Source organism: Microcebus murinus, chromosome 4, assembly GCF_040939455.1.
Source record: "Microcebus murinus isolate Inina chromosome 4, M.murinus_Inina_mat1.0, whole genome shotgun sequence".
NCBI classification, from domain to species: domain Eukaryota; kingdom Metazoa; phylum Chordata; class Mammalia; order Primates; family Cheirogaleidae; genus Microcebus; species Microcebus murinus.
In genome coordinates, this window is record NC_134107.1 from 104,568,981 (window position 1) to 104,641,069 (window position 72,089).

The following is a 72,089-nucleotide window of genomic DNA, read 5'->3' on the forward strand; positions in this document are numbered from 1 at the left end:
ACACATGGTATACATCATGTATATTTTCATTACCATGTAAAAGAAATCTTTGCCTATGGAGGCTTAAAGAAATGAGGTTTCATTTTCCTCAGCAGCTGCTGGTGTTGGTTCAAATGTTGGGGCTAGTGGCTCTGGGATTTGGTTGGCCTCTTCCCCATCCCTGTGGCCTCATGTTTGTAAGATGGTGGCTGGAGCTCCAGACATCATATCTACCTTCATGGAATAAATAACAAGGAATAGTGGCATCTGTTTCAACTTTTTCTTTTATTAGGAAGAAAACACCACAATCTGTACTTTTATTTCACTGGCTAGAACTGTAAAAAAAAAAGAACTTTGAGTTTTTATTCTCCATAGCAAATGGCAAGGGATGAAATGCACATGGGTGAGGCAATGGTAGTGTTTCCCAGAGTGGCAGGAGAGGGAAATCAGGTCCTAGGATTTCACACACTGTGCTTTCTTTCCTCACAAAATCTCCTACTGTGAGACTACTGGCTTGTCCTCTGTAGTGGTATCTGCTGTTAATACTTCATAAACATTTTATTCCACTGAAGAAGGCTGTGTCCTTCATATCAGTTGATACAACTTTAGGTCTAATTATGTTATTAAGAGACAGCATGGTCCACTAGAAACCAACTGTGGAGGGAATCATGAGACTTCATTTGAAGTCAGATTTGGATGCATATTTCCAATTGTTTTCTTCTATACTTTAGCTTTTTCTGTAAACTCGGAACAATTATACCTACTCCTTTTACCACACAAAATTCTGTAAGACGTACTTTGAAGTAATTTAAGAGGTTCCATATGGGCTATGTTGATTGAAATTATACTAAAATATCGCTAACATATGACATACAAATATTTGTATAGCATATTAAGGGTTAAAAATAACTTTAACAAACATTATCTCACTTGATCCTTGTAATATCAGCTTTCAGCTAGTCAGAGTAGGAAATTATCTTGGAGTTATATTGCACATCATGTAAACTTTTTCCAAAATTATTACCAAATTATTTCCAAAATTCCCATATGCATACTCAAATAACTTCATATTTGTATATATATTCTCTTTTCCAGCAGCTTGTATCTCACATATAACATCCACACAGAGTCTCCAATTGTAGTTTCTTTCTCTCTCTTACATTCTCTAGCCACAATTCCCACAGTGATGCAGGTCTTCCTACCCCCGGCCTCCACTTCACCTGCCTCCAGTATGGCGTAAATGGGGAGGAAGGGTCTGTGAGACAGGACACCCGCGCTTCCTCCCGGCAGGCCCTGAGGCAGGAGCTCATCCCTGGGCAGCTCTAATGGCCGGGTTCTGGGCTCGGACTGCCTTCCAGGCAGGGGAGGGGAGGGGAGAGCCCCACTCCAGGAGCTGGCCAGCCACAAGCCCAGCCCAACCTCACACACCAGAAGCAGGCTCAGCAAGACCCCTGTTCTTCCCCAGGAGGCTTCTTTGTTTGAGGGAAGAGACTAGCCACAAAAGAGGGTGGGCCTGCTGTGGGCAGCCTCTGCCCTGGCAGGAAGCCGAGGAGGAGGCCTTGAGGTAGGAGGGGAAAGGTGGCGGTAAACAGTGCTGGGACACCATGCGCCAGAGTCGGAGGTAGATCGTGACAAATGTTGCATTCATTGAGAAAGTCAGTGATAGACTTTTTAGTCTATGGCCGTACCACCCTGACAGCCCTGATCTCAGAAGCTAAGCAGGGTTGGGCCTGGTTAGTACTTGAATGGGAGACTCTCTGGGAATACCGGGTGCTGTAGGTGTTCTTGGGAAAAAAAAGACTTTTTAAAAATGTTTTTAAAGTCTGTGGCCGGGCATGGTGGCTCACGCCTGTAATCCTAGCACTCTGGGAGGCCGAGGCGGGCGGATTGCTCGAGGTCGGGAGTTCGAAACCAGCCTGAGCGAGACCCCGTCTCTACTAAAAATAGAAAGAAATTAATTGACCAACTAAAAGTATATATACAAAAAAATTAGCCGGGCATGGTGGTGCGTGCCTGTAGTCCCAGCTACTTGGGAAGCTGAGGCAGGAGGATTGCTTGAGCCCAGGAGTCTGAGGTTGCTGTGAGCTAGGCTGACGCCATGGCACTCACTCTAGCCTGGGCAACAAAAGTGAGACTCTGTCTCAAAAAAAAAAAAAAAAAAAGTCTGTGAAGCATGTCATTCCATTCACAAGCTGGAACCAAAGTGGGCACAAAGAATGAGTCTCCTGTTCCTAATATGCTACTAGGCACATGGAACGACATTGCAAGCAAGAGCCAGGAAACAGCTCCCAGTAACATACAAGGTCTTTGTGATGAATAACGTATTGCAGACTGGAATATTATAAGTATTTACAGAGTGGATCTTCAACAAGGGCATTGGCAACAGGCCTCAGCGGAATGCAAGAAAGAATGGTAGCTCGATCCTGGGAGCAGCTGCTCATTGTAAAGCGGGAAGGCGTCTGCGGAGTGGGGCAGTCCAGTGTGCTCACGTCGGCGTGGTGGAGAATCCTCCTGGTAGCACAGTCCGTGCAACAGCCGGGCACAGAAACGATGGCTTCTCTCAGACTAGGAACACAAATGAGCAATGGGGATCGCGGAGGGGTATTCTTTCCATGAGAAGAAAATAGGCCGCGCGCAGTGGCTCACGCCTGTAATCCTAGCACTCTGGGAGGCTGAGGCAGGTGGATTGCTCGAGGTCAGGAGTTCAAAACCAGCCTGAGCATGAGCGAGACCCCGTCTCTACTGTAAATAGAAAGAAATTAATTGGCCAACTAATATATATAGAAAAGATTAGCCTACAGCGCCCTCTATTGGAGCTCCACTCAAATGTCCGCCCTTTCCTGGCAATTGCACCTGAGGCAGCCTGGTCCCTGCCCAGGCCACATCCCTTCTAGCCAGTCACCCCACCATTCCGCCTCCCGCTGAGAATTCATCACTATTTGAGACATCCTCCCGCTCCCACTAGAATCTAAGCCCCATGAGGGCACTGGGCACCTTACCTTGTTTGCTCCTGGTTTAGCCCAGGGCCCGAGGCTCAGTAGGTCCCAGAACTTCTTCCTCATTGGGCGAATGCGGAACAACCCTCCCTCAGCCACGTTAGTGACCTCCCGGGTGGGGGGGGAAGGGGAGAGAGAAGATTATTAACTTTTTCTTCAGATACCTTTGGTTTGCTTAAGCTGTTACATGTAGTACTATGATTTATAATTAAAAAGAAAATCCAATAAAGTTAATAAAAAAAGAAAGAAAAGAAAAAATCAGCCAGGCATGGTGGCGCATGCTTGCAGTCCCAGCTACTCGGGAGGCTGAGGCAGCCAGATTGCTTGAGCCCAGGAGTTTGAGGTTGTTGTGAGCCAAGGCACTCACTCTAGCCTGGGCAACAAAGCGAGACTGTCTCAAAAAAAAAAGAAAATAACTTGCTTTGGTCTGTAGGGACCAAGAGGGAAGGAAAACCTGTAGAGTCTCTACCTCCAGCCTGGTTTTGTGTGTATTTATAGATTAAGGAACATATTAGGTGGTTTTGGAATGTGTGTGGGATGGCAAAATTATTCTTTGTAATGCAATAACTGATTGTATCTGAAGGAATGACAGAGTGATCTAGATCGCATCCGTCTCCTGTCAGCAGACAATTCCTCAAGCAGCCCCCAGGGTGAGGCAACGCTGCGGTTGTCTCTGGTAGTTTTCTGGTGTGCCACTACTTCCCTGTCACTCCTGTGTGTCTTCATTTTGAGAATCAAAAATAATTTCAGTGCCAATATCTAATGTTCTTATTGCCATTCAAGGACCCACTGTCTGAGTGTCTGTGGCAGCCAGTTCCCAAGATGAGCCCCAAAGATCCTTCTTCCTGACATCCATGCCCTGTGTGTCCCCTTCCTCATCAGATAGGACTCAAACCTGTGACCAATAGGACTTTGTGAAGATGACTGTAAGGCCAGGCCATAAAAGGCACTACTATCTCCCCTTGGTCTGTCTTGGATGAGTCACGCAGGGGACCTGCCTGCCATGCCCTGAGGACATCAGAGCAGTCTATGGAGAGACCACCTGGGAGTGAACCAACCTGCCAGCACTGCCTTGTTAGCCGTGTGAGTAGCCGCATTGAGGTGAGCCCTTCAGCCCCAGCCAGACCCAAAGGGTCCCCTGCTATATAACAGAGGCCAACTCAGACAGTCCCAAGAAGTGGGAATTTTTTTTTTTTAAGGCAGAGTCTTGCTCTGTTGCCTGAGCTAACATGCATTGATGACATGATAGCTCACAGCAACCTCAAACTCCTGGGCTAAAGCGATCCCCCTGCCTCAGCCTCCGGAGTAGCTGGGACTACAGGTGCACGCCACTCTGCCCAGCTAGTTTTTCTATTTTTTTGTGGAGATGGGGTCTTGCTATTGCTCAGGCTGGTCTGGAACTCCTGACCTCAAGCAATTTTCCCGTCTCGGTCTCCCAGAGTACTAGGATTACAGGCGTGAGCCACTGAACCTGGCCAGGAAATTCTTATAATTACACGATTCCAAATCCTTTTTTCATGTGGAATCTGGAAAGACAAAGTATTTGCTACCGTCTCTCGGTGGGTGGTGGCTGAGCTGGGACTGAACTAAAATGCCCTCAATCTTGTTCCAGGGCCTTTCCCACCTCCCCCTGGGAAGGGGTTTCTCTATAAAGAGGATATCACTTTATTCAACACATGTTTATTGAACATTAGGCACTATGGTGGGCCCCTGGGTTTTTAGAGATAATCAAAACAGAGATAGTCCCTTCCATTGTGGAATGTGTAGTCTAGTGGCAGATGCAAGCTGTAAATAAGTGAATAAAAACATAATTGCTAACTGTGAAGGTGTTGTGAGAGAGAATGTGGGGAGAACTATTTTGAACCTGATGGCCTCTTTGATAAGGTGACACTCTATCTCCTTGCTGAACGGTGAGGAGGGACGTGCAGGGGGAGGGTGCAGTGAAGAGTGTCTGGATTCTGGGCAAAGGGAAGAGTGCGTGTGAAGATCCACAGGAGAACTGTGGACCATGAAGGAAGTGAGTGGTCATTGCAGATGGAAGCCAGTGAGCAGTGGCAAAATGCAGTCAGAGCGGGAGGGAGAGGCCAGATGTATGCAGTGCCTTACATCTGGGTGTATCAGTCAGGGTTCTGCAGAGGAACAAGCCAATGGGACACATATGTGCATGGGTGTATGTTATAAACAAACATATAATATATAAGCACATATTCATCTATGCATCAGCTATCTAACTACCTATGAACTGAGATTAATTCAGATAATTGGCTCATGTGATTGTGGGGGCTGACAAATCCAAATTTTGTAATGCAGGCTGGCAAGCTGGAATCTCAGGCACGAGGTGATGCTGCAATCTTGAGGCAGTATTTTGTCATGTCTGGGGAGCCTCAGCTTTCTCTTAAGGGCATTCAACTGATTAGATGTGGCACACCCATGTTCTCAAAGTCAACTGATTATACATGTTAAGCACATCTACAAAATACCTTCACAGAAATACCTAGATTAGTGTTTGAGTAAATAACTAGGTACTATAGCATGGCCAAGTTGACACATAAATCTAAGCATCACACAAGGTTAATCAGTTGGGACTTAATTTGAAATGCAATAAGCAGGAAAAGTGATGTGATCTAACAATGTTATTTGATTATAGATTAGAGGGCAGCCAGGGAGAAGAGTTGGAAGTCAAATCTTTGCATAATTTCTAGGGTAGAAGTAACCGTTGCTTAGAGGTGTGGGGACATTTAAGATACGTCTTGAAGGTAAAATTGACAGGACTTGAGGATAGATTTCAAATAAGGGAAAGAGAGAGGTGGTGTCAAGAATGTTTTGTCAATTTATGGACTCAAGTAACTGGTTGGATAGTGGTGCCATTTACTGAGATAAGAAATACTTACACGAGAGGAGGCAGGTGAGTGGAGGCATTGAGGCCCCTTCTGGGGATGCCAGTGCGCCCTCCAGGTGGAGCTGTCAGGGGAGCAGGACTGGCTGCAGGGCAGACTCTGGGCATTGTTGGCACATGGATGGTCTAGATGCCCAGGAGATGAGGGGATGAGATCACCTAGGGAGAGAAGTGCTATGGTATGGGGCTCCTGTGCTGTCATCCAGAATGTTCCACAAAGGTCAAGCTGTTCCTTCGAGCAGGACTTCAGATGTTTACTGGGCTGTGATTGGTCTCCTCTCTGGGTTCCCCTGAGTTCACATATGCTGCCCCGGCCTGACCCTCTAGGCTACAGCCCGGCAATGAGACACGATTCACAGAAGGGGAACATTGATTGCAAATGCTGGTGGCCTGCATCTGGCCCCCAACATTATTTTATTTAAAAAAAATTATATCCCAAGGCAGCTTGGCAATTATATGTATTAATTGCATTTGCATACATGGGTCCCCTCGGATCAGAGCAATCTGTGATTATGATTTGGAAATTGCTCACTGAATAACGGCACATGGAAGCCACGTCTGCTTCCTTGTTTTTTATGAAGTCATTTTATTACTGCCTGTAACTAGCAATGAGAGAAAATATAATTATTTCAGAAATAGAATAAAATTATTTTGAATAGAGTTTAGGTTCGTTAAGGCTCATTATTCCTCTCAGGCATTTTATCCTCACTCTCTGCTTGATTAGTCCCCTGGCATCTTTGAGCCACAGCGGTCACAAACCTTCCCGGTTAAACCCAGGATGTTCCTAGTGGCGCCAGCTTCCAGGCCTCCTTAGGGTGCTTTCCCTGTGGAGCCCCAATACCTTGAGTTTGTTCAGAAGCAACCTGCAACCTCCTCTCCTGCCTGACCCCACGCAACACACCCTCCCATGCTCTGCTCAGTCTCCTGGGTCACAGCATTCAAACGACTGCCTTAAAATGCTGCTGTGAATTTATTGTTATTGTCGTGATGGACAACGTGGCAGCAACACATTTTAAATGCACATATTTGCTTTTCCATTTCTTATCCTTTAGATCTACACACGCTCAGTGACGAATGTTTTTTACAGTTGGTACACATGGCAAAAGAGACATAAAGGACACTGGAAACCAAGAAAGGGGGAGGGCGAGGGGTAAAATGTACCTACCGGCTACGATGAACAGTATTCTGGTGGTGGGCACACTAAAAGCCCCGATTTAAGCTTTATATAATCCATGTAACAAAAACATTTGTACCCCTTTAATAGTTTGAAATTTTAAAAAACTAGATTTAATTCAATCAAGCTAGATTCAATCAAGCTAAAACTAGATTTAATTCATCAAGCAAAATCAACAGACATAATGGATCGATCGCTATACTGTGTCCCCCAATCTCCTTTCTGTGACTGCTCATGGTTGTCCTTCACATTCATAAGCATCTGATACACGTGGTTGAAAGGTAACATATTAAAAACTTGAATACTTCTGTCTCGCTCAGTAACTAGATTTGCTTATGATTAGGTTCAACATTTTACCTTTCAGAACCTCTGCTTCTTTACCAGTAAAATAAGATATTTGCCCTGAATTTCTGGCTCTTATGTGGGAGTTTCCATCAGACTCTCCCGTGGCATGTTGTGAAAGCACCACTGCCCCAGAACCACCACCAGAAATTTGAATTTTGTGAAATTTGAATACAGCCTGCACTACATGTGTTTTGTAAGTTTGCACGAGTGATTCTGAAGCTCACTTGGTTGGAAAGACATTAGTCAAGATCAGTGGCTTTAACTCTGGCTCCACATCAGAATTATCTGAAGAGTTTTAAAAACTGAGAATTCACAGGTATCACTATAGAGCAATTAAATTGAAATCTCCAAGGAGGCCCATATCTTAATACTTTAAAAATCCTCCAGGTAATTCTAATGTGTAGTTAAGGTTGAGCACTATCAGTCACTATCAGTGATACCATCATCCCTAAACCAGGTAAATACAGAAGATGGCATAAACATTCAGGAAGTTTTACAGCAAGTTGGCATTTCTGCTGCAGCCAAGTGATCGGGGAATCTTGTCTTTTATTATCTTTTGTTTCTCAAGTATTTCTTTATATTTTATTTTATTTTGGTTGAGCTGTTTTCATATTCCTCTTCCTCTTCTTTTTGATAATATCTCTTCTTTTCTTTTTGAATGATGATGATAGTTTACAGTCAATGATAGACTGGAAATTAAGACAAAGCAGCGCTGCTGTAGATAACCTCTGAGCACCCCAGAGCCTTGGGGAGCTGCCGCAGGTGACTACCGAGCCCCCACACAACTCTCCCAACCTCTGCCCGAGGTCAGCTCCATGACTAGCTCCAGATGACAAGCAAACCAGGGAGGAGAGCGCCCCTGGGGGACACAGAAAGCAGGTGTTGCTGGCTCAGCCCCCCTTTAATGTGTAACCTGGCATGACACATACTGGTTTCACTTCGGGTAAAGGAAACTTCCAAGAACCTTTACATTCATTGAGGCTTTGTGGGGAACAATTAAGAAGCCTTGCTCTCTCTCGGCCAAGCCATAAGCGAATCTGGCCAAACAGATTTTCTTACCCTCAAATTTGAAGCTTGAGCTTGAAATAGTTGGAATTTATGTATTATGATTACAATAATTCCTTGACGATGCCGTCACTGGCTCCGGAGACCCAGATCCTGGGGGCCACTCTAGCTATTAACCCTCCATGACCCTGGGTCTCTAGATTTTCTATTGTATCAGTTCCTCTTTATCTTTCCAATGTCTTTCTGTCACCTACAAATAAAGAAACTTAACTTATATTCTCAGCTTGTAATGGATAATTTCCCATAATATGTTCAGCCTTGTGAGAATTAAGAACAACTTAGTTTTACATGTTCCTTAGAAGAGCTCCAGGGCTTAAGGAACGTGCCTAGGAGTTTTCCCCGCCTCGTGACTAAGGCTGGCTCTGTGTAGAGAACCGTGTAGGGGAGGTTTGATGGGACAACTGGCACTGCCTGCCCAGCCTGAATAAGGTTTCTCAGAACACGCCAGGGCCATCATGGTGTAAGCAGAGGTGAGACAGTCCTTCTGTTCCTCCGGGTCTTTGCCCTGCCCGTACATCTGCAGCCTCCTCGCCCTCTTCTGTAGGGAGTCACAGGTCAGCCTGTTTCTCCTGTCTGATTTCCGAGGTGACACAGAGCCAGTGCGAGTGATGGTGCCAAGCTCAAGAGCTAATGATTGATAACTGCGCCCTCCCCAGGGCGAGGCTGCATGCTGCGCCCAGGAGGAGTGTCCCTCGTGGAACTTCAGGCATCTGTGCTGGTGTACGTGGATCTCTAAGAGGAACTTCACTTTTTCCATCTCTCCCCTTCCTCTCGACCTGTCCCAGTCTTCACACAGTTTATCACTGTCCATGTTCAGTCACAATCAAGAACAAGACTATCTCAGCTGGAGGCCAGTGATTTCCAAACTTCCCCTGCGTTAGATTCACCTTGGGGGACGCTTTGTAAACCACAGATCATGGGCCTCACTGCTGGAGTGTCCGATCATACAGGCCTGGGGTTGAGGCCTGAGAATATGCATTTCTAACAAGTGCCCAGGTAATGCTGAAGCTGCTGGGGCAGACGCACTGTGCGAACACCCGCTGAAGGTCAGGATTGGCTGGGCTGCCTGGGGGCAGAGCTGCCAGAGGTGCAGAGGTCAAGGCATAGGCAGCTATAGCCTGTTCTCTTTTTCACTTACCCGCATGGCTTGAGAGGTGAGTAGCCAGGGCCCGGCTATCCCTTCCTTCTCTTAGGCTGTTCTCTCTTTCTCCAAATAACAAAAAGGCTTGTGATTAACAGGTCAGCCTTGACTTCTTCTTTTGCAGTGGTATTTGCCTGTTGTAGACCTAAGGATGGATGTGGGTGCAGGAGTATATTTGTCCAGCCTTTGAGTCTTTGCTCTAAGCTGCCCCAAGCCTAAACAAGGACTCTCCAAGGGATCCAAACCAGTTTAATTTAGTTTAATAGACTCTATGATATTAATTAGGGCTGGTTCCAAGCCTCAATTCCAAAGTCCATGTTACTACATTTTCCTTTCATTATCACGTATGTATTACCTTGATAGTATAGAGAGGAGAGTTAAATAAAACAAGATGGAAATTGTGGATTTCCCCATCTCCTGGCTAAAATACTATCATGATAGCATCCCATCTCACTCACAGTGGGGATAGAGGAGATGTTTTTGAAACAGGTTTTGTCCAGTGGTTCTTGAATCACGCCATGGTCATTCTAGGTACATGTTACAAGTGAAACCAGCTCTGTTAGGCACTGGCTTTGACTTCTGATACAGACAGGAACAGACTCAGAGAAGTCAAGTTGGAAGCCATAAGGTAATTTGATGAATGAGTTTGCCAGAGCTGACACAGTATGGTTTTTATGGGATACAGCTCAGATTTGTAAGTTTCACCTGGGTCTCAGGTCTCTCAGCTTGACTTTGACCACCCAGTGTCTCCACCACTAAAGTCAATGCTGGGTGTGGGGGGGACAGAAACAACTGGTGAGAGGCCTGGAGGAACATGAGTGTCTGGAAAAGCTAGAAGGTCCAGCTGTCCTCTGCTGCTTCGAGTGAGCTCCTCACACCTGTGACTCTGAGTAATCCTCCTGGAGCAGGTGGCCCCACCCAGGAGCAGCCAAGTGGCAGCACTCCCTGGTGAGTAACAGCCAGGGGTCCTCTGCCAAAGTCCTCACTGAAGTTCAGACCTACTGTGCCCAGGGTGGCCCTCCTTGCACAGCCTGTGTCATACTTGGAGGGTCTGGGGTAGGTCTAGGCTGGTCTTTCAGCAGGGAGGGTCTGGAACTAAACGTTTGGATTCACTCAGTGGGGTAGGGCTGGTCTAGTGCGAAAATCCAAGTAATTATATCATATACACTGTCTTTACAAGCTGAAGTATTTTATTTATATAATTTAATTTGGTTTTTCAAGGGGCGGCGTGTTTGTGAGTGGGTACGTGTGCACGAGTGTGTGTCTGCTGCACTTAGGCGTGCACACCTGCCAGCACTTCCCAAGAAAGTTTCTACAAAACCGAAGTTCTATTAAAGCTGTTACTAAAGTACAGGTATTTGGGGTCAAATATATTTGGGGACTGCATTAAAATATATCCTTCAGATCAAATTTTTTCAAAGCACTTAATTTTTAGTGTTTCCCAAATGTATTTGATCATAAGAGTTTTTTTTTTTTTTTGAGACAGAGTCTCCCTCTGTTGCCCGAGCTAGAGTGCTGTGGCATCAGCCTAGCTCACAGCAACCTCAAACTTTTGGGCTCAAGCGATCCTCCTGCCTCAGCCTCTTGAATAGTTGAGACTACAGGAATGTGCCACCATGGCTGGCTAATTTTTTCTATATTTTTAGTTGTCTAGCTAATTTATTTCTTTTTTTCTTTTTTTTTTTTTAATAGAGATGGGAGTTCACTCTTGCTCAGTCTGGTCTTAAACTCCTAAGCTCAAATGATCCTCCCACCTCGGCCTCCCAGAGTGCTAGGATTGATCATAAGACTTTTATCCCCAGGTTATCCATGGGAAAGCTGACAGGCAAGAGGTGCCAACAACGACTCTCTCCTGGTGATAGACTCATAGGTGAGTCTTGTTTTCTTATCTGTATTTCATATATATATATATATATATATATATATATATTTTACCGTGAATATATATTGCTTTTGTAATGAGAAGAAATATTACGTGAACAAAATTAAACCTCCTCTGGCCTCAGGTCAGGCTTGCACATGAAGAGCAGGAAGACTGAGTCTGGGGGGCAGCAGGCCGTCCCCCTGGGGACAGGGTGCAGGCTTGGACCAAAGGCGAAGGGCATGGGGGCAGGAGGGGACACTGGCTTCTGCTTCTACAGCCCCAGATGATTCTGGCTGTTCCGTGCAGGGATGGCCAAGCATGAGCTCAGGACCTCTGTCCCTCACCATCCCTCCTAGCCCACGAGCCAAGGGTCACAGACAGCCCCTGTGGCTGATGGTGACACTGGGCATTTTAACTCATTACTACATGTAAGCGTCACAGTCTCAACTCAGATTTGCTAAATTGTGTTTAGTATTAAGGCACTATGAGTTTCAAAAGTTCATAATCATCCTGCTCTGGGGTGACTTCACCGGCTCCAATGTGGGGTGACGTTGGCTGCCCACTGCTCCTCCCTGCCCACTGCTGGGAGCCCCTCCTGTGGTGTAGACTTGGAGATCAAGTCCAGGAGCTAAGCTCAGCAACTCCATCCCTCTGAGTTTGAGCTCTCAGGCTATACAGGCCATCAGCTGGGGCCAGCCCAGGGCACGGAGATGTGAATGTCCTTCCCCCTTTGGGCTAGATCTGGGCCTCCAAGTTCCCCACAGGTCCCTCTCTTTCCTAGCAGACTCTGTCGCCTCCCCATCTCACTGCCAGCTCCTCCCAGGCAGCTCCTGCCCTCCCTTCACCCTGACTCCCTTCCTTTCCAGGCATGGTCTGTCTGCAGCTGCAGTCTCTCGTTTGCCTCTTCTCCCTTCCTGGATCCAGGCTTCCTTGCCTTTTACTTTCCATATCAACAACAATGTTCTCCTCTTTATTTCACTAGAGTACTTTATAACCCTTTGGAAAATGCCTTCCTGGCCCTTTAAATCTGGAACCCAAATCTTTCAGTGATGAAGGGAAAGGCACTCTTAGTCCAGCCAGGGAAAGTCTGAGTGTCCCCACACCCCTGCTGGCCCCTCTCCTGGGGCAAGCCAGGCCCAGCTGGGAGTCAGCCCCCCCACACCAAGCACCCTTTACCTGGCTGGTGCAGACCATTCCCCAGCCCTGTGCTTTACCTTGGGCCCCACCAGGGTCCCAGGTGAGGCAACAGAAACACCCCAGAAACTCCCAGGAGGCTATGGTATGAATATCTGTGCTCCCCCAAAATTCATGTGGGAGCCCCACCCCAAAATGGGATGGTGTTTGGAGGTGGGGCCTTTGGGATGCAATTAAATCATGAGGGTGGGCCTGGTGAGGTGGCTCACGCCTGTAATCCTGGCACCCTGGGAGGCCGAGGCGGGAGGATTGCTTGAGGTCAGGAGTTTGAAACCAGCCTGAGCAAGAGCGAGACCCCATCTCTACTAAAAATAGAAACAAATTAATTGGCCAACTAAAAATATATATAGAAAAAATCAGCTGGGCATGGTGGCACATGCCTGTAGTCCCAGCTACTCGGGAGACTGAGGCAGCAGGATTGCTTGAGCCCAGGAGGTTGAGGTTGCTGTGAGCTAGGCTGATGCCACGGCACTCTAGCTGGGGCAATAGAGTGAGACTCTGCCTCAAAAAATAAATAAATAAATAAATAAATATATCATGAGGGTGGAGCCCCCAGGAATGGGATAAATGCTGTTATAAAGGAGGCCAGAGAGACTCCTCCTCCAAGTGAGGTTACAGTGAGAAGATGGTCCTCTGTGAAGGAAGTAGGGCTTCGCCAGATACTGAATCTGCCAGCTCCTTGATCTTGGACTTCCAGCCTTCAGAACTGTGAGAAAGAAATTTCTGTTGTTTAAGCCACACTCAGTCTATGACATTTTGTTATAGCAGCCCAAATGGACTAACACACACAATGGACTAACACATTTGCAATTGTGAATTGTGCTGCTATAAACATTCGAGTGCAAGTGTCTTTTTTCACTTCTTCTTTCCCCGTTTTGATACCCTTAATTTCCTTCTCTTGACTGGTTACCTCCTGATAACAGGAGGCAGCTCTCTGTCAGTGTGTCTGTTCTTCCTGTTTTTTACCTCTGGTCCTGGAAACTTTCTTACCTCTGGAATGTAAAAAAACTGGAATGAAGAAAGGACCCTAATAAGCTCAATTAGAAATGAAAATGGAGATATTACAACTGATACCACAGAAAAACAAAATATCATCTCTGAATACCACAAAAATCTCTACGTACATAAATGTGAAAACACTGAGGAAATGGACAAATTCTTGGAAACACACAGGCTCCCTAGGCTCAATCAGGAAGAAATAGAACTCCTGAACAGACCAATGTCAAATAACAAAATTGAAGCAACAATAAAGAAAAACCTCCCAACAAAAAAAAATCCAGACCAGATGGTTTCACAACTGAATTTTATGATATCTACCAAGAAAAATGGAAAAGGGCAATTTGAATGCAGTGGTTTTCCTTGCTGTCTCCTGCTAAATTAATCTACAACAATAAATTTTCATTATCCCTTTCACAACTCGCAATAAAGGCCCTGACGCCACTTGGCTTCAGAGCCAACACTCTTTTCTTCCTTCCTTGTGTTGAACCCTTTCTCATTAGGAGAAAGTAAGGTAAAACTTTTTACTTCTTTCTATCCTAATCTTTATGTGAGAAATCTTTCTCTACCTGTGCCATGAGCACCTAGTGAGTTCCTCACTCTGACAACAGTAATAAGAACAGTATGGTACTAACATAAAGACAGACGTATATTGGCTAGGTGAAATGGCTGATGCCTGTAATCCTAGCACTCTGGGAGGCCAAGGCTTGAGCTCAGGAGTTCAAGACCAGCCTGAGCAAGAGCAAGACCCCATCTCTACTATCTACTATTAAAAAAAAAAAAAAAAAAAAAAAAAAAAGACAGACATATAGATCAATGGAATAGAAAAAAGATCCCAGAAATAAATTCTTTCCTATATGGTCAAATAATTTTTGGAGAGTATTGGAACCATTCAATAGGGAAAGGACAGTTTTTCAACAAATGGTACTGGGAAATGGATATCGACATGCAAAAGAATAAAGTTAACAACAAATACAAAAAGTAACTCAAAATAGATTATAGACCTAAGCATAAGAGCTAACTATAAACCTCTTAGAAGAAAAAAATAGGAAGAAGCTTCATGATATTGGATTTCACAATGACTTCTTGGATATGACACCAAAATCACAGGGACAAAAACAAAAACAGAAAATTGAACTTCATCAAAATTAAAACTTTTTGCATCAAAGGATACTATCAACAGAGTAAAAAAAACAACCTACATAATGTGAGAAAATATTTTCAAATTACATATCTGATAAGGTATCAGATTAATATCCAGAATATATAGAGAACTCCTAAAACTCAGCAATAACAACAATAAACCCCAAAATACCCAGTTCAAAAATGGGTAAAGGACTGGAATAGCTACTTCTCCAAAGAATAAATACAAATGGCCAATAAGCACATGAAACGATGTTCAACAGCACTAATCATTAAGGAAATGCAAAGCAAAACTGCTATAAGACACCACTTCATACCAATTAGACTAGCTATTATCTAACAAACAGAAAACAACAAATGCTCATGTGGATATGGAGAAACTGGAATCCTTGTGCACTGCTTGTGGGAATGTAAAATGGTGCAACTACTGAAAATAGTATGACAGTTTCTCAAAACCTTAAATGTAGAATTATCATTTAAACCAGCAGTTCCACTTCTGGTATATACACAAAAAATATGAAAGCAGGGACTGGAACGGATATTTCTATACCAATTTCCTAGCAGCATTATTCACCAAAAATGTGGAAACAATCCAAAATGTCCATCAAAAGTTGAATGGATAAATACACTGTAGTGTATACATACAATGGAATATTCTTCTGCCTTCAAAAAGAATGAAATTCTGATACATGATACAACATGAATGACCCTTGAAAACTTTATGCTAAGTGAAATAAGTCAGACACAAAAGGAAAAATATTGTATGATTCCCCTTATATGAGGTACCTCTAGTAGTCAAATTCATAGAGACAGAAAGTTGCCAAAGGCTAGAGAAAGGAAAAGATGTGGAGTTGTTGTTTAACAGGGACAGAGTTTTAATGTGGGAGGATGAAAAAGTTCTGGAGGTGGATAGTGATGATGGTTGTACAACTATGTAAATGTACTAATGCCACTGAACTATACAATTAAAAATGGTTAAAATGGTAAATTTTATGTTATGTATATTTTGCCACAATAAAATGAAAGAAAGAAAAGCAAAATTCCTCACTACTCTACAACTTTTTAACTTTAACAATACATGGTATCTATTTTCCTGGTCAATAAATATATAAATCTAAGTCACCCTTTTTCAATATAATACATCACAGAAATATACAATATATCACAGAAAGAGAATGCTATAATATATTCAACTATTCCCATATTGACAGATATTTGCTGTTATAAACAGTGCTATAATAAGACTCTTTTAGATTCTTGTCATCCATTAGTTTTGTACAATGGAGCCCCCAAACTGTGACTACTGGACTAAGTGAATGGTATATTTAGATTTTTAAAAATTCATCTTTAATATTTGTATTTTATGGTATAAAGCAGGAGGGGAGATATTCTGCATTAGTTAGGATATGGATTTAGCTGCATGTAACAAGAACCTCAAATAGCTGTGACTTATACAAGATACAGTATTGTTTCTCTTTCACTTAACAGTCTGGAGGTGGGCACTGCAGGTAGGCATGAGTTTAGTAGTCTATACTAGTGTGGAGTGAGTTAAATGAAATCATCTGTGTGAAATCATCCAAGAATCCAGCCTCCCTGTATCCTCTTGCCTGACCATTGGTCCAAGATTGGCTCACTGCCATATCCACATTCCAGGCAACAGGAGAGGACAAGGGGAGAAGATGGGCACATCCCTTCCCTTCCAGGACGTCTCCCCCCAAAGTTGCCTGTATCACTTCCACTCACAGCCCATCAGCCCAAACTTAGTCATACAACCCCTCCTCACTACAAGGGAGGCTGGGAAAAATAGTACTTATTCTGGGTGGTCCTGTACCCAGCTGGCAGCATGCTGGCCAAAAGGAAGTTGGATAATGAGCAACTCTATGATAAGATCTTCTGAAAGAAGAGTCTATTATACTAGCAACATTTATAAAATAAACCACTTCCCATTTAATTAAAACGCCATCCTTGTGTTTACTAACAACATATAATTGCATCTATTTCAGAACACTAATTTGTTCCACTGTTATATTAAAATACCTTGGTAATAATTGTTAAGTGGTATTATTGTTTTAATTTATAGTTGATTTATTAGCAATTTATCTTTTTTAACTACTTGATTGAAGCTATTTAAGTTGCTTTTACAGATAGAATTAGACAGTCAAAAAAAAAAAAAAAGCTGGTTTTTCCCAGCACCTGGTTATTATAATTTGAGGCATAGATAAATTTTTTAGTTCTGATTTTTCAACATTAAGAAGGATCTTTACCTACCAGTAACTATATAATTAAGAGGTCACACACTTGTTTAATCATTGTAGCATTGGAGGAAAAGGAAACATTACTAAAGAGAAAGCCTGCCCATAAAAGGGATCTGATGACAGAGAACAGCCTCTCCCAGGTGACAGGCATCCAGGACTCCACCCTATCAAACATTTCAAAAACAATGTGTGTGAGCAAGTGCCAGGATGAGGCCTGGTGACATGATGATGCTCTCTCCCAGCTCCTAGCTGCAGCACATCCTCCAACTAAGGTGCTTGATTCCATCCTTCTTTTAACTGATAGTGCTTGCCACCCCTTGCCACCAGGTCCCATTCTCTCTGTTTTACAGAGGAAAGACCTGCTCTCAGGCCTCCTTAGCCTTCAAAGTGGCTTTCTTTGACTTTCTAGAAAAGAAAAGCTATTTGATCAAAAGAAGCTGCCTTTTGGATCCTGTGCCCTTCTGCACTGCCAGTGTGTATCTGTTTTATATCCAAATATTTAATACAAACACCTCCTCCCTGAAACCTTCCCTGGTTGGCAGTGCCCTCAACAGTGCAATAAGCTGGAAGGCATCTGAGAGATCTAGACCCATGGTTCTCAACCCAGTCCTCCTCGGGTCGCCTGAGAAGCTTTTAATAGGTGCATCTTCCAGGACCAGATTCTTATCAGTAGGTCTGAGTAGAGCCGAGTAGAGCCGTTAGCTCTTGCATTCTTCCAGCGTCCACAGAGATGACGGGCAACCCACAGGTGCAGGACCATTCCAGGAGGCCACCCTCTTACAGGTGGCACCTCGACAGCACGATACTGCCCAGAAAGTCATGCAGTCCTCATCAGGAAGCCAGCTTCTCCCGGACAGGGACTTGTCTCCCTCGCTGCTCTATCCCAGCACGTACAACTGTAACTACCTGCCAGATTTGTTGTCAGAAAAGCACATGACAGATCCATTGAATGAATGAATGCATGAATGAACCATGCGACACTCAGAGTTAGCCACCAAGCTTACACTAGCAAAACTGGATTCTGATGTACCACTGGAGACTTCCTTTTCTAGGGCTTCATCCGTGGCTACTTCCGCCTGTTGGCAGTGGTTGCTTGGCTTGGTAAACAGTCCTCAGGGGGACGACCTCTGCTCAGACTGTGATAGTAGGCGGTCACGACCAAGAGCCAGCCTCTGCAGAAGCACACACCTTAGGGAGTGCCAGGGTGGGGCGGGGCCCGGGGCATCTCCCAGGGAGGCCAGGGGCGTGGAGGGAAGTGCGGGCCAGGCGACGGGAGGCCTCGCACGCCGGCAGGGGCCGGGAAGGGCCGGCAGGGAGGAGAGGACCGGACGGGCGGGGCGGGCGCTCACACCTGCTCCGGAGCGGCGCACTGGGCGCGGGGCGCCGGCAGCTGACGGCTCCGAGGCGCTGGGCACAGGTCAGACGTCCGCAGGGACAGGGGGCCCGGACCAGGAGGGGGGCTCGTAGGGAGAGGGGCTCCCGCCTAGGAGGGGCGCCGATGGAGAAGAGGGCTCCGCCGGGGAGGGGCTTCGGGGGAAGGGGACTCGGACGGGGAGAAGAGCCTGGGCAGGGACCAAGGCTTGGCTAGTGGGGGCGCGGAGGAGCCTGGCGTCGCGGAAGCGGACCCCGGAGCCCCCTCTGGGCCTTGGACGGGCGCGCCCTGAGCCCCTCTGTCCGGTCGCCAGCGGCCCAGGAATGAATATCGCCCAGTGTCCCCAGCGAGCGGGTTAGACTGCATTGCCGGGGGAGGGGAAGGTGTGACGCCCCGGCCGCTGTGTGCCCCAAGGGTCCCAGGACAGCCCGCCCCCGTGCTGGCTCGTACCTGGCCAGGAGTCCAAGGAGTCTCCGAGAGTGCTCACAAAGCTGTGGGCACTTGCATCCCGACTGTGCTTGCTAGCTCCCATCCGCAAATGCATGGACCAGATACTAGCCTGGAATCTAATGGTACGAGGCGATCGATAAAGTCCCGCGAGCCATGTTTTCCGCTTCCACCCGTAGAAAGTGGGTAGGAACAGACTTCAGGAGCGGTGGGAGGAGGGTTTGAGTGGGTGGCCTTGCCTGGGCCCAGAGAGATGATCTCTGGACATCTGGCCTAGCTCTAAATGGAAGAAAGATTTGTGTTCAGCCAGGGAAACGTGGCGCTTTATGAAACAGAAATCATTTTAAAATGTGAGGGCAGGCACGTCGCCTACAAGTCACAGAAATGGCCATTTCCTTCACATTCTCTTGGACCATTTCCCGCGGAGTCTGCCTGTGCGCCCTGCCCGCGGCGCTGCGCACCGCCGCTGCGTGGCTCGGGTGGCGGGGCCTGCTGGGCGCACCTAGAGGTGTTGCCTGCAGTTCCTCACTCATTCTACGTAGGAACTATGGCTTATTGTTCATTAAAACTGCACCGTTGTTAACCAGCTATGCAATATATTCAATATAGGGTGAGCGTTGTGCCGTGAGAATCAGAACACACTGGGAGATGGGGCCCAGTGCGCTTCCAGCTTGGTTCTTCATGTGGCTTAAGGATGATTCTGGAAAAAGATAATGGAGTTGATGTAAAGGCTTTATTGAATACGGCCCTTTGATTTTACAAGGGGGAGTGCCTGAAATAAGTGGAGAGTAGGGTGTTATCTGTGGTTACGCGTTATTTGTCCTACTGCAGGAGCAGAGCAATTTCTTTTTAAAGAGCTTTGATTTCCTCCCACTTCTTCCTTGCAAGATGGAGACAATACTCCCACCCACGTATCCTAATCCCACACATGTTTCCTTATATTCTGTGGGTTCCCCCGCACCCTTCCAGTAGATGCGGTTGTAATGGCTGACCTGAAGCTATTGAATCTCACCTTTGGCACCAGTTATTTGGTTTGGGATCTCTCCCAGTGTGTCCTTGGTTATGGCTCTGGCTTAATCTTAGCAAATAGCACTTTGACATAGGATTTGGCAAGGGCTGGAGGGGTTAAGAGAAAAAAAAAACCTGTTTCTTTTCGCCTCATTACCTTCATGGTAACATCAGCTGCCATGCTTAGCTGTTCAAAGTACAGATGTTAACCTATGTTGGGTAAAATCGAAGGATTATCTATTCTCCGCAAACACATTTGCTTATTGCAAATGGGTGAGGGCAGTTTTATCACATGTGGAGCCACTCCCAAAGCCAAAGTCCCACTATTGCAAAATCTTTTATTATAGGAGAATTGAAGTCACTAGCGTGTCATCAACTAATGGTACCTCTGTAGACACATTTCATATTTGTTTCTATAGACAGGCCATAAGACAAACACTAGATTGTTCACAATACCAGACCATACTGAATGTGAACAATTAGAGGTCACAGGTAAATGCTGTAATCCCCAAACTTCATTTGGATTCTCCCCCAAAATTTCACTGAGCCTAGAGACAAACAAGAAGAGATGATTTGAATTTTAGCTGTTGTTGTTTCTTTTACCCGTTCTCTTGTATAAAGATTACATGGCCACAAAGTAGGCTACTGGAGGGAGAAGGATAATCAAAAGACCTATCAGCCTCCTGTATGTGATGCAGAATTAAACTGAAGATAGGAAGGCACACCCTGCATTCCCCTTTAGATAGACTTAGATATTAAAAGCTAATATCAGATTGCTGGTAGTCATATCATAACAATGGGCTTTACAGAGCACAAGGTGATTTTTATAAACAGCACTGTGAGGTAAGAGTAGAATCCATAGTTCATTAATGAGGAAATAGAAATGTTTCCAGAGGCACTGTGTATCTGGCCCAGGGTTACCCAGCTATTAAATGGCAGAGCCAGTACTTAAACCAGAATTTCTTCCAGAATACCACAGCTCCCTCCGAGGTTTTCTTTGCAGGTGGCTACAGCACGGCTTTTTGAGAAGGTAGTTTAGCAGAGGCAGCTTCATTTTATTCCAGTAGTTTTCTGCCTCACTCCTCTTGAGGCTGTTGTTTTCTTTTTAAATTTTCTATTTTGGTCAACATAAATCAATATATAGTCTTAGAAGTCATTAATCCTAGAAGGTTTTTACTGAATTTATCCTAAGTTGCCTCCCTAGAGACAACTACTTTCAATGCTTTTGGCTGTTGGCTGTTTTTCTGATATTTACCACCATATTCCTAATAACATGCTAATACTGGCCACTTCTTTTTCTTTTTTCAGGTTGTGCATAACACCTATTGACATCCTGCCTAGGAGGATGAGGGTTTAGCTCATTTACACCCCATCACTCCATCTCACATTTACTTCCCTTTCTTGTAAGCTCCCCTCCTAATTTTTTGATATTCAATATTTAGTGTTTACATCATTATGACTATGTAAACATTATTCTTAATCGAGGTATGTGACATATCATGATCTTCACATTTCCTTTCTTGGCCTGCTCCCCCCTCCCTACTGGAGTTAATAATTGTTACATTTTCTTTAGTTGCTTGGTTGTTTGAGTACTCAATCACCAATTCTTTCTCAAACTTGGACAGAATGATAAAATTCCTCTCAATAGAGTTAAACATCAAGTAACTAATCAGTTTGATTTTTTTCATGGAAATTTCCCCACTTAGTCGTCCATTTTCTGGGCCTCTTGTTATCCTGGGACTTGCCCTCACTGCTACCCTGAGAATTGTACTGGATTCCTGTTTCTTGGACGCTGTACCTTTTTATTCCTTGGCTTCACTCTGGTTTTTGCTAGAGCATAGCCTGGTGAGAAAGGGCGCGTGGAGGCAGAGGCAGATTTATCCTGCAGCTGAATGAGCTCACGGGACACTCTGAGGGCTGTGAGTTGCTTCGAGTTATCCAGTGGGTAGGAAAAGTCAGGTTGCTCAAGAGGCACTTGGAGTGGCCTGGTGCAGTGCCTCAGGCCTGTAATCCCAGCACTTTGGGAGGCTGAGGTAGAAGGATCACTTAAGGCCAGGAGCTGGAGACCAGCCTGAGCAACATAGCGAGACCTCATCTCTACCAAAAAAAAAAGGAAAAAAAATAAAAAGAAAAAAAAATAAGTATTTGGGGTAAATTTTCTAAAGATATCTCAAAAGGAAGAGCCCTGAGTCTCCACATCCCCAATTTGCTGTCATTTCCCTTCTCATTCCAAATACATATACACTTTCGTACATAATTTTGTACAATATTTGTAACTTTATGTCTTTTTCTTAAAGAGGGCTTCCAAAATTATATAAGATTCAGCCCCCACAACACATGGTTGCTTTTTAAGATCATGCACATTTAAAATGTCACTTTTTTTCCTTCACACTTCATTGATGGTTTGGCTGGGTATAGGACATTAATCGGAAATCATTTTCTCTCTGAATTTTGAAAGCTTTGCTCTATTTTCTTCAACTTTCTTATGGTGCTGTTGAGAAGTTGATGCCATTCTAATGCCCTGATCCCTTATATTTTGCTTTAATATCTGAAAGTTTGTAGGGTGTTCTTCCTTCCTTTGTAAGGTTTCTTCCTTCCTCGTATTTTGCTATTTCATGATGTTGTTATTTGGTTTGGGATTTGTTTGGCAGGGGTTGGTTTGGGTTTGTTTTATTATTATTATTATTGTCCTAGTATTTTAGAGACCTTTTCAATCTAAAAAATCATACTCTTCACTTCTGGCTGGTTTTCTTCTGTTGTATAATTTTCTCAGTGTTCTCTGTTCTTTCTTTCTGAAACTTGCATTACTTAGATATCAGAAGTCTTGGATCTGTTTTATCTAATTTTATCTTTTCTCTGCTACTTTTAAAAATATCTCATCTTTCACTTCCAATAAATATCCCAACTTTACTATTAAATTTTTACTTTCCTATCACCGTATTTTTAATTCCCAAGAGCTTTTATTGGTGGGGGGGGGGTTCTAAGTTTTTTTTTAATAGCATCCTGTTCTTATTTCATGGATGCAGTTGGTTCTCTTACTCATCAGAGAATATTAACTTATTTGTATTTTTTCCAGAAGTTTCCTTCAGCTACCTACAATGTCTGTGTTTATTTTCAAAGTAACTTTTTCTGTTGTTTTTGGTTTTGCCTCTCACGTTGGAAGCTTTATTCACGTGCTCATGTTTCAGACGGCGTGCAGTCTGTGAGTGCAGCCGGGACACTGGTGGCTTCGCTGTGGGTGACGACACAGAGCAGGCTTTTCTGATGGCTTGTCCTTCTCTTTCTCTAGCGGCTTTCTAGTATTCATAATCAGTTGCTCTGTAGAAAGATCCCATCTCTAGCAGTTTATTCCTGTTTGAGAAAAGGCCATTAATAATTTAGATGTATTTATGATGTAACTTGCTTAATAGCAGAGCTTCATTGTCGTGAGGTGGGGAAGCAGTAGTCCAAGATTCACAATCAGAATTTAGCTCTTGGCTCTGCCCCAACTTTGAGGTTGCTAGTGTTCTTCTGTACATTTTCATGCCTACTGAAAAATAAAAACTCTGAGATTTTATTACAAGTGATAATCAAAACTTGGGGCACTCATCACTCGTGAAGGGACGAGACAGTATGTATTAACAGGAATGGTTTCTGGTTTAGCTTTCTAAGATCTCTTAATTAGAAAGCTTGGACATCAGACCCTGGATTTTCGACTGTTGGTTTTTCCTTCTTAGGCACCTTCAGAGAAGACTGCAAAGTCTTTGAAGGCTGGGGCGTAGTTGGGATATCTCTGCTCTCCATCACCTAGGACAATGCCTTATGCATAATAGGCAGTTGATAAATGTTGATTGGATTAAATTGGCCCCATTATCTATTTTAAACCAGCCCTTCCTACGTGTCCCTTTGCTATTTGCTTTGCTCCTATTACATCTTTTTGTGTCACTAGTTCTTGTATCCTACTACCTCATTCTCATAGTTGATGGTATGAAATGGATATGAGAAAATAGACTTGGAAGATCTCAGTCTACTAGGACCCTAAATAGAATTTCCAGGAATGAAAACTCCCCATATCACCTTACTAAATATCTAATTACTCCTTGGGCTATTACCAACAGACTGGTAGGTAGTCCGGTCTTTAGCCACAGTTCTATTTGGATTCTGCTCTTTCCTCATGTTCCATGCCTTGACTGAGGCACTGTTCACTTCCTTCCTTCCATTCTTTCTGATCTGGCCTCCACTTTGATCCAAAGCTTTTCTGTGATCTGTTCTAATGGTCATTCTTCTGCCTCCTCCCTCCTACCTTTCTCTACAATCTGGCATATTTTATACAAAGCACAGTATTGCCCTAATTTCAGAATATCCTGCCAGTCAGATAGATATCTTTGCAAACCTAACTTGGACCCAGGATGAAAAGTCTCTCTCTTCTCTTCCTGAGACTATTCCTGCTTTTGTTTCACTGGGGCTGTTTATTTTTATACAGGAGGCTCTAGAGCAAGAACTAAACTACAGGGTAAAACAGCGATCCATAGACTGGTGTTTCTCAATCATTACCTCTAATAGAACCTACACTCCCAAAGACATGGAAGGTTGGCTGTGCACAGCCTGGTATAAGCTGAAGTCTCTCCTCATGTTAAAAAATTTTATGGTATCCCAAAATATGTCTATATCTTTTTTTAACATAAAACCATTTTCCCTAAAATCTTCAGGCAAAGTTAATACTCAAGGGTTATGCACTATATTTGTCCTGTGATTTCAGATATCCTGTAGGGGGACAGGGCTCACCCATATACCAGTCTATGAGGCACAGTACTAGAGATCTAAGGACTCATCTAGCTCTAAGAATTATCTGAAGAAAGCAATAGGACCAGCAACCTTACAAATGCCTAGGTACTGAAGATGGTTTTCTTCTCATAATCCAGGATTAAGGCTAAGTTGCATCTGTTCAGTTTAAGAACCATCATTATCAAGCTTGTGCTAGGTCATGAGAAGTTTACAATGCAGAAGATAAGGTCTCTGCTCTTGAGGATTCTGTAGTCTAATGAGCAAGATATATATAATTATATGATTTTAATATGACATGGTGAGTGATAAAAATCAAGGTGTGTATGAGGTACTTCAGCAACACAGAGGGGGTATTAAGCCCAGCCTGGAGGTTCACAGAAGACTTTCTAGAGGAAGTAAGGCCCAAGTACTGAAAACTGAGTAAAAGTGAACAAGGTGAAGAGAAAGGAAAAGAACGTGCAAGGTAGAGGGAGTAACATGAGCAAGGGTCCACTGTCAGCTTTGTGGTGGGGAGAAACGGGAGATGGGGCTGGAGAGGAGACAAGTCCAGGACGTACGCAGCACACCAGGGTGTGGACCACCTCCCTAGTGTGGGGTTAGCTGATGGGACCACGCACAGTTCATAGAAGTATAGTCAGGTTGCTTTGAAGGTTGATGACTCAGACTACAGAGGGGAAGAAGGACTCGTGGACAGCAGGACTGGGGCATCACAGTGGTCCAGGTCAATCGATGAGCACCTAAATGAGATCATTGTTATAGGAATAGATGGGAACAAGAAAATGCCAGAATATTTGGGGGAGCAAAATAAGCAGAATTTTGAGTGTTTTGGGGAATTAGGACACTGCTAGCAATGATGAGGGAAGAAGAGAGTCCTAGAAGATTCCAGGGATTCTGGCTTTCTGAGCGAGCGGATGTTAAGCCATGACGCAAGTTTAGGATGTGAGAAAAGAAGATGATTTGGTGAGGAAAGAAGATGGTGAATTCAGTTTTAAACACGTTGGCTTCAAGGTGTCTAAGAAACATCTGTATGTTTGTGTGTGTGTCTGTCTAACCAGCAGGTTGTTGGATATATGGGTCTAAAACTTAGAGACAAGGTCAGTGCCAGAAATACAGTTTGAAAGTCATCATTGTGCAAGTGGTGATTAATCCTTGGGTGTGTGTGAGTTCTTGTAAAGGGAGGACACGACAACATCTGCTGGGTGAAGTTAGTGTAATGTAAGTTCACTGTCAGGAAGGAATCTGTAGTTCTGGGCACTTTTTTAAGACTTGGAGAAGGCAGAGAGCCCAAGCCTTAGAGGTATGTTCCTTAGAGGCCCAGCATCTTGGAAATTTGTCTCCATGACTTTGGAGAGACCTTTCAATTATTATCACCCTTGATTCTCCAGAGAGAGAATTCTAAACTTAAATGTATTCCTTGGCTTGGCTGAGTTGAGGATAATGTTCATTACTGAAAAATATGTAAGTTTTTTCTTGTTGCTTGAAAAATAAGCCAATCTTTAAAGTCCAGAGATGCCTCTTTCACTCTGGTGTGTGCTGAGATGGCAACTGGGAACTACTTGCTTGTAGGCAGTGCCTGCCACCTTAGTCCTTCTGTTCTCCCCTCACCAAGACTGAACTTGTTCCAACTCCTACATTTCATTTTTGTGATGTGTTAATGAGGAGCAAAGACATAAAGGGATTTTAGAATTGGGAAGAGCCATGGAGATTTATTTCCAAACTACCATTTAACGAATGAAGAAATTATGACCCTGAGAGGTTATCTTCACAGCACAACTCAGGCTAGAACCCAGGTCCTCTGACTCAGAGGCCAGTGTTCTTTTTTGTTGTTGTTGTTCTTTTTGTTATTCTTTTTTTTCTGACATATAAAGAACTTAGAGTGTTCTTTCCTGATATTGAGAAAGAATGGAATTTAGCCCAGATTTATTCTTCAGTCTTTAATAAGACCATCTAATTTTCATGACAGTTTGAAGAAACTCCCATATCAAATGCCACCCACCCTGTGAAGCCTTCTCAGATTATCCAGTGAGTTATTCACTTTCTGTTCTATATGCCCAAGGATTGCTATTAGTATATCTCATGACAGTCACTCTTTGTACACAAGTACAATTGTGTCGCTTAACAACAAAGATATATTCTGAGAAATGCATGGTTAGATAGCTGAACACAGTGGCATGTTCCTGTAGTCCCAGATACTCAGGAGGCTGAGGCAGGAGGATCGCTTGAGCTCAGGAGGAGTTTGCAACCAGCACGGGCAACACAGTGAGACCCTGTCTCTAAGAAAAAAAAAGAAAGCAAAAAGAAATGTGTCGTTAGGCAATTTTAGGAACATTATAGAGTATACTTACACAAACCTAGATGATATAGCCCACTACACACCTAGGCTATATGGTATAACCAATTGCTCCTAGACTGTAGACCTGTACTGCATATTACTTTACTGAACATTGTAGACAATTGTAATACAGTGTTAAGTGTTTATCTAAATTATCTAAACCTATCTAAACATAGGAAAGGTACAATAAAAATACAGTATTATTATCTTATGTGACCACCCTTGTATGTGTGATCTGTCAATGGCTAAAATATCTATATGGTACATGAGTGTATACAACTCTCTACTAGATTATAAATTCTTTGCAGGTAGGGATCATGTATTACTCATTTGATTATTTCCTTATTCCCAGCAGAAACTTGTATTTAATTGGCTCACATGAAAAAAGGAGAGAGAGAGAGAAGGACTGAGATCATCTTCTGCTTAGGAACCAAACTGGACTGAGAGGTAACTGAGCTCTGCTTCATGGTGATTTTTTTCTATATCATGGTGAAATCAGGCTGCAACAAAGCTCAGGCTCTTATTCTGGTCTTACTCGTTCTGGCCTTGTTGTTCCAAAGAACCACCTATGGAAGAAATAACAATGACTATAGTAGCTGTCAAATTGTGAAGGGCTGGTGGACTCCAGACCTACTTAGGCCTCTCAGGCTACTGTGGAACAGGGATGTGCCTTGACTGAAGCCCAGGACTATGGCCACAGTCACGTCAGCCTGTGGGCAACTGAGGATTTCAGTCATGCACCTGGACTTCCCCTGCATTCTGTTACTAAGCAGCCCGTAGAAGAGGAAAAGTTATTACCCTTGTTATTTGCAAGGTTACAAAAAACTGAGTCAGTCAGGGTTGGCTGTATTTCAAGGTCAACTCAGACCAGGACCCATCTGAGTGTTCCAGCTGGCAAAGACAGATTCAAAAGGTGTAAAACCCATGTTCTACAGTAAAACAATATGCCATAGCTTCCTTCCCTACCGACCAAACACACACACACTCATTCCCATTAAAAAGCTTTGCTCAGCCATTGCCCTCTCCAGGGGTAGGTGATGTTGAACAGTCATTTTTCCCCCTCAGGGTCAGCTACTCAAAAGCAAAGGACAGCAGCCTTAGTTCAACAAGTGTACTTCTAAGAGAGAAGCCCAGGTTTCTCCCCCATTCATTGTAAGAATAGATATAAGAGCAGCAGCCTAGACTAGACAGGAAACCAACACTTACTAAACATTTATTCTGGTCAGCTGCTAGACATTTTCAGTTAACCCTCACAAGATTCCTCCATGGTGGGTGTTAATGTCCCTGTTTTAGAAGAAATACTGAGATTCAGAGAGGTTAGAGAACTTGTCCAGAACTTACCAGTGTAAGTGGCAAAACTAGGATTGAACTTAGGTCTGACACTCCATTGTTCCTGTTCTTTCTATTAAATGACTATATTTCGACTTAAAGGAGAGTGTATGGACCTAGTTTCCTTTAGGAAAATCTAGGAAATAAAATCCTCTAGAACTATAATAATGTAATAGTAGACTTAAGTCTTTCCTAACTCAGCCTTCCTCATGCCCATGTGTGAGTTGGTTTATATCCTTTCCCAGAGACTCTTAGGCACATAGGACCACAATGTCTATCTAATTTTACTTTTAACTAAACTCTTTTGGTCAGTCCTTATCCAACACAATTTCAAGATTTAATGCATTCCACCCAAGGAAGAGAATGACACCTGGTCTTTCTTGGTAAAGAAGGTGGGAATGGTAGGGTAAAGAGAGTAAGTAATATTCTCTACCTCAGCTCCTACCATACAGATGACTGAAGGCAACTCCCTCACAGCCTGTGTGTGTGCTATTTGCTTTGCCTTGAACTCCGCCCATACAACTGACTAATGCCCATGTGTTTTTCCAGGAAGGTTTTGTGACACAACCCTCTATAATCTTTCTCCTATTTCCTCCAAGCTGAATAGTAATTCTCCCTTTGTTTTCATAACACTCTGTATACACTAGTAAAGTATTTATTACATGTATCATAATAATTTAATTATTATCAGTTGTGTGATTCACAGTTTGAGCTAGGTTTAGGCAAGGTCCTTCTTTGGAGATTAATAAAAATCTACCTTCAAGAGTAGAAAGCTAGACAAGATGCCAACACAATTCATTAGGGAGAAAGAATAGTCTTTTCAAGAAATGTCTGGGACACATAGATAGTCACATGTGAAAGAATGAAGCTGGATCCCTACCTCACACTATACACAAGGGTTAATCAAAATAGGTCATAGACATAAATATAAGAGCTAAAACTATAAAATTATTAGGAGAAAACATAAAAGTAAGTTTTCAGGCCGGGCGCGGTGGCTCACACCTGTAATCCTAGCACTCTGGGAGGCCAAGGCAGGCGGATTGCTCGAGGTTAGGAGTTCGAAACCAGCATGAGCAAGAGAGAGACCCCGTCTCTACTATAAATAGAAAGGAATTAATTGGCCAGCTAATATATATAGAAAAAATTAGCCGGGCGTGGTGGTGCATGCCTGTAATCCCAGCTACTCAGGAGGCTGAGGCAGGAGGATCGCTTGAGCCCAGGAGTTTGAGGTTGCTGTGAGCTAGGCTGATGCCACGGCACTCACTCTAGCCTGAGCAACAGAGTCTGTCTCAAAAAAATAAATAAATAAAAATTTAAAAATTTAAAAAAATAAAAAAAAATAAAAGTAAGTTTTCATGATTTTTGATTAAGCAATGGTTTCTTGGATATGACACCAAAAACAAACAAAAGAAGAAATAGATAAATTGGGCCTCATCAAAATTATAAGCTTCTGTGCTTCATGAATACTATCAAGAGAAGACAACTCACTGAGTGGGAGAAAATATTTGCATATCATATATCTGAAAAGGGATTTGTATCTAGAGTAAAGAATTATTACAACTCAATAATGAAAAGACAACCCAATTAAAAATGGGCAATGTATTTGAATAGGTATTTTCCATAGAAAATATACAAATGCTCAATAAGCACATGAAAAGATGCTCAATAAGCACATGAAAAGATGCTCAATATCACTAACCATTAGGAAAGGAAAGCAAAACAATGAAATACCACTTCACACCCACTAGGACTGCTAAAAGAAAAGAGATATAACAAGTGTTGATAAGGATGTGGAGAAATTGAAAATCTCATACATTGCTAGTGGAATTATAAAATGGTGCAGCCACTTTTAAAAGTCTGGCAGTTTCTCTAAATGTTAAACATAGAGTTACCATATGACCAAAGCATTCTGATCTAGGTATACAGTAGTCTCCCCTATCCACAGGGCATATGTTCTAAGACCTGCAGTGATGCCTGAAACTCCACATAGTTCCAAACCCTATATACACTATGTTTTTTCCCTATATATACCTATGATAAAGTTTTTTATAAATTGGGCACAGTAAAAGATTAACAATAACTAATAATAGAACTATATTAGGATTATATAAAACTATAATATCTGGGCTGGGCGTGGTGGCTCATGCCTGTAATCCTAGCACTCTGGAAGGCCGAGGCTGCCGGATTGCTCAAGGTCAGGAGCTCGAAACCAGCCTGAGCAAGAGCGAGACCCCATCTCTACTAAAATAGAAAGAAATTAATTGGCCTACTAAAAACATATAGAAAAAATTAGCCAGACATGGTGGCGCATGGCTGTAGTCCCAGCTACTCGGGAGGCTGAGGCAGTAGGATCACTTGAGCCCAGGAGTCTGATGTTGCTGTGAGCTAGGCTGATGCCGCAGCATTCACTCTAGCCTGCGCAATAAAGTGAGACTCTGTCTCAAAAAAAAAAGAAAAAACAACAACAAAAAAAAACAACTATAATATCTGTACTAGAACAATTATAACAATATACTTTTCACAATTTCATGGATAGAAGTTCTTACTGTAGATCTCAGCAACCTCAGCATATGATTTTTTTCCTTTCCTTATTAAGTCGAGAACTTTTACCTTTTCACTTAAAGGAAGTACTTTACAACTGCTCTTTGGCATGTTGAGTTGTCAGCATCACTACTCTTGCACTTTGTGGCCATTATTATACAAAATTGAGTTACTTGAACACAAGCACTGGGATACCATGAGAGTCGATCTGTTAATTCAAAGGCTAGGGACTAATGGGTAGCATCTACAGCATGGATATGCTGAACAAAGGAATGATTCACATCCAGAGTGGGATGGTGTAAGATTTTGGCACACTACTCAAAATAGCATGCACTTTAAAAGCTTACGAATTGGCCGGGCGTGGTGGCTCAGGCCTGTAATCCTAGCACTCTGGGAGGCCGTGGAAGGTGGATTGCTCAAGGTCAGGAGTTCGAAACCAGCCTGAGCAAGAGTGAGACCCCATCTCTACTATAAATAGAAAGAAATTAGTTGGCCAACTAATATATATAGAAAAAATTAGCCGGGCATGGTGGCGCATGCTTGTAGTCCCAGTTACTCGGGAGGCTGAGGCAGCAGGATCGCTTGAGCCCAGGAATTTGAGGTTGCTGTGAGCTAGGCTGACACCACGGCACTCACTCTAGCCTGGGCAACAAAGCGAGACTCTGTCTCAAAAAAAAAAACTTACAAAGTGCCTCTAGAATTTTCCATTTAATATGTTTAGACCACAGTTGACTGACAGTAAATCAAACCACAGATAAAGGAAGACTATGCATACCCAAGAGAAATGAAAACATATATAGGCACAAAAACATGCACAGAAATGTTCATAGCATCATTATTCATAACAATTCAAATCTCTATCAACTGATGAAGGGATAAACAAAATATGATGTGTCCATACAATGAAATATTATTTGGCAATAAAAAAGAATGAAGTGCTGATGTATGTTATGACATGGATGAACCTTGAAAACATTACACTAAGGGAAAGAGGCTGCATCTTGTATGATTTCACTTGTGTAAACTGTCTAGCAAATCCACAAAGACAGAAAGCATATTAGTAACTGCCAAGGGCTGGAGGGCTAGACTAAAATGGGGAATGAGTGTAATAAGTATGAGATTCCTTTTTAGGTTGATAAAAATGTTCTAAAATTGGATAGTTAGAACTTTTATCTAAAATTAGATAGTGGTAAGCAGGGGTCCTCAAACTTTTTAAACAGGGTTCCAGTTCACTGTCCCTCAGACTGTTGGAGAGTGCACACTGTGGGCCCGGGACGAGTCGGCTGCTAAGCCGGACAGGCAGTGCGGGCAAAAACACTGGAAGGCCGGATAAATGTGCTAGGTGGCCCGTATGTGGCCCTCGGGCCATAGTTTGAAGATGCCTGGTGATAAGGGTTACACAACTGTTAATATGCCAAAAAATACTAAATTGTATACCTTAAGAGGGTAAATTTTATAGTATGTGAATTATGTGTCAATAAGATTTTTGTTAAGTAAAAGAGTAATGTCAAGAACACACTGAGCACTATCTTAGGGTGACTTTAAGAGCCATTAGCAAAAATCATCACAGATATAAAAAGTAGGAATACTTAGTAAGGTTGTTGAAACCTTCAGTTTCTTTTTAAATACACCTGACATACTCTGGTTTCTCTTCAGATCGTATAAATCTTCCATGAACAGAATGTTGGTAGAAATAGGAATGTTAAAGATAATTCTGGTAAGATCTTGGACAAAAATGAGAAACAAGTTATTGGAAACTAGAAGAAAGACAGGCCTTGTTATCAAGTGGCAAAGAACTTGGTTGAATTGTATCCTAGTGTTTTGTGGAAAGCAGAACTTGTAATTGATGAGGCTGGATATTTAGCTGAGAAGATTCCTAAGTAAAGTGTTAAAGGTATGGTCTGGCTTCTCCTTGCTGCTCATAGTAAAATATGAGAGGAAACAGATAAACTAAAAAAGGAATTTTTAAGAAAAATGTAACCAAAACTTGAAGCTTTGGAAAATTCTCAGCCTATCTATTTCACAAAGAAATGAGAAAAGTACTGAAGAAACATCAAGGGTATGGCTGGATAACCATCTCTAAAAACAGTGCTGACGTGACTCCTTCAGGAATAGAGACGTGGTTATCCAGAACACCTGTGGTGACCCTCTGGTCTAATGGTTTAGGCCCCCGTGAATTGCATGAGAGGCTAACAAGGTTTTGAGAATTTATACCAGCAGACACTCTGCCAACCTGGACTGAAGGGGACAGAGATGGGAAGAAATTAAGGAAGGCTGTCCGACCTCTGGAATTACGTAGAACTGGCCAACAGAGCTACCTGGCTCTATTCAACTGTGTTATCCTTCAAGAAAAGAGGAGAATGACCCTGAAGGCTGTTGCGAGATTTTCAACGCAGCATCTCAGAGAGCACAGGTTCCGGTTCAGTGGACAGGACTGACTCCTTGGTTTCACAGGGCAGGGCCACTTCCTCTGTTTCATAGGGCAGGGCCATTTCCCAAGTTTCAGCAGGCCAGGCTGCCCCAGCCCAGGACCAAGAGGGCAGGGCCTCCACTTGGGGCAGAAGGCCCGGGCCACTGCCCTGGTGGGCCGGGAAAGCCAGCCACCCTGTGGGCCCAGACAACAGAGTATATGGAGCCAAAGAGAATTACTCTCAAGCCTTAAAATCTAATGAAATAGGTGCTGCTGGGTTTCAGACTTGCCGGAGATGCATGACCACTTTCTTCTTTCCAGTGTCTCCCTTTGGGAATGGGAATGTCTATCCTAGGCCTGTCCTATTTTTGGAAGTAGATAACTTCTTGTCTGGTTGTAAAGATTCACTACTGGAGAAGAATTTTGCCTCAGGAGGAATTGTGCCTCATATCTCACCCTGTACCTGATTTAGGTGATACTTACGTGAGATTTTGGACTTAGAGTTGACGCAGGACTAGGTTAAGGCTTCTGGCACTGTTGGGATGGAAGTGAGTGTTTTTGCGTGTGAGAAGTGCACGCACGTTAGGGGACCAGAGGGCTGGGTGTTCTGGGCTGAATGTGTCCCCTCCAAATTCATATGTTGAAGTCCTAACTCCCAGCACTTCAGGTTATGACTCCATCTGGAGATAGGATCCTTAAAGAAAGAACTGAGTTAAAATGAGGTCATTAGGGTGGGGCCCAAGTTAAATGACTGGTTCCCCATAAGCAGGGCACTTCAGACACAGGCACGGCGGGAAGGCCACGTGAAAACACAGGGAGAAGGTGGCCAGCTACGGTCCACGGAGAAACTAACCCTGCCAGCATCTAGACCTTGGACTTCTGCTCTCCAGAACTGTGAGAAAATAAATTTTTGTTGGTTAAGCCCCAAAGGCACTGTGTTAGAGAAACCCTGTCAAACCAATACATATGGTATATCCATATAATGAAATATTGTTCAGCCATTCAGAGGTGCGACCCCTCGACAGAATCCAAACTTCACAAAACAAATCCCTTTATTAAAGGATTTGTTCTGTAAAATCTGGACTCAGTCAAAAGGCAGCACTCAAGGATCCAGCAGGCCACATGTGGCCCCAAGGCCGAAGGTTCCACAGAAGCTAAGAGATAAGGCCAGTCATAAAAGGCCTATTATATTATTCAATTTTTGATTTGAAAGGCAAATCTATAGAAATATATAATAGCTTGGCTGTCTAGGGTTGGGGAAGAGGAGGATTATAGAAAATGGAGACCGACTCATGGGTAAAAAGTTTTCTTTTCTTTTTTTTTTTTTTTGAAACAGAGTCTCGCTTTGTTGCCCAGGCTAGAGTGAGTGCTGTGGCGTCAGCCTAGCTCACAGCAACCTCAAACTCCTGGGCTCGAGTGATCCTGCTGCCTCAGCCTCCTGAGTAGCTGGGACTACAGGCCTGCGCCACCGTGCCCAGCTAATTTTTTCTGTATATATTAGTTGGCCAGTTAATTTCTTTCTATTTATAGTAGAGACGGGGTCTCGCTCTTGCTCAGGCTGGTTTCAAACTCCTGATCTCGAGCAATCCGCCCGCCTCGGCTTCCCAGAGTGCTAGGATTACAGGCGTGAGCCACCATGCCCGGCCAGGAGTTTTCTTTTGGGGGGATGAAAACGTTCTAAAATGTATTGTGTTATAGTCGCACAACTCTGTGAATATAATTGTATGGTATCTGTAAATTATTTCTCAATTAAGCTGTTATTCTTTAAAAAAAAAAAAGAGGATATGAGCAGCAAGGATGAAAACTGCTGGGGAGTGGGCCCGTACTTCCCACATGTTTTGAAGGAAGAAGAACATCTCTAAGGGGGAACAAACAGGCATAAATAACAAGGCGGGCGGCCTGCGCTGCGCCTCTTCCATTCAGGACAAGAGGGCTGTGGGAAGCAGGCCTAGACCAGAGTAGGGCTCCCAGCCTCAGCATTGTTGATACTTCGGCATCAATCAGCATTATTGATACTATGGGATTCTTTGTCATGGAGCTGTCCTGTGCTACGGATATTCAGCAGTGCCCATGGTCTCTCCTGGCTAAATGCCAGTAGTGCCACCACCACTGTCTGTTGTGACAACCAAAAATATCTACCCACTGAGAACCACTGGACTGGAGAACTGGACCTAGTGGCTTAACCTTGCAATATGATGTCACAGGATTCTAGTCACCTGAATTTTAATTATATGGCTTAAGGCAGGGTAATAGGGTGGAGCTTGAGGAACTTGGGCACCATTTCAAAGAGAAAATGTATCCATTTGTTATCATGGAGTCGAGGATAAAGTCAGGGCAGTTCCAGATAGAATTTGCCCAAATTGTCTTTGGCACTTTGTTGGTACAATTTCTGCCATTCTTATGGCACCATAATCTCTTCCCTGGATCTAATAAAGCTTTGCAGTATTTTTTTTTCACCCCAGAAGCCTGAGTGTCCTGACCCATACATATATCAATACTAACCTCGTATGTATCTGTATGATTCAGAATAGGTTAGGTTATGCTGGATAATAAGAGCCTGCACAACTCTTTATTTCTCTCATACCATGTGTTCATTATGGCTTGTTTGGGTCCTGCTCCATGTCTGTTCACACTGGGATGCAGACTGATGGAGCAGCTACTGTCAAGAACATTACAGTCAGCATGGCAGGGGGAAAAGTGTTCTGGGAAGTCTCCAACTGCCAATTGCATGCTTCAGCCCAGAGGTCACAGAGGACACTTCTGCTCACAACTTATCGGCCAGGACTAGTCCCAACCCCCCACGCTACTGCAAGGGGGCCAGGAAGTCACACCCTATGCCTGGAAGACACAGAGCCAGAAATGCTTAATGAATTGCATTCAACACCCTCAAAGTACTCTTCCGTATTGCTTTCTTGCTCATGTCACTATATATTCATGTACATGTGTATACATATATATGTGAGACATTATCATTGTTTCACAAAATGGAGTCATATTATTAATGTAAGCAGTCTTTTTCATCCTGCTTGTCTCAGTCAACAATATCTCATAGAAAACCTTTCAGGACAGCTGCTATAGCTCTAATTCATTCTTTTTAATGGCTGCATAATATTCCGCCATAAAGATAAAATATAATTTATTCAGTCAAAGTTATGATAGGGACTAAACAGAGGTTCAGGCTGTCTGTGATATTTGAGGGTTTATATATTAATATTTTATATCCTGTCACCACAAACTGGGAGAAACTGGCTTTACGTCTTGCCCCAGCTGTGGAGGCCGTGTCCCCAGCCCTGGTCACGGTGGAGACTGCTGGTTGACACACTGGAGAAGAAACCAAAATTTACTTTTTCCCCTTTGTCTGATTCTCCCACTCATTTAGACATATCCTTTCCTTTAGCCTTCCTATTTCCCTCCTAAAATAAGGGGAAATGCCTGCTTTATTATTTTTTTAAAGCTCTTATCACATTTTGTTTTTAACTATAGGCAAATGGTGTCAACTATTATTTCTCCTTCCCTCTGTGTCGCTTCCTTCCTCTACTTCTGTGACTCTTCTTTCCTCTTGTTTCCTTGCTGCTCTCGATTATTCCACACTCTGACCTGCTTTTTCTCTCTCTGACACCTTCTTTGTCTTCCATTTCAACTATTTCCAGTGAGAGGAGAGGACAGGGGAGACAGAGAGAGAGAGAGAATGTAGATTGGGGAAAATGGTTAAAAAGAAGGAGTACAAGGAAAATCAGGCCAGCCTCATACTCAAATTAAGTTCTTTTTCCAACAATCTCCCTAGATATGAAATGAAAAGGAAGAATTTCCTGAACCCCCAGCCTTCTTGGTTGCCAGCTTCAACTCAAAGCTACAACTTCTTCAAAACATTTAATCCTCATTTCACATCATATCTTATGTGATATCAAAAAAGAGCAAACACACTGAAATAAGAAACTTGTGGAATTTGTCACTGTGAAAGCATTTTCTGATTTTTTTTCCTATTTGTAAGTTTTTCCTTAGAGTGAAAGGTTTTATGATATAATGTCCACAGCAGCTGTGTATATTAGACAGCACATCTCTTAAGTGTTTCTTTATCTAATATTTATTTTAAATAAATATTTTATTTAAATTATTTTTTGATGCTAGACTTATCAGGGGCTTAGCATTATCAGGGGCTGTTTGAATAGGGTTTTCCAAATTATTTGAAGTCTACATTTTTATTATTCTATTTGAAGTTAGTTATCACCTTGTTCCTCCTCTTTCTAAAACTGACCCATCCTGTATCTCCACCATATGTCCCATAATGTAGCTAATCTAATGAACTAATCCATTAATTTGTTAATGGAAGAAATATCACAACTCCCACCTCTCTCCCTCATCAAATCAAGGAACTCGGCATGCAGCATACATAAATTTAAAAGAAGTTTCTATGCACATAGAACAGGCCCTGCTAGCCACCAATGTGAATTTTAGACCAGGTGAAAGGGAAAGGTGGGACTTGGCAAACTGGTATCAAGTAGACAGAGGCAGACATGACTCTGCCTCTATTTAGGGTACTGCTTTTCAGAAAACTGAGGACAGGAAGGGAGGAGGGGAACCCGGTTAGTCAGTGTGCACTTTGGGCATACATTTGCAAAGCTGCTTTTTCTGCACATTTGACTAGAAAAATGAAGAACTACAACAGGCTTGATCTTGAAGGGGACCTGTGCTAAACATTAAATGAAAATGGAAGTTTTTTTATTGTTAAATAGAGAGTTAAAAAAGAGTGAGAAGAGGGCCTTCCAGTTATGGCAGCATGAAGAGGTAGGCGATTCCTTTCTGAAAACAAAACAAAAAAGTATAAAACTAGACAAAAGTGTCAATCAAAAGTAACCGTTTCGTGGAATTGCAAATTGACCAAAGGCAGACAAGAAGTTGAGAAGCATTTATTCTTAAACTACTAGATCTTCAGGTATGGCGCATAGGAGATTGTGGCTTTTTTGCCTGGGGCTGCTCCCCTCACTGCCCTAGCTCAGTCAATGACTTTGAAGTAAGATGGCACTGGCCATGAAAACCAGTAGCTTCGCTGCCACATGAACAGACTCAATTCTGACTGGTGGTTGGGGAGTTGAAAATCCTTGTCTTTGATCGCTAAACATGAGAATGAAAACTTGGGAATAAGCAGGGAAAATCCACAGCTTTGCTAACCTGAGGTTGTATTCCCACTTGGGACAAGCAGCAGATCGACCAAGATTTTAACAGAGAGATCTTGGAAATAAGAGACTCATAGAAGTGTTTCAGTCCCTGGCTGACTGAAAAACTATGCATATATGGCAGAGACCTGACAGAGCCCAGTAAAAAGTAAAAGACAAGAGAGACTTGACAACTGGCCTTCTCCAACCCACACACAGACAGACAAAGGCTGGAAGCCTTATAGGCTTGAAATATTTTAGCAAGCCTCTGCCCAAATGATTAGTTGACTACTATAAATAATTGGCTTTGAGGCCGGGCGCTGTGGCTCACGCCTGTAATCCTAGCTCTTGGGAGGCCGAGGCGGGCGGATTGCTCAAGGTCAGGAGTTCAAAACCAGCCTGAGCAAGAGCGAGACCCCGTCTCTACTATAAATAGAAAGAAATCAATTGGCCAACTGATATATATATAAAAAATTAGCCGGGCATGGTGGCACATGCCTGTAGTCCCAGCTAGCAGGGAGGCTGAGGCAGGAGGATCACTCGAGCCCAGGAGTTTGAGGTTGCTGTGAGCTAGGCTGACGCCACGGCACTCACTCTAGCCTGGGCAACAAAGCGAGACTCTGTCTCAAAAAAAAAAAAAAAAAATAATTGGCTTTGTAGAAAAAGGAGTGACAGTATATAGAGGAAGCCAAACTAAGATATAAAAAACAAGAATAACAAAACTGACCAAAGATATCAGCATCTGCACATGACGCGAGAGATTTCATAGTCTAGGGCTAGGCAAGTAACTAAAGGGGAAAAAAATACCCCTTGAAAAGGTAAAACAGAATCCAGAGTTGTCACAACATAATCATCTAAAATGTTTGGTTTTCAATAAAAAAAATTACAACACATGGAAAGATACACTAAAGTGTGACCCATACCCCAAAGGGATGAAGGGAGGGAAACAGTAAGTGAAAGCAAAATCTAAGTGGGCTTATCATATATATGTTGTATTTAATAGACAAATACTTCAAATCGGTTAACACAAATATGTTCAGAGAATCAAAGAAAACTGTTCAAAGAATTAAAAGAAAATATGGTGAAAATAACCCAACAAATGGGGAATCTCAATAGATAAATACAAACTACAAAAAGAATTAAATGGAAATTCTAGAGTTGAAGAGTACTTAAGAATTTCTTCTGGTGGGAACAAGAGGTGTGGAGCAGTCACATACATTTAAAAATGTTTGAGAGAGCCTCAGAATCCCTAGCCAAGCTGTTTGGTTAAGGTGTTCATCTTGTAAAAACAGTCAGTAAAGACTAGAAAAGATGATTGATTTTTCAAATGTGAAACAGCAACATTAGACTTCAAGGGACATGAAAAATCAAGTGACACCAACAAAGAAATACAATAATATTCCAGTAACCAACCGTAAAGACATGGAGATCTGCCAATTGCCTCACAAAGAATCCAAAATAATTTTTTTTTTTTTGAGACAGAGTCTCAATTTGTTGCCCAGGCTAGAATGAGTGCCGTGGCGTCAGCCTAGCTCATAGCAACCTCAAACTCCTGGGCTCAAGCGATCCTCCTGCCTCAGCCTCCCGAGTAGCTGGGAATACAGGCATGCGCCACCATGCCTGGCTAATTTTTTCTATATATATATTAGTTGGCCAATGAATTTCTTTCTATTTATAGTAGAGACAGGGTCTCGCTCTTGCTCAGGCTGGTTTTGAACTCCTGACCTTAAGCAATCCACCGCCTTGGCCTCCCAGAGAGCTAGGATTACAGGCGTGAGCCACCACGCCAGGCCCAAAATAACTATTTTAAGGAAGTTCTGCAAGCTATAAGAGAACACAGAGAGACAACTCAAGGAAATCAGAAAAGCAATGTAAGAATAAAACTAGAAGTTCCATATATAGAGAGAAATCTTAAAATAGAGCCAAACAGAAATTTTGGAGTTGAAGAATACAATGAATACCATGAAAAATCCACTGTAAAGCACCAGTAGCAGACTTGATCAAGTAGGATAAAGAATCAATAAACTTTAAGATCCTTCATTTGAAAATATTCAGAGGACAAACTAGAAAAAAATATGGAAAAGAATGAAAAAAACCAATGAGATTTATGGTACACAATCAAAAGAGCTAACATTTATATCATAGAAGTTACAGAAGGAGAAGAGTGAGAGAAAGGGGATGAAAGCTTATTTAAAGGAATGAAGGGCCAGGCATGGTGGCACATGCCTATAGTCCCAGCTACTCAGGAGGCTGAGGCGGGGGATAATTTGTGGCCAGAGGCTTCTGACCAGCATGGGCAATATAGTGAGATTCTATCTCTAAATTTTTTTTTAATTAGGCAGGCACAGTGGTGAGATCCTATAGTCCCAGTCCCCAGTCCCTACTTGGGAGGCCGAGGCAAAAGGATCACTTGAGCCCGGGAGTTCTAGGCTGCAGTGCACTATGATCATGTCTGTGAATAGCCACTGCACTCCAGCCTGGGTGACATAGCAAGACTCTGTCTCTCAAAAAAGAAAAGAAAAGGGAGGCATGAAGGACAGGAAAAAGGAAGACAGGCTGAAGAATTCCCAAATCTGGGGAGACATATGGACATCCAGATACATGAAGCTTAAAGTCTCCAATCAGGTTCAACCTAAAGAAGACTAAACCTAGACATGTTATAATCAAACTGTCAAAAAGAAAATATTGGGAACAGCAAGGGAAAAGGGGTTTCTTATATACAAGGAAACCACCATCAGGCTATGAGCAGACTTTTTAGCAGAAACTTTGCAGGCCAGAAGACACGGTAGGATGTTATATTCTAAGTGATGAAAGAAAAAAACTGCCAACCAAGAATAATTTACCTTGCAAAGCCATCTTTCAGAAATGAAGGGCAGATAAAGACTTTCACAGACAAAAGCTGAGGGAGTTCATCACCACTATATCTGCCTTACAAGAAATACTAAAAGGAGTTCTTCAAGCTGAAATGAAAGGTTGCTAACATGAAACAACATGAAACATGAAAACATGTTACAGAAGTTACATGAAACATGAAATATGTTTCATGTAACATGAAAGTATAAAACTCACTGGTAAATGTACATATATAGTCAAATACAGACTACTCTAATAGTGTACTGATGGTGTATAAATCACCCATATCCCTAGTGTAAGAGTTAAAAAACAAAAATATTAAAAATAACTATAGCTACAATGGTTATTTAATGGATACACAATATAAAAAGATTTGAATGTGACATCAAAACATAAAATGTAGTGGAGAAGAATAAAAGTTTTTATATGTGATCAAAGTTAAACTATCAGCTTAAAATTATAACTATGAAATGCTTATATAAGCCTCATTGTACTACAAAGCCAAAACCTATGGTAGATACACAAAAGATAAAGAGAAAGGAATCAAAGCACACTGCTACAGAAAATCATCAGATCACAAAGGAAGATGGCAAGAGAGGAATGAAGGATCTATAAAACAACCAGAAAAAAATTAACAAAATGGCAATAGTAAGTCCTTACCTCCTGATAATTACCTTGAATGTAAATGGATTAAATTCTCCAATTACAAAACATAGAATAGCAAAAACAAAACAAAACAAAAAAACCAAAGACCCAAACGTGCTGCTGACAGGAGACTGACATCAGCTTTAAGGACACACATAGGCCAAAGTGAAAGGGATGGAAAAAGCTATTTCATATAAATAGAAATGAAAAGAGAGCAGGAGTAGCTATACTTACATCAGATAAAACAGACTTTAAGTCAAAAACTGCAAAAAGAGATAAAGAAGGTCAATATATAATGAAAAAGGGGTCCTTTCATCAAGAGGATATAATAATTGTATAATAAGTATACATGCATCCAAAATTGGAGTACCTAAATATATTAATGTAAAGCAAATATTAATAGATCTAAAGGAAGAAAAACACAGCAATATACTAATAGTAGGGAATGTTAATACCCCACTTTCAACAATGGATATATTATCCATACCAAAAATGAATAAGGAAACATGGGACTTGAACTACACTTTAGACCAAATGCAGAACAGACATATATACAGAACATTCCATCAAACAATAGCAGAATGCAATTCTTCTCCAGTGAACAAGGAATATTCTCCAGAATAGATCATATGTTAGGAAACAAAACAAATCTTAACAAATTTTAAAAGAATGAAATCATAGTATCTTTTCTAACCACAATGATATGAAACTAGAAATCAATAACACAAGAAAAACTGGAAAATTCACAAATAGTTGAACATTAAACAAAATGTCCCTGAACAACCACTGGGTCCAAAAGAAATCAAAAGGGAAATTTTAAAATATCCTGACACAAATGAAAATGGAAACACAACATGCCAAAACTTATGGGATGCCACAAAAGCATTTCTGAGAGTAAAATTTATAGTGATAAGTGCTTATATGAAGAAAAAAGAAATATCTCTAATATCAGCCTAATTTTATACCTGAAAGAACTGGAAAAAGAACAAACTATGCCCAAAGTTAGAAGGAAGGAAATAACAAAGATCACAGCAGAAATAAAATAAACAGAAAAAAGTAGAAAAGATCAATAAAACTAAAAGTTGGTTTTTTTGAAAAAAATAAACAAGAGTGACAAAGCTTTAGCTAGTCTAAGAACAAAAGAAAGAAGACTTAAATAAATAAAATCAAAAATGAAAGAAGAAACATTACAACACAACCGATACCACAGAAATACAAAGGATTATAAGAGACTACTGGGAATAATAATATGCCAACAAATTGGATAACCTAGAAGAAACTGATAAATTCCTAGAAACATATAACCCACCAAGACTGAATTATGAAGAAATAGATGATCTGAACAGACCAATAATGAGTAAGGAGATTCAATCAGTATTTTTGAAATCTCCCATAAAAGAAAAGCCCAGGACCTGATGGCTTCATAGGTGAACTCTACCAAACATTTTTAAAAGAATTAATACCAATCCTTCTCAAACTCTTCCAAAAAGTTGAAGAGAATGGAATATTTCTAAACTCATTTTAAGAGGCCAACATTAACCAGAGACCAAGGACAGGGCACTACAAGAAAAGAAAAGAAAATTACAGGCAAATATCCCTAATGAACATAGATGCAAAAATCTCAATAAAATGCTATTATAGTAAACTGAATTCAACAGCACATTGAAAGAATAATATACCATGATCAACTGGGCTATATCCTTTGGATGTAAGGATGATTCAAGATATACAAATCAATAAATGTGATACACCACATTAACAGAATGAAAGACAAAATTTATATGATCATCTCAATAGATGCAGAGAAAGCTTTTGACAGTCCAACATCGTTTTATGATAAAAAAAAAATACTGTCAACAAATTAAGCAGAGAAGAAAAGTACCTCCACATAATAAAAGCCATGTATCACAAGCCCACAGCTAGTATCATATTCAATGGTGGAAAAATGAAAGTTTTTCCTCTAAGATCAGGAACAAGACAAAGATGCTCACTCTTGCCATTTCTATTTAACATAGTACTGGAAGTCCTAGACAGAGTATTTAGGCAATAAAAAGAAATAAAAGGTACCTAAATTGGAAAGGAAGGTGTAAAGTTATCTCTGTTTGAAGATGATATAGTCTTATATACAGAAAACCCTAACAACTCCACAAAAAAACTGTTAAAACTAATAAACAAATTCAGTAAAGTTGCAGCTTTAAGAAACAATGGTGATATAGCACCTCTTGTATTTTCCTGGATAGAGATGGAACCCATTCTACTAAGTGCTGTATCTCAAGAATGGAAAAACAAGCACCACATGTACTCACCAGCAAATTGGTATTAATGAATCAACACTTAAGTGGACGTATAGGAATAACATTTATCGGGTGTTGGGCAGGTGGGGGGGGCATGGGCAATATACGTAACCTTAACATTTGTACCCCCATAATATGCTGAAATAAAAAAAAAATTGTAGTATAAAAAATTAACATATAAAAATCGACTGGGTTTCTATACACTAACAATGAACTATCTAAAAAAGAGAAATTAAGAAAAAACAATCCCATTTATAATAGCCTCAAAAAGAATAAAATACTTAGGAACATATTTTCCCAAGTAGGTGAAAGATCTATACACTGAAAACTATAAAACATTGATGAAAGAAATTAAAGAAGACGTAAATAAATGGATACAAATAACTAGAAAGCTAACCGCATGTTCATGGATCAGAAGAATCAATATTGTCAAATGCACATACCATCCAAAGTGATCTACAAATTCAATGCAATCCCTATCAAAATTTCAATAGCATTTTTCAGAGATACAGGGGGGAAAAAATCCTAAAATTTGTATCGAACCACACAGACCCCAAATAGCTAAAGCAATCTTGAACAAGAAGAACAAAGCCAGAGATGTCATACTTCCTGATTTCAAATTATATTATAAAGCTATAGTAATCAAAACAGTACATCCCTGGCATAAGAACAGATACATATACCAATGGAACAGAATAGAAAGTGAACCCACATAAGGTCAACTAATCTACAAAAGTACAAGAATACACAACAGGGAAAGGATAGTCTCTCCAATAAATGGTGTTGGGGAAACTGGATACCCACATGCAAGAAAAAAAAGAAGAAATTGGATCCTTATCTTCCACCATAAACATAAATCAACTTAAAATGGATTAAAGATTTAAACATAAGACTTAAAACTGTAAAACTCCTAAAAGAAAACATAGGGGGATTCTCCATGACACTGGGCTTAGCAATAATTTTTTTGATATGAAACCAAAAGCACAGGCAATATAAGCAAAAATGAACAAGTGGGATTACGTCAAACTAAAAAGCTTCAGCACAGCAAAACAATCAACCAAGTAAAAAGACAACCCATGGAATGGGAGAAAATATTTGCAAACCATGTATGTGATAAGGAGTTAATATCCAAAATATACAAGGAAGTCTTACAATTCGGAAAAAAAAAAAACCATATTAAAAAGTGAGCAAAAGGACCTGAATAGACATTTCCACAAATAAGACATACGAATGGCCAAAAGATTTATGAAAGTATGTTCAATATCACTAATCATCAGGGATCAAATCAAATCAGATCAAAGCCACAATAAGATATTACCTCACAGCTGTTAAATGGCTATTATCAAAAAGCCAAACAATAACGAGTATTGGCATGGATGTAGAAAAGGGGAACCCCTCTACGTTATAGGTGGGAATGTAAATTGGCATATCCATTATGGCAAAGAGTGTGGAGGTTTCTCAAAAAATTAAAAATAGAACTACCATATTATCCAGCAATCACACTTCTGGGTATATATCCAAAGGAAATAAAATCACTCTCTCAAAAAGATATCTGCACTTCCGTGCTCATTGAAGCATTGTTCACAATAGCCAAGATATGAATGGATAAAAAAATATGCGGTGTATACACACACATACACACAATGGGATACTATTTAGCCTTTAAAAAAAAAGAAATTCTGCCATTTGCAACAATATGGATGAACCTGGAGGACATTATGCTAAGCGAAATAAGCCAGACACACAAAGACAAACACTGCATGATCTCACTTACATATGTAATCTTAAAAAGTCAAACTCACAGAAACAGAGATAAGAATGGTTGTAACCAGGGGCTGGGGGTGGGGTAGAAACTGGAGAGATGTTGGTTAAAGGGTACAAACTTGCAGTAATAAGATGAATAAGTTCTGGAGACCTAATGAACAAGAGGGTAACTATCATCAATAATATACTGTATACTTGATATTTGCTAAGAGTAGATCTTAAGTATTCTTATCACAAATGAAAGGAAAAGGCAACTATGTGACATGATGGACTTGATAATTAGCTTGACTGTGACAATCACTTCACAATGTATATGTATATTGAATCATCCTGTTGTACACATTGAATATCTACAATTTTTTTTATTTTTTTTATTTTTTGGTGTCAGAGTCTTGTTCTATCACCTCAGGCAGAGTGCAATGGTATCATCATAGCTCACTGCAACCTCAAACTCCTGGGCTCAAGTGATCCTCCTGCCTCAGCATCCCAAGTAGCTGAGACTACAGGCACACACCATGATGCCAGCTAATTTTTCCATTTTTAGTAGAGATGGGGTCTCACTCTTGTTCAGGCTGGTCTCAAACTCCTGAGCTCAAGCAGTCCTCCCACCTTGGCCTCCCAGAGTGCTAGGATTACAGGCATGAGCCACTGTACTTAGCCTATATACAATTTTTATTTGTCAATTACTTCAATGAAGCTGAAAAAATATTAAAGGAAATTCTTCATGTTGACAGAAAATCAGATTAGAGTTATTCAAATGAATGGGAAGAAATGAAGAGCCCTGGAAATGATAACTACATGATTAAATATGAAAAAATAAATATATATTCATTCTTTAAAAAATGTAAAATTTTTAAAGCAGTAACTGCCACTCTGTTGGTTTATAACCTATATTGTATATGTATGCATATATATGCACACATGTGTGTATATATATATATATATGTACACGATCTCTGCCTTTTTTGGAATGGTTCATTTTGTCCATTTATATGTATAAATATATTCATATTAATGGCTTATTTATATATAGGCATGAACAAAGGAATAAGAAATGAAGCTATATCAGAACAAAGTTGCTATATTTTATCAGAATTAAGTTAGTATTAACCTAAAGTAGCCTGTCATAATTTAAAGATGCATACTGTAATCCCCAGAACAGGCATTAGAAAAAAATATATATAGCTAAAAAATGAAAAAAGTAATTAAAATGATACAGTAAAATAATTTTTTATGCACAAAAGACAGCAGCAAATGAGGTAGAGAAATAAAAAATGTATGAGAGACAAAACAATTAGCAAAATGACAGATGTAAATATAACTGCACTAATAAATACATTAATATGAATGAACTAAACTACCTCAATAAAAAGGCAGAGATTGTCAACCATGCAAATTCTCAATGAATATCTCTTTCATGCATATTTTGGGGAATACCAGAGGCATATTAAAGGAATAAAACCAAGAAATAAAAATAAATGACATCTAAGAAACACAGGATCCCAAACAGGAAAAAGGTAAAGGGAATTTGGAAGATGGTGCTGAATGCTGCAGGACGACAGCCAACCAGTTCAGTTTTGGAGTAGGGGGAGGGAAAGCTTTCAAAGAAAGGTCTTTAGGAATACAATGGAACTGATAAGTTATCTGATGTTAAAATGTCTAGAATTTAGTTTGGTAGACATTTGACAGATCTGTTAGCTCTTCTGTGGAAAAACACAGTGAGGTACATGAAAAAATAAACAAAAATCAAAGTAGTTGTTAACTCCAGAATAAAACAAAAATGTTGGCCAGGCGCAGTGGCTTACTCCTGTAATCCCTGCACTCTGGGAGGCTGAGGCAGGTGGATCGTTTAAACTCAGGAGTTCGAGACCAGCCTGAGCAAGATTGAGATGCTGTCTTTACTAAAAATAGAAAGAAATTATCTGGACAACTAAAAACATATAGAAAAAATTAGCCGGCATGGTGGCACATGCCTGTAGTACCAGGTACTCGGGAGGCTGAGGCAGGAGGACTGCTTGAGCCCAGGAGTTTGAGGTTGCTGTGAGCTAAGCTAACACCACAGCACTCTAGCCTGGGCAACAGACTGAGACTGTCTCAAAAAAAAAATTTTTTTTTAAGAAAACCCATGCTACACTACTTGGATCAGCATTTATTCATTCCACAGTATTTACTGAGTGTCACTGTGTGTCTGGCCCTGTTGCAAGCACGGGGCTAACTACAATAACAAAATAAATCCAATTCCTACTTTCAAGGGCCCTACATTTTAGTGGATGAGATAGATGCTTTAAATATATACATCAGTCTGTAATATCAGTTAGTGATTCACAATTTAATGAAAATACACGAGTCTACACAGATTGAAAAGTGGGGCAGGCCTGCTATTTTTCACTGAGTGGTCAGAGAACAAAGTGAATAGAGACCCGAGTAAAAGTGAAGGAGAGAACTACTGGCTCCCTGTGAGAGCACCATTCTAGAAAGAACACACAGAACAAAGCCCTGAGGCAGGGATGGGTTGTACTTATCTGTGTGGAGGCGGAGAAGGGAGCCAGTGTGGCAGGCAGTGCCGGGGGAGAGCATAGAGACAGCCCAGGACCAGATGCCTGGGCCCTGTTGGCCCGGTAAGGACTTTGGATTTACAGAGTCATAGTACTGAAATACTGATGTAAACAAGTGTAATGTAACTACTATGAAAATGAAGAGGCAGAGAGGAGGGAGAGGTTGTAAGAGAGCTCCAGGAAGTTAGAAGATAATGCCTGATGCTGTTAAATTAACAAATGGCAGCATGCACCAAGCAACTAGAATTACTGAGGTAAACACCAGAGGAAATAGCTGAAAGAGTCAGAAGTGGCTTCACTAGGGGCAAGATGAAGCATGGGACTGTTGCTTTTCATTACTAGCCTTTAATGCAACTCCATGTTTTGGAAGAATTTTTTAAAAGCTTGCGAAAGGCCTCAATGAAGGGTGGGACGCCAACTGTCACCGTGTAAGATGTGAAACAGCCCTGACAATCCAGCCGGTGCTAGAGGGACGGGCCCCGGTCAGCGGTGGAGTGGGCTACGCACCTGGCGCTGTATGGCCCTGGGTGGTCTTTTCTAGGTCACGGTTAGTCTGTTTTGTGTTGCTGTAACAAAAGCTGGGTAATTTATACAGAACAGAACTTTATTTCTCACAGTTCTGAAGGCTGGAAAATCCAAGATCAAGGAACTGGCATCTGGAGTCCGGTGAGGGCTACGTCCTCACATGGCAGAAGGACAAAGAAAGGGGTCAGCTCCTTCCAGAAAGCCCCTTTATGAGGGCACCCAAGCCCACTCAGGAGGGAGAAGCCCTCACGGCCTAGTCACCTCTTACAGGCCCCACCGAACCACATCAGCAAGCTGAATTTTGGAAGGGACACATTCAGACCATAGCAATCACCAACGACTGCTATTTTTCTCCCACCCTGCATATTCCTTAGGTAGCCATACAGGCCACAGAGGAAAAGAATCATTTTTCTTCTGAATAAATCCTAGCTAACACTCATAATTTTGATCTGATAGTATCATGCTACTGTAAATGAGATAAAAGCAAATTATGCCTGAAATCTTTTTTTTGTAATAAAGCGATATCTACATAATTATGCTTTTTACAAAATTTAAATCATATTGACCATATTCATTTGTACTAGATTGTCACATCAAAACTTAATTTTTATTTTCAAATTAGATGAAAAATGATGTTGTGCCTTTATATGTACATCTCTACAGTGACATTACCCGTTTGTATTGTTTTGTGACCCCGTGTCTCTTGCCCATTCTTCTATGGTCTCTTTTTCATTATCTGTAAAGGCTCACTAATGTCATTTACCATATAGCTGCTATAAACATTCTTCTTAGCCGGGTGCGGTGGCTCACGCCTGTAATCCTACCACTCTGGGAGGCTGAGGCGGGCGGATTGCTCAAGGTCAGGAGTTCAAAATCAGCCTGAGCGAGACTCCGTCTCTACTAAAAATAGAAAGGAATTAATTGACCAACTAAACATATATATACAAAAAATTAGCTGGGCATGGTGGCGCATGCCTGTAGTCCCAGCTACTTGGGAGGCTGAGGCAGCAGGATTGCTTGAGCACAGGAGATTGAGGTTGCTGTGAGCTAGGATGATGCCACGACACTCACTCTAGCCGGGCAACAAAGTGAGACACTGTCTCAAAAAAAAAAAATTCTTATCTGTTGTCTTTTGATGTTTTTTAAAAATTATTGATATTATGGGTACATAATAGTCGTATATGCCTTTTGATTGTTTTAATATAAAAAAAATGCTTGTGTAGTTGAATGTTTTTCCTTTCTAGACCTCTTTATGTTCATGCTTAGGAAGTTTTCTGTACCGTGAGATTAATAAATAGTTATCTATCCTTCACTTTCCCATCCTAGTCCTTTCATTTTACCACACCGTTAAAGCCTTCTGGCCAGCAGTATTCTCTTGGTCATGTATTAATAACTCATTTAACAGACAAGATTTCCATGATATAATGGCTTGTTTTGGGTGGGGTGTGGTGGCTCATGCCTGTAATCCTAGCACTCTGGGGGGCCAAGGCAGGAGGATCACTTGAGGTCAGGAGTTTGAGACCAGCTCTGAGCAAAAGCAAGACCCCATCTCTACCAAAAACAGAAAAAATTAGCCGGGCATGGTGGCGCACGCCTGTAGTCCCAGCTACTCAGGAGGCTGAGGCAGGAGGATCACTTAAGCCCAGGAGATCGAGGTTGCAGTGAGCTATGATATGCCACAGCACTCTACCCGGGGTGACAGAGCAAGGCTCTATCTCAGAAAAAAAATGGCTTGTTTTATGAGAATGAGTTGATCCTTCTTAATGTGGTGTCATATGACTTGCAATCCTCAGGCATGTATTGTCTTTCCTGCCAAAATACACATTTATATGCTTTCTTCATTCAGCCAGCTAACAGCCGTCTCCTAATTTCTTTAGGTGTCCCGCTATCCTAATGGCAAACTTCAAGGGCCACGCGCTCCCAGGGAGTTTCTTCTTAATAGTTGGACTGTGGTGGTCAGTGAAGTACCCACTGAAGTACTTCCAGCAAAAGCAGAAAAACAGCCGACTGCAATATTATCATCAGCGTCTTGAGATCATTGAAGCAGCAACCAGAACTTTGTTTTCGGTCATTGGTAAGAAGGGAGCTCATCTGGTCCAGGGAATCTCCTCATCATCCTCTGTATCGATCCATTTTCTGAGCCCTGTGAAATAGATGTTTCCACTGGCAAAGATAATAGGACAAGAATTTCCAGTTGGCCAGTAGGCTGTTTTATCGTAACATCCATTGTGTATAGAGCTTTATAATATTTATAGCTAACACCTCCTTACATCCTGGTGCGCTATCAAAAACTATCAAATACACAGCGTTGCCACTTTTCTGGCCCACATTGTGGGGCCTTCACCTTATTCTCCCAGTGTTTTAAAACCCAGAGCTGGAGGCAGCACAGAGCTTGCAGAGCTGGCTCCATGCCTAGGAAGGGCACCCACTTGAAGTTTGCTCTGGCAGACACATACCTGAGAGCGGCTTCTCTCTCTTAGGGCAAGTACAGGTATCTTCATTACCAGTGTGTCTCTGCCCAGATTCTATTTTCAACCTAAATGTTCCTTTCACTGCTTATTTGGTATGGAGCCCAGAGATTAGTGTATCAGCCACACTCTCACTGAAGTAATTAATAATGCTTGCTCTCCTCTCTGCTCCTGGACAAATCTCCTGGGGACCTGGACATGGCTGCATTTGTTGCTTTTCTCCCCCTACCTCCACACCCCTAAAAGGAATCACAATGGCAACATGTCTACACAGATTACTCAGCAAATACATCTTATATGGAAGTAGCTGCAGCAAAGTAGGTCTGCTGACCCGCAGGCCCCCGTCACCCTATCTCAACCTTGTTCATGTCTTTGGGTTACTTCTTGCTGTAACCCATGTGCCTTGGAGCTATCTCTTCAGTTTCCATTCTCATTTCCCTGCAGGGATACTAGCAGAGCAGTTTGTTCCAGATGGACCCCACTTCCACCTATACCATGAAAACCACTGGAATAAGTTAATGAACTGGCAGCACAGCACCATGTACCTATTCTTTGCCGTCTCAGGAATCACTGACATGCTCACTTACCTGGTCACCCATGTTCCCTTGGGGATGGACAGATTGCTTATGGCTGTGGCAGCATTCACTGAAGGTAACTCTGTGTAACGATGGAGAAGAAAAGGGGAGCCTGACAAGCTGTATTTATGAGGGAGCAGAAGCACAAAAGACCAGAAGTGTTGCAAGCCAGGTGTGGTGGCGCACGTCTGTAGTCCCAGCTACTCAGGAGGCTGAGGCAGCAGGATCGCTTGAGCCCAGGAGTTCGAGGTTATAGTGAGCTACGATCACACCACTGCACTCCAGCCTGGGCAACAGAGTGGCAACCCTGTCTCTAAAACAATTTTAAAATAATAATTTTTAAAAAGACCAGAAATATAATAGCCTTCCCAAGAAAATCCACATCTCTGGAGTTCCAAAGACTGAACAGGACTTAGGCTTACGCTCTGGATGGGCCAGATGACATGTTCAACATAGCAGCCCATGGAAGTGTGAGGTTTGGGGGCAGCTCCCAGAGCCTGTGGTTAACACTACACAGCCTCTCCAGTCTCCCCACTGCCACCAGCACCCCCAGCTCACTTACATGCACCTTCCTGTGTGGGTGCAGGTGTGCACATGCGCACACACACACACACAAATGTTCCGAGACTGGCTGGATGTCACCGTGCAGGGTGACAAATCCCTTTGGGTAGGTAAAAGAAACTCTGCGCTCTACCCTTCACCCATTGTGCCTCCACCACCAATCTCAGCAGACTCACGCAGCTGCTAGGACAGCTGCTTGCCCAATATGACTCACTTTAACTGCAGTATGAAAAAGCATGTTGTATTCCAACCAACTCACTTCTGTACCTCAGAAAGAGTACAGGGTTGCATGAGAGCAAACTGAATTTCATGTATACACACACTTTGTAATATACCAGCAACATGTTTCACCTACCCATCCTGGATGAACATCCTGGATTCTGTAAAGAGATTTAAAGATACACCCTCTGCTGTTTATACTCTTACCATGGCCATGATAAACTTAATCTGCATCTGTTTGCTGCTCTGTAAACTGACTTCCCAAATGCTGAAAAATCTAGCTGAAACAGGTGTAGAGGAAATCCCAGTAAAAGTTCAGAGTGAATCCTCTGAAGACACGAGCAAATCTCTGACAGCTGTCGTTTGGTTTGTGGCAGGTTTTCTCTTCTACTACCACGTCCACAACCGACCACCACTGGACCAGCACATCCACTTGCTCCTGGTGTTTATTTTATTTGGAGGGAGTGTCAGTATCTTCCTAGAGGTCATCTTTCGAGACAATATTGTGCTGGAACTTTTCCGAACCAGCCTCGTTATTCACCAGGGAACCTGGTTCTGGCAGGTGATTATTCACACCAAGGCTCCGCTGGGGGTCTGGACAGAGGGGCCCTGCTGAAGACTCCCTGCCTGAAAACGCAGCACTGGCATGCTGGGGGACGGGTTTAGATGGCCCTTTTCTCCCACACCCACCCCTTGGCCTCTGGAATTGTGCCCATTCACATCTCGCTGATGCATTAACAAGCAGAAGTCCACGTGGATAGAACTTTACCTTTTACAGGCTCCACTTGCCAAATCGTTCACTTGAAATTTGGGCCCTGAAGTTTTGTTGTATTTTTAAATAAGCCTATACTAAAACCAAAATTAACTTAGAGCAATTTTCCTGTGTGAAAAGGGTTTTTTATATGCGAATAAGGTGTGGGAACTGTGAGGTCCTGGGGAACACAGGGGCCACTCTGGTGGACACAGGAAGGTGGCTAGGTGGCTTCTAGGGCACCTAGCCACAAGGCCAACTTTTCTGTACAATCCACCAGATTGGGTTTGTGCTGTTCCCACCTTTTGGAACGCCTGAATGGGACCAGGAAGATGAGACGAACATCATGTTCATCACCATGTGCTTCTGCTGGCACTACCTGGTTGCCCTCTGCATCGTGGCCACCAACTACTCTCTTGTCTACTGGTATGTTTGAGAGATTTTGTCAAGTTTTTCCTCCTGCTTAACCTCTAAACAGTACTGACTTGATTAACTTCCACCATCTAATGAGTGCCAAGTATATGCCAAATTCTGTGCAAGGTGCTCTAAACCCGCAGGGTAGGTACTACTACCCTAACTTGCAAAAGATAAGGCTTTGTTAAGTTAAACAACCTGTCTGGGTCACAGTAACCTGAGACCCAGGTTTCACATGAGGTTCTGACAGATTTTAAGCCTGTGGTGTGGTGGGGAAAACTCTGAATTAGGAATCAGTGGCTGGACGGTAGGCCCTGCTATCACGGCTCATTCTGGACCCATCATCTTACTGCTGGACTTGCCCTGCCTACTTCCTAGAGATGTTGTGACAATCAGAAAATAGACCACAGCAGAAAGTGATCTCAAAGTGCTCTTTAGAGGCATACAGATAATAGCTGTGATTCCTGTGCACTTGCCAAATCCCAGACCCTGTGGCAAGCACTTACGCCATACTATCCCATAAGAAGTATGCATTGTTACGTTTTTACAGATGGGGAAACCAAGGCTTCAAAATGCTGAATAACTTGACCAAGGTCACTATCTAGTAAACAGCAGAGCCTCACAGGGCAAGGTGACCTTTAGCAAACCCGATTGCCAATTATGCTGCTGTTGAGCGCCCCTACCTTTTTTCCTAGGTCCTTATTCCCCTAGACCCAAAGCAGATATTATGTCATTCAGAAAAAGTCCTGCACAGACCAGTTTCTTTTGGTTCTACTGCTCAGCCAGTGAAATAGTAAACCATAAGGAACCTTAGTTTCAATTATGACATTCAATAATTTTAACCATGAGTTCCTTTACCTACTAATGAAATACTGTCTAAGAAGTCAGAGATGTAGATATGTAATCACAGTATTTGACAAAAATACAATGTTTCAAGAACCAGTAGATGCCTTAACATCCTTTGGTGAAGGAATAAGGAAATTTTTCTGGCTAATTGGCTCTTATTGCTTCTCAATAACTATAGCCTTTTGACTCGGATGAAGAGACATGGAGGAGAGATCATCGGGATTCAGAAGCTGAAGTCGGATCACACTTACCAGACCACCCTCCTGAGTGGCTCAGATGAGGAATGAGACTGGCAGAGGGGGACATCCCCTGCACGGCTGGGGTGAATGAACGTCACCCTCTCCACTTCAGTGCTTGCCGGCGTCTGCTCTTAAGGGTCTACATTTCCACCTCCTCATTTAATACAAGGTTGAAGGTTCTAAGTCAGGAAATTAGGCCTTCAGTGTTTTGCATATCTTGCTATTTGGATTTTTAAACACAATTTAACTTAAAGTCTGTGTTGGTGTAGTATCTTTCATAAAGAAAAATGAAGTCATACCCATAGGCAGCAAGCCTCTGTGTCTCCAGTGAGAAACCAGAGACTCTGATAGCTTTAGAGCAGGAAAGGGCCTCATGGATGAATCCAGGATATGGACCAGCAGGAAAACTTAAGTGTTTTTGATAGCTTACCCCTTTCCCTCAAGCAAGCAGGAACTTTCTTATCAGAAAAAAATTGCAAAATATAAGTGAATGACAGTATGTTTATTTTGGAATTAAAATTCAAACTTACATATTTTTTAAAAGTAAAATATTTCACAAGGTTTGGTATCTTTTAAATATTATCATTAAACATATCCTAACCAATCATACCAGAGTACTGTAATACCACTGTTGTTAAGTTACAAAATTAGGCCAAAGATGATTTTTTTTTCAGTCAGGAAGCTAGTCAACTGCCCAGCTGAGAGCTGGAACTCAGATGTTCTGACTCTTCAAAGTTACCTGAATAAAGGATCTGATAGCAAAGCTGTATAATGAGGTAGAGAGAAAAATGTCAGGTTTTGGAAGCCCTTCAATTTTAATATAACTGAAAGTAAAGGACACAAACTCTGCAAAGGATATAATTCTGAATTAGTAATATAAAGTCTTGATATTCTAGTCTGGATTCTGGATCTTTTTTTTAAAACTTCCTTCAATGTTTATTAAACATCCAGTTTGCACCAGCATTGAAATGACTGTAAGGATTAATGAGATGTGTGTCCAGCAAGGGGTTTACTGTCTAATGGGAGAGACATGCAATCAGTTATGGCCAGTGTGATGGGTGCCATAACAGGAAAGTACAAATCACGATGAGAGAGAAAGGAGGGGAGGGGACATGGGGAGCTTGCCCTGTAGACAAAGCACATTCCAGGCAGAGAGAGTAGTAAGTACAGACACTGAAAAAGCAGGAAAGAACATAGAGAGTGAAATATGTTACATTCTATAAACTGATAAAAGTGGGATAGGACAAAGTTGAAGGGTCTTAAATGCTAAATACCTTTCATTTGCAAAGTATTTTTCAGATTCTGAGATGCATCAGATCTCATTTGGTTCTCACAACCACCTGTAATGTGTACTGAGTGCACAAGGTCCCTCAGAAAAGCTGGTTAGCCTAAAGTCACAGCTACCAAGTGGCAAAACTAGTCTCCAATATGACTCAAAAGTCCAGCGTTTCTTACCACTCCATCCTGCTACATCACACAAATCTGGCAGAAATAATTTACATAAAGCACTGTATGTAATTTGGAACAAACTCTAAGTGAAAGTTAACCTCCAATGGTTAGTCAGCCTTTCAGAGTTAAAATCACAGCTTAAGGATTAAAAACAAGCTACTAAAAACACTGATTTAGTTACTACAGAACTCGTGGGCCCCCTTTCAGGATCAACCTTGGGTTGCCCCCTAAGAATCCAAACATTCATTCAATAAGTACTGGAAAGCTGGACATGGAGGCCAAGATAGGAGGATTGCTTGAGACCAGCCTGAGCAACATAGCAGGACCCCATCTCTACAAAAAATAAAAAACAAATTTGCTGGGCGCAGCAGTTCACACCTGTAATCCCAGCTACTCAGGACATTGAAGCAGGAAGATCACTTGAGCCTAGAAGTCCAAGGCTACAGAAAGCTATGATGACACCACTGAACGCTAGTGTAGGCAACAGAACAAGACCCTGTCTCAAAAAAAAGAAGTACTGGAGTACCTCTATTATCACTGGCAATTAAAAATTGTGCTCTTTCCTTAGGGAGTCAAGGTGGGAAGAAGAGATCTATTCATTCTGTTTTATTTCATAGAAAAGATCCACATTTGAGATTTTTTTAAAAAGTGAAGAGTATTTTAAGAAAATGTAGCATTTTTCTCCAGAGTGAGGGACTGAGTTGTGAAGATCAGATATAAAATATTAAAATTTCTTTGGAAGCCCCTCACACAGAATGTTTGTGATACCTTCATGGAAGTGATCAACATAGCATAAATATTCTTAGATGTGGTACTGAAGTATAAATCAATCACAGTACTATTCTCCAAATTCTATCTTAGATGCTTGGTCTGAATCATTTTATCAACCTGTCAAGCAGAAGCTGAGGCTCAACGGCTGCCACCTGAAGTTCTTCTGGAATTGTTCCCTGCAAAACCCCCACCATAGCTACCCCATCCATCTCCAGGAGACCCCTGAAGTCAGCATATGGAAGAAAGCACGTGTGGTACAAATGCTGGGGCTGTCACCATGAACCCCAACAGGGTTTCCATTCTACGCTACTCCACTGCCACTGGATAGTGCCAAAACTAGACTTACTGGGCAGCCACCCCCACACTGGCATCCTGAAAGACCTGTACTTTACATCGACATGCCTCTCTCCAGGATGTACATGTCTGCACGCACAAGGAAGACAGGTGGAGTCAGGTGACTCCAGTAAATAACAGCATGGGGTAGGGCTGAGGCTGAATGCCAGAGTTACTTTTATGAAATCACTTGTTTAGTAAATTCAGAAGGTGTTTGTTTTTAGCCAGCAGGATCACTGAAATGTCTACCTTTTTCTCATTTAGAAATTATTATATGGCTTCTATGTGAAATGGGACTCCCGGATATAACAAAGATGTGAAAATAGCAAAGTATGATAAAATACAGATGTGTTCTCCTTTACATGGGTGAAAGACCCATCTCCGCTCCCTGTGGTCCCACCTCCACCCAATGCCAGCCTCACTTCTGTGCCAGGCCTCCACTTGCCCATCGAGAGCTTGACCTTGGCTCAACCTGTTCACCGCTGCTCTCTGTGCTCCAGTGTGCCTCCTAAGTCTGGACTGTCCCTGAGGCTCACCAGGACACATCACAGCCATCCCCCCCAGAGGAAGGCAGCAGAAAAGGGACTATAAGTAGAAACAGAAGACTGGATTTACATCTTAATTCTCTTTAACTCAGACTCACATCCTCCCATAATTAAACAGGGGTGATAACATCAATTTTACAGAACTGCTGTAAGAATCAACTGAAATGTCTGTGAAACAAACTCCTGTACAGCCAGCGAGCCTCCCACACCTTTCACTGTCCTCTGCAACCTGCCTCACCACCCAGCACCTAAACCAGGCCATCTCCATGCCACGCCCTGCAGCTCCACTTCCTCATCCAGGTCTCACAGATCATCACCAATTCCACAGATTAAAGTTACATTTTTAATAATTTGGATACTTTGGAGACAAGGAAACCTACCACTGTAGAAAAGCTTTACCACCCACCTGTGCCCCACGATATGGGAGGCACCAGTGCTTTAATCACTTATATTTTAAAATACTGTTCTGAGTTTTGCCTATAGCTGCTAGAAGCTGAGAAGTGTGAAATGCCAGGATTAAATGAATTGCAAATCCAGACTGACCTCTTTTGGGGCTGTCACTGCCAGGCAGTCAGATCCCTGTCCCTATGTACCCCCTCTCTCCTCCTACTATCTCTACTCTGAAAGAGGGGTCAACAAACTTTTCCTTAAAGGGCCATAAAAGAAGTAGTTTAGGCTTGAAAGCTATATATGGTCTCTATGTCAACTACTCAATTCTGCCTTCTAACAAGAAAGCAGCCACAGATAATACATAAACAAACAGGTGCAGGCTGTGTTTGAATAAACTTTATTTACAAAAACAGGTAGCCAGCCCTAATGGCCTGGTTTGCAACTCTTGCTCTGGAGCAAACCAGAATGTATAATCTCTGAATGCAACAAAGTTTGTGCTGCAAAAGCAGCATCTCCATTGTCATTCCCCTCCTCTCTGTCCACTGGCTCTGGACTGCCATGTGAACAGGCTTGCCATGAAGGACAAAGTCAGCCTGTGAAGGTAGGGACCACAACCAAGATCCCAACACCCATCTTTAAGAGGCTGCGCCAAACTAATCCCATTTCAGGGAATCCATGCTACCCCACTTTCTACGGCTTCCCCCATCTTACAGCCTCTTCATTACTATGTGGTTATCAAGTCAACCATCAACTTACTAAGATTCTTGCTATTCTCTCATTCTGGTCAAAAGCATAAGTAATTGGTTTAGAGGGGCTAAAGCGCAGGTTTCTACTTGATAAAGATGTACAATAGTCTCTTTAAAAAAATAAGTTACATAAAATTTTCTGGACACGAAACTCATATCCAGACCACTAGTCAGGGAGAAGACCAGAAGCTAAAAATACAACCCTCATATAGAACGAGGCTTTTCCACTGTCTGTGTACTCTGCAACTGGTGAGCTGCCCTGGGCACCTTACTCTCAGGAGAGAACTCTGGCCCTCATGACATAACCATGACCTCCTCCAATTCCAACAGAATCTTCTCCCAGATTGGTAGAGAGCAGACCTGAAACCCTGGAGTGAACCTTTCTCAGGGTGCTCCACTGTGGAGTGCAGCAGGAGAATCCGGGCCACTGTTGCCATCATGCCCCTACTCACTGCTTGGAACAGATAAGCTCAGGGGAATTATACAACCTCCATGCCCCCTCTTCCTTTCAGCCAGAAGGCCAGACCAGGTATGGTCTTTTATGAAAGTCCTCTCTCTAATAATCACTGTTGCTCAGGTGCTTGTTTAGGAGATGGAGCTGTGGTCACAACAACAGTGGAGACTGCTTTGGAGGAGCCAGATGCCGTTCCCTGTTGGAGATGCGATGCGGGGACAGTCTGGATGCGCACCTGTATGCAAAGAGAAAAAGGTCTAGTCGGTGGATTGCAAGTGGGCTCATCGAATAAGAACAGCAAAAGACTCAGAGAAAAGCATGATGTGGCCAAGAGTTTGTCTTAGACCTTACCTGTGTCGCCTGACCTTGCTGCTGAAGCTGCTGCAACTGCTGAGCAGTGAGGAAACTAACAGGCTTATTGCCAGCAATGAGCTTAGTACCTGCTGGCATGGTAGTGAGGATAATATTGCGACCCAAACCACCGAGGCTGTGGAGAGAAAGTAGGAGAAAGGTATGATCCTGTTATAGGATATTCTCTATGGCCCAGATTTAGGCCATGCATTGAAAGGCAACAGGAAATTCTGGTGCCAATGAAAATTCCAGTATTCCGTACTGAAATGGAAACCAGCTACTGCGACCACCTTTCTCCCCATGGCAGGAGAAAAGGGAGAACCCAGAAGCCCCCAGTGCTCTGGATGAAAGAGCCCTAGACACCATTCCCTGACCAGTAAAGGACAGGGCCCCAGAGAGGTGTGTGCTCCTGGCAAGACACCGTCCCCCATAGTCTCATCCCACAAGCTGCTTTGGGACTGCCAGACTGATTTCATCTTGCTCTTTATACCTGTTCAAGTCAGGGCCACAGGTAACCCTCTTCCTCTGAACTGTTTTAGGTTCAAAGCTCAAATGTCAAAAGGAAACTTCCCTCACACCCAACCATGCCCCATCCCAGTGCCTCTCACCCTCTTTTTTGCTTTTCTCCCCAGTATGTATCACTACCATATATGGTATATTGCTTTTTTATCATGTCTCTCGCTGCTCTACAATATAAGCTTGGAGACAGCATGGAGATTTGTCTAAATTAATCACTGCACCTAAAACAATACTAGGTGCTGAATAAATGTTGATGAGCACAACGAAGGAGCGATACCAAAGGAGGAGCCAGGGAAAGAGCAGCCACCTTCCCATCCTGTGATAAGGACGCATACTCCCGCCCCAATCCCCTCACCGCCCTCTCCAGCCCCAAATGTGTTCCTTCACTACTATACAGTACTCACTTGGCTCCAAGGTTGCCTTTGATGATGGGGGCTGTGACCACACTCTTGCCCTTCATTGGTTGGCTAATCACAGAGAGTGGAACTGTGATCCGTGTAGGCAGCTTCCCCTAAAGAGAAAAGGCAATCAGGCTTTATAGGTTAGAAGAAGACAAGGAAAACCAAGTGTTTCCTATAGGGCAACAGGAACCCAGCAGCAAATGCCACAGACACTTTCCGTCCCAGCACCCACCAGGGTCTCAAGACTTCTAAGGTTTACACCCTGGCAGCCCTGTCAAAACCATTCGCATACCATCGTTAGGTGTCATTTGATCTGTTATCATCCTCTTTTCACACTGCCTAAAATAGCAGCAATCCTATACATCTGCTTTCAACATGATAAAATCTGTACCTAAAATCACAAAGGCAAGCGTGTGTGTTCACTTTAAGCACAGCCCTAGATTCCCAGCTCCTGAGAGGGTAGTCTTATCTCTCTATCCCCCAATACAGGCCACAGGGCCGGCTGCACAATCACTATGTGGTGAAATAAATGCCAGGACACAGGAGTGAAAGAGTTAATCGGCTCCTGCGCTGGCGCACTGGTGGTGAACAAACAGCAGGGCACACTGGGGTAAGAACAGCTCACATTCTCCAGGTGTTTTCCGTTTCTCCCAGAGATAAGAGAGGTTAGTTAGGGGACATTAATAATAAACCCAATCTCAGACCTACCCCTAAACTAATATGGCCTGGAAAAAAAAAAAAAAACAGAAAGAAAGAAAAGGCCTAGAGTCTTTGGAACTTCAGGATGGCTAAGACAGGCCCTTAAGTTGAAACCTGTTGTCAGACTGCCTGATTTTAATGTTTGGTTGGCAAAAAAATTTGTATGCAGTAAAATCTTATGTAAATTAAGTCCGATTTTTAAAAAACAATTCAAGTGGGGTGGTTGATAGGACGCTACCAACCATTTCCTATGAGCAGGCTAATTCTAAAGAAGCCAGGGACTGGCCGGGCACGGTGGCTCATGCCTGTAATCCTCTTGGGAGGCCGAGGCGGGCGGATTGCTCAAGGTCAGGAGTTCGAAACCAGCCTGAGCAAGAGCGAGACCCTGTCTCTACTATAAATAGAAAGAAATTAATTGGCCAACTGATATATATATAAAAAAAAAAATTAGCCGGGCATGGTGGCGCATGCCTGTAGTCCCAGCTACTCGGGAGGCTGAGGCAGAAGGATCACTCGAGCCCAGGAGTTTGAGGTTGCTGTGAGCTAGGCTGATGCCACGGCACTCACTCTAGCCTGGACAACAAAGCGAGACTCTGTCTCAAAAAAAAAAAAAAAAGAAGCCAGGGACTCTGCTGCAAAACTGTTGCAGGTCCCCACATCAATCTCCATAAAGTTTACTTTGCAGCCAGAATTTGCAGCCCATTAAAAAGCACTTAAAGATGCCAACAGGCAATAGAATACCCCCAGACAGTGCCTCCAAATGGATTTACTTATGGTTTTATTTTCTTCCTAAAAATGCCTTAATTGCAGCCAGGCGTGGTAGCCCATGCCTACAATCCTAGCACCCTGGGAGGCTGAGGTGGGCAGATTGTTTGAGCTCAGAAGTTTGAGACCAGCCTGAGCAAGAGGGAGAGCCCATCTCTACTAAAAAAGTAGAAAGAAATTAGTTGGACAACTAAAATAGATAGATAGATAGATAGATAGATAGATAGATAGATAGATAGATAGATAGCTGGGCATGGTGGCATATGCCTGTAATCCCAGCTACTCAAGAGGCTAAGGCAGGAGGATTGCCTAAGCCCAGGAGTTTGAGGTTACTGTGAGCTAGGCTGACACCACGGCACTCTAGTCCAGGCAACAGAGTGACTCTGTCTCAAATATATATATATCTTTAGTTGCTTAAAACATCCCAGACTACCTATACACCAACCAGAATTATCCCCTCAGGAACTAGTCTAACTAGCTGACTGGGGGGAGGGGGGAAGGGGGATGGGGGACAGATACACACCATTCAATACTTCCTGCCCCACCCAACACTCTCCAGTTGCATTTACCTAGATTGATATGACAGAGCAGGTGACATTGGATAGAGCCTTCGTGTGTCAGGAGAAGGATTCAAGAGAAGCAGAAGTGGAACGAGTAAGTGCTGATACCTTGCTTCCTTATTTGAACTTCTGCGATACAGAAACCTAAATATTTCCTTTTAAACCACACTGTTAGGGTTTTTTGCTTTGTGTGTTTCACTAATGTGTATGTCCTCCTCTGTTGCTCTGGGTTTTATCCTGAATTATTGAGGTTTTCCTACATAGCCTGCTTAGTAACAGGAAACTGTGTTTTATGCTGTCCACACACACCCACTATTCTGAATAGTGCTCCTTACCTACAGACTATAGAATAAACACACATGCATCCAGAAACACAGTCATGTTGAATGGTATTTGATTTATGATAAATGTAGCATTTCAAGTTAGTGGGGAAGGGATAGTTGATGATTTGGGCATAATTTTAAAAACTATGACATAAGATCCCTACCTCATGCCATTCACAAAAATATATTTCAAATGGACTATCAATTATACTTTTCTTAAAACTCAAAATATTTTATGAAAATAAAGGTTAACATTTTATAACCCTGGTGTAAGGAAGGCAAAGGCACAAAACTTAGAAACCATAAAAGAAAATGCTGATAGATCCAATCATGTAAAATTATAAATACCTATAGAACAAAAGGTTCCTATGCAAGGTTCAAGCCATAAGAAAATATCTTCTATATATATAAAAAGAATTAACACAGGGGCCGGGCAGGGTGGCTCATGCCTGTAATCCTAGCACTCTGGAAGACGAGGCAGGTAGATCGTTTGAGCTCAGGAGTTCGAAACCAGCCTGGGCAAGAGACCCCATCTCTACTAAAAATAGAAATTAGCTGGACAACTAAAAATATATAGAAAAAATTAGCCAGGCATGGTGGTACATTCCTGTAGTCCCAGCTACTTGGGAGGCTAAGGCAGGAGGATCACTTGAGCCCAAAAGTCTGAGGCTACAGTGAGCTACAATGACACCATTGCACTCTACCCAAGGTGACAGAGTGAGATTCTGTCTCAAAAAAAAAAAAAAAAAAAAATTCCACTACATATAGCTCCGTAACTCATTCTAGTATGCTCTGCTTCAGAAATACTTATACATGTTCACACATATGTGTAAGAACATTCACCAAAGCACTGGTTGAGAGAGAAACGTATCCTTTGCAGAATCCCTTCTATGGATTAACATGATACCATTAAAAAGAACTCAGTCAGCATCTATATATGGCCTACAATAATCCCCAAGACAGAACAATATATACAGTAAGGTCTCTCACAGGTTTGCTTTTTCTAAACTTCATATTTATGTATGAAAATGCTCAGGAAAAAGACTAGAAGGATAAATGCCAAATTACCAATAGTAATTAGTTCTCATGAACGGAGAACTGCAGGGGTGGGATAAAAGAAATTTTATTTTACCTGCACTGTTGTTTAATACTTTGAAAGAATGTATGCATGTACTACACTTTTATAAATTGTGTTTCAAAAGAAAACAAAAAAGTCTATTAGTAAATAAATCTATTTGGGTCAATGGAGGTGATATAAATAGAGCTTCTAATTTCCATTCCTAAAGGAAGTTTCCTAGTTCTTAGGGAGTCTCTTGTGTGATGGGGAGTTAAACAGCCTTAAGAAGTTTCCTAAACAGAAGGGCTATTCTTCACCACGAATGTTACTCACAGCTTGGGAGGTGGACACAACCGTGGTGCTGACAGGCACCTGCCGCACAGTGGGGGCTCCTGTCCCGATGCTGATGGGGGTGCTTGCAGCCCCAGAAGCCACAGCCACAGTCTTGGACACAGCAGCATTCATACTGGGCAAGGACACTGCTGAAGTATGAACAGTTCCAGACCCACTGGCTACCGAGGCCCCTTGCTTGGCATGGGTTGCAACTGTGATGGTCTGGCCTGCTTTGGGAGGCATCACCCCCAGGCCCTGCACGATGCGGATCGTGGCAGCTGGTTTTGCTTCTGAAGAGGCCACTGTGCTTTTGCCCTTCTGGTCTGCCACACTCACACCAAGAGCTGGCATCAAGCGAAAAGCTGAACTTGAAGCTTCTGTTGGCTTGAGGTCAGGAGTCACTTTGACCACGGTGGTACCTGTTGGAGTGGATGAAGGGGCACTGGCTGAACCAGCCTTGGCAGGGCTATCAGCTGCATGGACTGGATTGGAAGTGACGTGTAAGGTAGCAGAGATGCCTTTGCCTGCAGTGCCGCTTCCTGTCCCGAAGAGGTCCTGGGTCAATTTGACTGTGGTAACCTGGGACTTGGCCAATGTGGCCATCATGTCCGGCGTGATTCGCAGAACTGTCTGGCCCTTGGCATCTGTGGTGATGGAAGAGGGTGGCAGACGCAATACATCCTTACCCTGGATGCGGAAGTTAGTGGCTGTGAGTGGAATGCTGTTGCCCGTCTGGGGCTTCACACCAAGCTGCCCAGTAATTGCCACCTGGATGGGGAGAAGTAGCACTGATGAAGGGATTCGCCATGCTCAGGTGGTTACATTGCATAATTAGCCAAACCTCCATTCCATGAGTACATATTTCATATTTTTTTAACTTTTCATTTGGAACAATGATAAACATTTACAGAAGTAGAGAATAGTATAACAAACCCATATACCCTTCATCCAGCTTCAAAAATTATTACTTTGTCAATCTTGTTTTATCTATCCTTCTCTACTTGGGGGAGCAGGGTGGTAGGGAAGAAGTAGAATATTTTAAAGTAAATCCAAGATCTATCATTTTACTGATCAATACTTCTTTATACATCTATAACCTAGAAAAGGACTTTTAATCTTAAAAAAAACCATAATACTATCATCACTACCTAACATAATTAACGCCACTATATATTCACATTCCCCAACTGTGTCAAAAACGTCTATTTATAGTTGGGCCAATTTCCATTTCGAGAGCAGTAGTGCAGCACGGTGGTTCTGAGCACGGGCTTTGGAGCCAGACTTCCTGGGTTTATATGCCAACTGTTATCTTTAAATTTTTAGAGACAAAGTCTATATTGCCCAGACTGGACTTGAACTCCCAGGCTCAAGCAACCCTCCTGCCTCAGTGGAACCAAGGGTGCCACCATCACGCCCAGATTCCAAACTTCTCCCATATGTAACAGATGCAGCCCTTTCAGCCTTACTCAGGGACTTCCTCTGTGGCATAATCAATTTTCTCTCCCCTCTAATGGACCATGGCTGTCAGAATGCAAACATGCTGTAATATTTCCCATCCTAAAAAACGGCCAACCCTGGCTAACTCCACACCTCCCTCCATCTACTCCAATGTATCCCACATTCCACTCCAGCCCCAGTTCTCTGCTCTCTTCACAAGAAAATTCCTCTAAAAATTACCTAGACAGTTGTCCTTTGGTATCTGTGAGCAACTGGTTCCAGGACTGCCATGCAGATACCAAAACCCTAAGATGTTCAAGTCCCTTGTATAAAATGGCACAGTATTTGCATATAGTCTACACACATCCTCCTGTATAGATCATCTCTAGATTACTTATACTATCTGATACAATGTAAATGCTATGTTAACAGTTGTTACACTGTACTATTGTCTTAATTTGTATTACCTGTTATGGTTGTATTGTTATTTTTTATTGGGTTTTTTCCCCAAAATATTTTCAATCTACAGTCAGCTGAATCCGAGGATGCAGAACCCGTGGATTCAAGGGCCAACTGTAGGCCGGGTGCGGTGACTCACACCTGTAATCCTAGCTCTCTGGGAGGCCAAGGCGGGCGGATTGCTCGAAGTCAGGAGTTTGAAACCAGCCTGAGCAAGAGCGAGACCCCGTCTCTACTATAAATAGAAAGAAATTAATTGGCCAACTAATACATATATAGAAAAAATTACCCAGGCATGGTGGCACATGCCTGTAGTCCTAGCTACTTGGGAGGCTGAGGCAGGAGGATTGCTTCCGCCCAGGAGTTTGAGGTTGCTGTGAGCTAGGCTGACGCCACAGCACTCACTCTAGCCTGGGCAACGAAGCGAGACTCTGTCTCAAAAAAAAAAAGGGCCAACTGTATTCACCGTCTCTGCTTCTTTGCCTTACTTTCTCTTTGCCTTTCTCTTCACCTTACTTTCTCTTTTGAACTCATTCCCCAAGAGCCACCAGTCCGCTGGACCCAGTCAAGTCCACTCATCATCCACATGAGGCATGAGCCTCATCTTACCCTGCCCCTGTGCCTGACCCAGGCGCTGGTCCCTCCTTCACCAGCAACTCTCCCACTGCCTTGCAGTCTCCACCCTTGATTTTCTTCTATCTCGGTAGTGATGCCACTATCACAGTCACTCAAGCCAAGACCATGGGGTCATTCTCAACTCCCTCCCATCAGACCCCTAACTCAGGCCACCACAAAAATCGCACTCAACTGTTTTCTGACCCACCTTTCACCACCTACAATGCTGGCCAGCATCACCTCTCACCTGACTTCTGCAGCTGCCTCCCACATAGTTCCCTGCTGCTATTCTTATCTCCCTCTGTTCATTCTAACCTGCAGCCAGAATTTCTTTAAATGCAAACCAGACCAAGTCACCCTGGCTCGCCATCTTCCAGCGGTTCCCCATTACATTTAAATTAAACTTAAAGTCTAATATAATCTAACCACTGGCCACCTCTCCTGACCTCATCTTCCAAAACTCTCACACTTGCTCACTATGTTTCAGCCACAGTTTTCCTATTGTTCTTCAACCACATTCCTAACACAAGGCATTTGCACTAGCTATTCCTAGGCCTGGAATATCGTATCTCCGGATCATCATTACATGGCACACTAACTCCATCCATCTCTCTATGAAATGTCATCTCAGAGACGCCTTCTACCACTCTCCACTCCCTGGCCTCTCTACAGATTTTCATAGCATTTATTACTTTCTAACACTGAAGTATTTGTCTCCCAGCTCTATTGAGAATATGAGTTCCAAGAAGGCAGGGACTTAGTCTGTTTAATATACCACTAAACCCCCAACACCTAGGACAGTGCCTGGCACATGAAAGACACTCAATATGTTGAATGAAAAAAAAAAAAGATGTTTCTTTATCATTATGTGGTTCCATCTCTTCATCTGTAAAACAGAGATAACAGGCCAGGCACCGAGGCTCATGCCTGTAATCCTAGTATTCTGAGAGGCCCAGGAGGGCGGACTGCTCGAGGTCAGGAGTTCGAAACCAGCCTGAACAAGAGCGAGACCCCGTCTCTACTATAAATAGAAAGAAATTAATTGGCCAACTAATATATATAGAAAAAATCAGCCAGGCATGGTGGTGCATGCCTGTAGTCCCAGCTACTAGGGAGACTGAGGCAGTAGGATCGCTTGAGCCCAGGAGTTTGAGGTTGCTGTGAGCTAGGCTGATGCCACAGCACTCACTCTAGCCTGGACAACAAAGCGAGACTTTGTCTCAAAAAAAAAAAAAATGGAGATAACAGAAGTGCCCACACCACAGTGCTATGAGGATTACAGTATTTAACAGGTATAAAATGCTCAGCACAGTGCAAGCATGAAAGAAGCACTGTTATCAGTATTAGTTGCCATTTTGCTTAACAATTCTTTGAAGTTTAATGATTATCCTTTTATACTCACAACTAAGAAAGCACAATATTAATATATTCTATTTTTATTACTGGTAAACTGAAAAATCAATAAACTATGGCCACGGGAATTTATCTAAATATGCCATAGGACTTTAAATAAATTCATTAAGTTTACTCCAAATCCAGAATTTCAAGAAATCTCTTTGGCATCAATAAAGGTTGCACTGCCTTTGGTGGGGATTCACACCCAGAGTACATATAAACCAACGGTCAAGAATAACAAATCTTTTTCCCGTGGGCACCTAGTCTGGTCAAGAACCTCCAACACTAGCGGTCCTTATTTTAGGACACAGGAGTAAGATCCACCTGGAAAGAGTTCTACCTACCTGCTTGATAATGTTCTGTCCTGTGACATTTTGGATGACAGCAGCCGTGGAGGCACTTGGAGCAGAGGTCCCGGGAGAACTCGTGGCTGGCTTACTCACAGGGCTGGCTGCAGCAGGGAGACTCGTCACCGTGAGCCCTGTCTGCCCAGGTCCAGGCCGCTGCACAGTGGCCGCTGCAGTCTGCGCTTTCACTGGAACAGTAGCCATTACTGTCTAGTTCAGGGCATGAGGCCAAGAGCTTAATTAGACACTAAGATGTAGACTGGCTCTCCAAGCAGAGTCTTCCCACATGTTACCATGCAGACAGTATTCCTCTAAAAGTACTTTGAATCTAACAGTGCTAAGGCTCACCACTCTATAAATTGGACATTTTAAATTTTTTATTTTTGTGTAGAATATCTCAATTTTCAGAATGCTTTTGTATTTAACAACTCATTTTATTCATGCACACTGAGGACAAATTCCATCATACCCCTCTTATAGTAAAGGAAACTGAGACAAAAAGATACTAATCTTCTCTAAAATCACACATAGTTAGTAGCACAGCTAAGACTAGTAGCACACTGGAAGGAACCTGAAACTCACAGGTTGAGACTGACACCTCACCTCTACCAGTGTCCTGATGTTAGAATTCTTAGTAAAATCACTGAACTTCTCTAAAGGTCTGATGATTCCTAGCATGTAAAATAGAGCATCTAAAACACCTGCCCAGCTTTGAACATTAAATGAGTTGTTTCGATGAACAGCATCAGTAACAGCAATAATCTACAACTCCTCAGTCCTTACCCAGACCCTGCCTGTCTGACTCATTAACCCACCTCTATGTCGCTGTCCCTGCTTCCCAATGACCTGTGGCTTCCCTGTTTACCTGGGGCACCACTTTGGTTTGTGTGGCAGTGGCTGGAACACGGATCTGCGGTCCTCCGGGCATCTGTGGCAGTGTCTGTGCTGGCCCTGCTGCCTGCTGGGGAACAGCAGGAAGGGTAGGCTGGGCCACCACCCGCACCTGAGGCACTCCTGCTGAGCCAGAATGGCTCACGACTCGGGTAGCCTGAGAACTGGGTGGAGTCTGGCTGGAAGCTGGGGAAAGCACTGTTCCCAGCTGTGGCATTGTAGGTGAAGATACCAGAAGAACACTATGAGGAAAAGCAGGTAAGAACAAAAAAGCAAAAACTTAGGACATTCTTACAAAAGGAATTTGGAGGGGAAAAGCAGGAGAAGAAAAGGAAGGGCTTACCCTGAGCTAGATTTAGCTGGTTCTGAGACAGTGGTAGGGCCACTTTTGTTCACTGATGATACAGGTGGAGGGGAGATCGGAGTGGCAGGCAATGCCGGCGTGGTGGGGGTTACAGGTGTGACTGGGGTGGGTGGCATGCTAGAGTCACTGAGGCTCATCTGGCTCTGCTCTGAAGGACCACTGCTGAGGACTTTTACAGAGCTCTCCTTGCTACTGGACTTCTAGAACAGAAGACAAAGGGAAATTCCCCTGCAGGTACCATGAAGTTTCCACTGAAGGCAGGCATGGCCTGCAGCTCCTGCTGCACTAAGTGAAAGCTGAGTATCTACTCCTAGTTGCCTCCATCCAAGAACATCCCAGAATCCCTATGGCAGATGCCATCATGAGGTCCCCACTTACCACCTTGGATGGGGGCTTGGGTTTTTGCTGAAGCGCTTTTCTGGCTTTAGCCGCAGCTGCTTGTGCTTGATGAATCCGCTCTGTAAATAAGAGTAGTGAGCTCAGCAAGAGTTAGCATACTAAGAAGGGGGACTTTGTTAAAAACCAACACCTCACTGGCGGGCTATCCTGTCTCTACAATCCTATCCTGCCTAAACGCCAAAAAGAAGACTAATGGAATTGGGGCAGAAAGTCAAAAGCACCCTAGTGTAGTGAGACACCACCCAGAGGCCTCACACACCAAACTCTTCTTCACTCCGGTCACGATGCAAGTAGATCCACAGCTTTCGCCCGATGTCATATTTCACACAAGGGTCCTTCTCATAATGTAGCCGATCCAGCGCACCACTCACCACTGTATTCACCTAAGAGCCAGAGCAATGGGAAATAAGAAACAAGTCAGACCCAGATAAAATAAGTTACTTGGGCTCTAGAGAAAAACCACTGGATAGAAGTCCCAGCTGATAAGCAGATTATTAACTCAGCCTAGCTGTGTACTTCCAATGACTCACCAAATCGTTCTGCAAAACAAGAAATGCTATAAGACTACTGAGATATTGATCCACTTCCACTGTAAGGATACTGTGAACTAAGTACCAGCCTTCTCTTTACCGTAAGCTAAAGGAAAGCCTAGCACTAAATTTGTGCTTCACTGACAGCAAGGGTTTTTGGTCATCACTATTCATTTTTTTTTTTCTCTTTTGAGACAAGGTCTGGGTCTGCTGCCCAGGTTAAAGTACAGTGACATCATCATAGCTCATAGCAACCTCAAACTCCTTGGCTCAAGTGATCCTCCTGTCTCAGCCTCCTGAGTAGCTGGGATTAAAGGTATGTGCCACCACACTCAGCTAATTTTTTTAATTTTTTTGTAGAGATGGGGTCTCACTATCTTACCCATGCTGGTCTCAAACCAGCTTCAAGCAATCCTCCGTCTTGGCGTCCCAAAGTGCTAGGATTACAGGCATAAGCCACCGCACCTGGCACCATTTTTAAAGATATCCTTTTTCCCTTACTCAATTTAAAAATGTTACATTTTATATTTCCTAATAAGTTTTCTTAAATCCATCCTGGCAAAGCAAAAGTAATCTCTTCTCCACACTACCTGAGTGCTGGTGACATCTGGTGCAAGAAACTGGGAGTCCTTGAGCAGTTCACAGATCTCTGCGCGTGTGCCTTCTCCATTAGGCAGCCGAGCGGCAGCATCCCGAACTGATGACATCAGGAAATGCAAAGTCCAAGAGTCAAGCAGGGTTCCTACTGAGAACTATATGCCCTGACCTGCTGGTGGGGGAAGCTCCCTGGGGTTCCTGTTCCTCAGCCTCACGTGACTCAGCGGTAGGTACACACTGCCCTCT

At 42.6% G+C, this 72,089-nt stretch overlaps 2 protein-coding genes and 1 pseudogene across 7 annotated transcripts in view; 2 read left to right on the forward strand and 1 right to left on the reverse strand.

Moving 5' to 3' along the window:
• Window positions 1-1,653: 1,653 nt before the first annotated feature.
• On the forward strand, window positions 1,654-1,761 carry LOC142870669 (uncharacterized; annotated as a pseudogene).
• Window positions 1,762-18,304: 16,543 nt separating this feature from the next.
• TMEM45B (transmembrane protein 45B) lies at window positions 18,305-56,008 on the forward strand. 3 transcript variants are annotated; one of them, XM_012783311.3, is made up of 7 exons: window positions 18,305-18,465; window positions 27,324-27,418; window positions 50,918-51,114; window positions 51,953-52,159; window positions 53,241-53,425; window positions 53,895-54,040; window positions 55,053-56,008. In XM_012783311.3, exons 3-7 carry the CDS (start codon window positions 50,934-50,936, stop codon window positions 55,159-55,161), a joined length of 828 nt encoding a protein of 275 aa, XP_012638765.1. In that variant the 5' UTR covers window positions 18,305-18,465; window positions 27,324-27,418; window positions 50,918-50,933; the 3' UTR covers window positions 55,162-56,008. The 3 variants fall into 3 exon arrangements, with proteins under 3 accessions (XP_012638765.1, XP_012638764.1, XP_012638766.1); XM_012783310.3 differs by having other exon boundaries at window positions 27,327-27,418; XM_012783312.3 differs by lacking the exon at window positions 27,324-27,418.
• Window positions 56,009-58,982: 2,974 nt separating this feature from the next.
• Window positions 58,983-72,089, reverse strand: part of NFRKB (nuclear factor related to kappaB binding protein) — a 32,499-nt gene continuing 19,392 nt past the window's right edge. For 3 of the 4 annotated variants that reach the window (XM_012783315.3, XM_012783314.3, XM_012783313.3), the window contains exons 17-26: window positions 71,837-71,943; window positions 70,976-71,099; window positions 70,696-70,775; window positions 70,297-70,517; window positions 69,928-70,195; window positions 69,060-69,272; window positions 64,810-65,577; window positions 61,076-61,182; window positions 60,153-60,288; window positions 58,983-60,036 (exon numbers count right to left, since the gene is read on the reverse strand). In XM_012783315.3, the coding sequence (XP_012638769.1) occupies window positions 59,911-60,036; window positions 60,153-60,288; window positions 61,076-61,182; window positions 64,810-65,577; window positions 69,060-69,272; window positions 69,928-70,195; window positions 70,297-70,517; window positions 70,696-70,775; window positions 70,976-71,099; window positions 71,837-71,943 (2,150 nt within the window). In that variant the 3' untranslated portion in view covers window positions 58,983-59,910. The remainder of the gene's footprint in view (window positions 60,037-60,152; window positions 60,289-61,075; window positions 61,183-64,809; window positions 65,578-69,059; window positions 69,273-69,927; window positions 70,196-70,296; window positions 70,518-70,695; window positions 70,776-70,975; window positions 71,100-71,836; window positions 71,944-72,089) is intronic. The other variant, XM_012783316.3, reaches the window with a different exon arrangement.

Coding starts and splice junctions, on each gene's coding strand:
- TMEM45B (XM_012783311.3), top strand. CDS start 50,934: ATGGCAAACTTCAAGGGCCACGCGCTCCCAGGGAGTTTCTTCTTAATA. Junction 51,115..51,952: donor AACTTTGTTTTCGGTCATTG/GTAAGAAGGGAG, acceptor ATTTCCCTGCAG/GGATACTAGCAGAGCAGTTT. Junction 54,041..55,052: donor AACTACTCTCTTGTCTACTG/GTATGTTTGAGA, acceptor CAATAACTATAG/CCTTTTGACTCGGATGAAGA.